A 72,089-nucleotide genomic window follows, 5' to 3' on the forward strand; every position below is an offset into this window, starting at 1 on the left:
GGAGTATCGTTGTCATTCTAAGAAGATTGATGAGCTCACACATATCATCAAAAAGCATAACATTGATTTGCCTAATGTCTACAAGAAGGATGATTCATCAACTTCCACTTCCTCACATTCAAAAGGAAAAGGGCAAACATTCATGGCTTCTACAAGTGGGAAGACTCACTCTTTTGGGACAAGAAAAGGAAAAGCTCTATGTGCTACTATCAGTCATGATTTAGAGAGATGGCTTCTAGATTCAGAGGCTTCTCATCATATGGCATCTTCGCAGTCTATGTTCTCTACATTTGAACCTTGCACCATGTCGCAGATTTTGATGGGCAATAATACATACATGGATGTGATTGGGAAAGGGTCTATTGACATTGGGGATAACTCCTTCAATAATGTGTTGTGTGTACCCCACTTGACAAACAATCTTCTTTCTATCTATCAAATCACACATGGCGCAACTAAGAGAGTTGTGGAGTTCACACCTGAGTCAGTTTTCATTAGAGACTTGGAGACTAGAGCTATAATTGCGACTGGGGTGGTTGATCATGCATCTCGATTATACTCCTTTTCAGATTTTGTTGATGATGATGATTTCACATTTGATGATTCTACACATGATGATCACACTTCTTGTGATGGTTCAGTTTTTGAGGAGAACTTTGGACACTTGAACATGGGGATTCTCACATGTGACCCCGTTCTTGAGTCTTGTATTTCATCTCCTCATATTCATATCACATCACCTATTGCACCCGATGATGTGGATAGTGCGACAGTTTTGCCTTCATGTGATTCAGTGCAACAGGATATTCATTGTCTTCCAGCTTCAGATTCATGGGATGATTACTTGATAGACATTGCAGGTTTGTTTGTGGAATCCTACATTGCAGATTTGGGAGACATCATTGATGACATTCATCTTCTCTTTGATGAAGATGATCCTTCTTCGATTGTTTCGAGGGCACAATCTGACCCTCTTGTTCGTTCTCTACATGATCATTCTTTCGAGGTTGACATGATTGTGGATACTTATGTACAAGAGTTGGAGGAGGTCTCTTTATCTTTTGAGGAGACATGTGAGTCTTTGGGACATGTTCTACATCCATCTCCACTAGATCTTGGAGTGCCTTTTTCAGCAGTGTGGCACAGTTTACCACCTTTGGAGGGGGTATCTTTCGGCATCGACATGGGGACACTTGAGCATTTTTCAGAGATTCCTTTCATCATGAGTTTTCTTCATACATCTTCCCTTCATGATTGGGGAGACTTCATGGATACACCTTTGGTTTTGTTTCTTCCCAAGGGAAGGAATATTGTTCGACGTTCGTGGACCAGTTTCTTCATGCATCGAGTTTCTATCATTGGTGCAGATTCCACATTGAGGGGGGGCTTCCTAGCTTCTCCTCTTCTCTCATATGGGGGGGACTTTTTCGTCACATGGGGTTTTGTCCTTCACATTCTTCTATGAGAGTTCTCTTGTATAGCTTTCATCTCTCTTTTGGGGGAGGGTTTTTTCCCATTGGGTTTTTCTCTCTTTCCCCACTTTGTGAGAGATTTCATTGCATTGGTTTGCATGCATTTGCATTTGTACATGGGTACCTAACATGGCTTAGTAGCCAGGACCCATCTTGCATTGCTTAGTTGCATTGTAGACTTAAATGCATTCCCCTAAGTTGCACTTAAGGGGGGGTGTTGGTGTAAATAATTATTCTTCTTGGATATTATTACACTTACTTAAGTTTACTTAGGAAATGCATTTCATAGTAGTTTGGGGTATGAGACACTTGGGTGTTTGTGCCACATTGGGATAGTGTGTGTAGGAGAAATTCCACCTTTTATGGTGTTGATCTTGTTGTTACACTCCACATTCAGTGGGTGATCCACCTCATGTGGACTATTATATTGTTTCTCCTACCTACCCACACCTATTTCCTACCTAACCTAGTTTCTTATTGAGCCACACGTCATGTTTGTGTTCTCACATATCCATATAGCCTTGCCTATATAAGCAGGCTCATATTCATTGTATGTAATGCTTAATGATCCAGTTGATCATATTTTTCATCTTGATAGAATACAGTTTATTTCTATCATCTATTTTGTTCTCTCTTATTTGTGCTTTCCATTGCCTCTTGATATCCATATAGCCTTGCCTATATAAGCAGGCTCATATTCATTGTATGTAATGCTTAATGATCCAGTTGATCATATTTTTCATCTTGATAGAATACAGTTTATTTCTATCATCTATTTTGTTCTCTCTTATTTGTGTTTTCCATTGCCTCTTGAACTTGGCAAAATCTCACAGAGAGAAGTGGCATGTCAAGGCAAGCATCCAGGTTGTATTGTTTGCGTGGCATGCAATCAATATGCCACCCTATATGGAGGATGAGCTACACTTATGTCGCACCGTCCTCTAAAAGCCATCTAGTCAAGGCCATTTACTACTCGCCCTATTGCATTTCACTAAAGGCCATTTACTACTCGTCCTATTGCATTTCACTAAGGTAAGGTTATTTGTCAACTTTCATGTAAAAGCCCACAATACTTAGCACTAGTCAATATACAAAGGACAACCTAATCATCATATACCCAAAACATATGACAAAAAGGCATGGGTATGTGAATTTCACTATTACACTACTACACAATTGTTGAAAGATTATGCATGTTATGAGCAACATGATAGTCTACTCCATAAACCCAATGATAAATATGATGATAAGAAATTGACTAGAGGAATGGTTCATTAGATAACATTTATTGGAAGGATGGCATCATACTAGACCTGCTAAACTGTGTGTGTGGACGCCTGCGTGCGTGCATGTGAATTATTTGTGTGTCTAAGGTAGGATTATTTGTCAACTTTCATGTAAAAGCCCACCAAACTTAACGCTAGTCAATATACAAAGGACGACTACCCAAAACATATAACAAAAAGGCATGAGTATGTGAATTTCACTATTACACTGCTATGCTATATAATTGTTGAAAAATTATGCATGTTATGAGTAACATGATAGTCACTCCATAAACCCAATAATAAATACGATGATAAGAAATTGCCTAGAGAAATGTTTCACTAGATAACACTTGTTGGAAGGATGGTATCATACTAGACCTACTAGACATAGGCAGCCTGTAAAAGAAAAACTACCTTCGTAAAGAAAAAATGTTGAGAACGAGAAAAAAATTAAACTACAATGGACGAACAGTGTGATGTTCAAGCACTAAAATTACTTGTTTTGCTTTTTTTCGGTCAACCATATTAAATACCCTATTTCTATCGGCTCTTAGTCAACTGAAGAGACTAGATCTTCTTATTGCTGAGTACATCCTATAAATTATCAAGGTGGGATTCAATATCAGGTCGTTATCTTCCCACAAAATGATTTTGTGATTGGATGGAGTACTAAAATTTCACAAGAAATGTTGAACATAGAAGCACCATGAATTTGGATTTCGTATTCCAAGCTTCAGCATGATACTTGCCAGTCTGGCACGGATATGATCAGGTTTTCCAAATTTTTGCTGTAAGGATCTCTCGGTCCATACAGCATTCTTTCCAAAGAAACTGGGCATCAATAGACAAGAAATGAAGTAATGCTTGTAGCAAATTTATTTCTTCAAAAACACGGTTCTTCCAACGCTCTCTTGGACATTTATGTTACTTAACTGATGAGGATTTATAAAGTGCATATGGCACAGTGCATAGAAAGGTATTATTTTCTACCTTTTGTGGGTATTCATTTTCCACATCATCCTGACTGTAGTCTCCCGGTGAGTTGAGACATCTAGTTAGTCATCTAATTGGTCATTTAGATTGAAACATTCAATTTGAGGTGCATGGTTGAGTCAATGTAACACTTGTGTACTATCATATTTACAGTTGTGAGCCAAAAAAATGCATCTTTCACCTGTAGTCCATACTCTTGATAATTAAAAGACAAAACTAGTCTTCTCATGGCATTCAAAACAATAGGACAACAGAAAAGATATTATTTCTAAATTACATCCTCCAATCATATAAGCACCAAGTCTCCCAAAAATAATAACCTGGCTGGCAAACCAGCCACATTAGTGAGAGTTGGGAGAATGGAGTTTGTTGTTATTTAGTAGAAGCTCACAAAGAGTAATGTAAGAGGAGGGCTTTTGCTGCTTTATAAAATTGATGTTTCATTTTTTGCTCGTGTGCATGTCACCTTTAAAAGTTTAGTGCTTATCTAATGAGCTACCGACAAAACGTTTTCTACGTGAAAATTTCCAGCCTCTTCCTTCATACAGTTTTCTTTGTTGGTGAAGTTTCCATTCCCTTCTAATCCTGTGCCTGGATGCAGCATAACATCATGGCCACTAACGACCCTGAGACCTTTGTTCGATTCATAGGGCTCTGCAAAAAAAATTGGGTATAACTTTGTTCTTTGTCAAGAGCTGCAACAAGAATATTAAAAATTATTCGTCATGACTATTATTTGAAAGCAATCTTTGCACATCTCAGATGTTTCTTGGCAAATGAATTTAAAAAAACGTTATGATTCTTTCTTTGTAGAATTCATCAACTATGATTGTTCTAGAGTTGTTAAATCTGAGTAGACCATACTTTAAACGTTCATAATAAATTCCATTACAGAACAAATTCTGATATAACCTCAATCTGGTGAGCAGCAATGATAAATCAGAAAAGACCATGTCTCATTGATCCTATTAATAGATGGAAACTTATTTTGTGGCTAACTGTTAATATTGTTATAATATTTCTGTAAATCTACTCCACTCCAAACAGTGCTTGAGGGACTACACACACCAGAAATTTCAATTCTCAGCCTTAGCTTTGTTCACAATCAGAGATTAGTATATGGATAACAGGCCATAAATTATTTTTGTCTTATATTTGATTCTTGTCCAACACTGTACTAGGGCTTTCTAGTTCGTCTCCAAGTCTTGTCTTAGCCCTGTCAGTGATGTTTGGAATTGTCGATAGACAAAGGAGACATGCTGACCAACAAACTGGTGAGTAAAACTCCAACCATGAATCATGGCATGAGGAAAGATAAACAACTCACCCCTTCTTGTATGCTAACACAGCAACATCTTCATCTTCCAGAGACAACAGCAAGTTGTAACTAGAGATGTCAACAAATGAAATAGAAAACAAACCTGATAAAAAATGTTCCTGAGTAAGGTCGATTCAAGCAGGTTTAAAAAATTAATGTCTAGCACCTGAGCGTCTCCACATCTGCACCATGTTTTAGCAACACCTGCCTCTAATAATATTAAATATTAGAGTGTAAAGAACCCCAGAATACTTCCCCATATAGCATTGACTGTGCTTTGTAACACAGATCAACATGACCTGTGCAAATAAAAGTCACATCCAACCATTCACTATTGGTCACAGCTTATGCACAACAAAAGAATACCAGACTTCAGAGCACTGAAGTTTTCACCTAAAAAGCTCCCCAAACTATTTATGCATCATCTCAATCCTTCAAATTATATCAATTTGCTACTTGCAAGAATATGCCCCCAAATCCCAACAAAGATTGGTAATCATTCCTATGGAAGAAAAATTCAATACTATGAAATTAGAACCATGATCCTCGGAATATGACTCTTCCACATTCTCAAACAGGTCGCATACTGAATTGACGAAGAGCATCACAACTTGGAGTCTCTTCTGTTCGACCCCACATACGCAATCCCACTTCTACCCTACAGTTATGTGCAAGGAATTCTTTGTAATTCCTTTCCACTGAATCATCAATGTTTTTTCTTACGTAACTGCCAGGGGGATACTTTTGCTGAAAATCTGGTCTTTTTACAAAGAAGCTCACACCATGGTTGCTGGTAAGACATTCATATTGGTATGAAGCATCCTTGTTCATTGAGAAAGAAGGGTGTGTATTAGGCATTAGGTTAACTAGTACGAGCATAACAATTGCCAATAACTGTACCAAACCCACAAAATGCAGTATCCTTGTTCTATCAACAGAGTCAGCTGTTGCATCTCCACGTGTTTTGTGAGTCCTGAAGAAGCGAGGCCCTTGAAACCCAGCATTTTGTTGATTCATCTTAAAAAAGAAGTTTGCAAACGTCTCACTTGTTTCATTACAAAATTCATATGACTTATACCGTCCCGTGTATTGTTCATATGAAAAATCATGCACTTCATCTATGTTTTGATTATCATACTTGCCCCTTTGTTCGGGATTGCTCAAACAATTAAATGCTGCAGAAACAGCTTTGAAAGCTTCTTCAGCACCAGGAAACTTGTTCTTGTCTGGGTGAACTTTCAAAGAGAGTTTTCTGAATGCCTTCCTTATTTCTGTCTGTGAACAATCTCTTTCAAGGCCAAGTATTTCATAGTAATCTTTGCTCTTTCTTATATGATGAACAACTTCTGAAAACTCTATGGTACCACTGGAATTCCGCTGACGACAGTCATAATTCTCATTATTTTTTGAAGAAACATTGCTCTCCTTGTCCTCCTTTGATATTTCTCTGCATAAACTGTCAGAACCTTGGTCATTTCCTGTTGTTTTCTCCCCTGCATCTTCAATTAAAACGAACAGTGGACTGTCAACTTTGAGGTCAGGATACAATCTCTTAGCTTTGCAAAGAAATCTCTGAGCCCGTGTCCTATCTCCTTCCTCATATGCACGTTTTGAAATGTGTATGCATCTGAAAGCTTCATCTTTGTTGCTTTCCATTTGCTGAATTCTCTATTTACCACATAAAAAGACCTGCATACATTTAAAGCAATGTAATTTATAAAAGGAAATGAAAAGAAGGGCTGAAACTAGATAAACTACAAATGATCATATGCATATAAAAATGTTTCTTCCCAAAGCCAGAAACTTATATCTATGACCATAACAATATACCAATAAAAACTAACACAAAAATCTTTCAATCAGTAGCAGAAATCTTTCAAAGAATATCCTTGCATCATGTAAAAGGGGTTAAAAAAATAACGCTCCTCACTTTTTGCATGCCTTTCAGAGTTTGAAAACCTTGCAAGATAACGTTGAACTGGCAAAAAGGTACATCACATTGTTCTGATATAAATCAAAACGTAATAAGAAAATTTTCAATTTCCATGGATTTTCTTTTAAAGGTTGCATTGTGACCACAAAAATACTTAAGAATTAGATTGGGTGACTACACTTCTCTATTAAAGTTTAGACACTAGGAAAAGAACTAGAAGCTAAATAGAGAGGTTATGACACCACACAAAAAATGCTGATGCTAAGCACCATCTTCAATATTATATTCTTATCCAAAACACACAATATTGATCAAATAATCACATTTCTTGCAAAGAGTTAACCACCCACATAACATTTGAGTTTCATGCAAGAGGCATTAACAGTTAACACATAAAGGCATATGGATAAAGAAGTCATACAAATAACCAACCTTGAATTTTGACACACGTCCTTAACTGTCAAGCTAAAATTTTGTTACAGTTCAGTTTACATATTGCCCTTTAAAATATTTCTTTAAGTCAAGGGTGCTCATGGAAGTTCTAAGCCTGTTCCATATATATATGAAGCAATTTTCTATACGAATGCCCAAGAGGAACAGTTAACTGAAGAAAGTCATCTGTTTGAGACACTTTTTCACAAATTTATTATGTAAATGAATCTTTTGAAATAGATTGCTAAATATACCGAGCCTCTTATTTCTATTTGGGGAAAGAGACACATGAATAGAGTACCAAATCTCAGCAGGCTGCATTGCTACCAGCGTATTTGACTAGACATGATTCTTGGAATTTTTGACACGCTCAGATCACAGAAATGAGATTCTTTTAAATCAACCTAGTGTTGAACATAAGACACAATTGGCAAATTTTGATGGTTATTATCTTGTAAGGTGCATGTGAATCATGTGTGACTTGTCTTTGATGGGTTACAAATAGTCTCTAGCACTGCTCCTAATTCATCCTTATATACAAATGGGAAGACATTCAACGATGAATATCACACAAACCAAGTGTTTCTTCAGGTAAGCTTATTGACAGAACCACATGCATTAGGTTGAATTAAACTGAGAAGCTGGAAACACAAAGATATACAATAACAGAGAAAATGTACCATTCTTGACTCTTATGTTGGCCTGGCTTATTGATTTTCAATGACTTTTGTCATTTCCTATTTATAAGAATCATTGTTCTAACTGCAGCCCTCCATGTATCAGATTTGATTTCCCATTTCCTTCCATACAACCAGAAGTCATGTTTTCTGGTTCAGACTAATTGCTTCTTCTGAAAGATCCAATGCAATATTAAAGTTGATTCTATTACCCAGATCTTACACAAAAGACAAACAGCCATCTGAAAGAAGAAACATACAACTCCACAGGCAATCTCCATGATCACAACCTATGTTAGTGGATACTGCTGTTTAGCCCCCGTCCCCATATGGATATGATTAGGGCTCCAGCCTGGTACGAGTACGCCTGTGGGTACGCCCAAGGTACCAACCAAGCACCCCAAGTTCCTTGTGGGTCCTTTTGCAGCCCTCCATGTATCATTTGATTTCCCTTTTCCTCCCATACAATCAAAAGTCATCATGTTTTCTGGTTCAGACTAATTGCTTCTGAAAAAATTCAATACAATAATAAAAGTTAATTAATTCTATTAACCAAATCTTACACAAAAGACAAACAGCTATCTGAAAGAAGAATCACCATACGACTCCACAAGGAATCTCCATGGTCACAGCCTACATTACCGAGTACTACTCTTTAGCCCCCCCATCCTTGTATGAATATGGTTAGTGTCTCAGTCTGGTACCAGTACGCCTCTGGGTATGCCTAGGGTACTGCATCAGCACCCCGAGTTCCCTGTGGGTCCTGGGTGAACCTGAGACAAACTCAGGCAAATCCAAGACAAAAATGGACAAACTCACAACCACCAGGCCCCAAAAATTTATTTAAAAAATATATATTTTAAAAAAGTTTTTTAAAACAAAAATTAAACTTAAAGCATTTTTAAAACATTTTAATAAACAAAAAGTTCTTACATACCTAAAAGTGATAAAATGTGAAATTTGCGTGCATCATGAAGGTTTGTGTGATTTAGAAGGCCTTAATTTTGATTGACAAATCACTGAACTATGAATTTATGAGTATTTTTATTTTTGCAAATTGTAAAGTCTTTAATATTTTGTTTATTGCCAATTATTAGTATCACTGTTTTATATTATAATATTTTTAATTTGTTCATACATATATATATAGCCAAACCCATACCTATACCCAAGAAAAAAACATTGTCGTACCTGATACCCATACCCAAGGAAAAAAACATCGTTGTACCTGGTACCATACCTGTACCCGCACCCATACCAGGATCGGTAACTTAGGTCACAACAAGTGGATAAACATTATAAGTGAAAAGCAAAGCTCGGAAGAATATCAATGATCTCCATTTAAGATAAAAAGCATCATATGGATGAGAATGCTCTAAAGCTAAAGGTTATTTGGCAATGAAAGAGAATAAGCAAATGGTTGCATCCCATGTCATCTTGTCCACTACAGCATGGGCCATTTGCCAGTTGGTATATATCATGGGCATGACACCAGATTCATGTACAATTTAATGCGTGCTTGAAGACTTCATGCACAATTTACTGAATGCTTAAAGACTTGCAATTATATTAAAGCTCCAATTATCTAATTCACTACAATAGGAAGTGAAATCCTTAAGAAAGGCATCTTCAGCAGATTGATGGCAAAATCATGACTACTAAATTTTATCATATCTCCTGTGATTTTGATTGAAGAACTGTAAAACATACAAAAATTTGACATCTAATAATCGAAAAAAAAAATGACACACACCAAAATCTAAAAAGAAGAAAAAACCAGGCTAGCACAACTACAACTAAGAGATTAAAGTTTAATTTTATAAACTTGACAACTGTCTATATATCTACTGATAGATAAAACCATTAGATTTTTGACTAAGTTGCCAGTTCAGGTTCAGGCACCGGTTCGGGTTCGAAGAACTGGTACACCGGTATGGAAAAATTTTGAAAGGGGGTTTGGGTTCGTTAGTACAAAAACATGTAAATTTTATATATATATATATAGCCTATAAGCATGAATTAAGATTAGCATGTCACATAGCATCTTATAAACAACAAAACCAGCATAAACTTGTAATCATAGCATCATGATCATACCATAACAGCATCATTTACATCAAGTTTAATATCAAAATGACAAAATATTCAAGTATCATTGTTTCAAATTTCAACAATTTAAAGTTTAATCATCAAATGGATTCTCTATTTTCATCATCCTCATTCTCCTCCTCATCATTGACATTGACATTAGATGAACCAATGCCAATGCCACTTGCACTTGCACTATAAGTTTGCTCGCTATCCAAGTCATCAAATGCAACAAGCTGAGAAGCGAAAGCATCCAAATCAGTATGCTCTGGCTCTATATCCCACATCTTCATTTCCCCTTGCTTGTAGTCATGTTGCTTGTGTGAAATGAACCAAGTTAATGTTTTAAAACTCACTTTTAGGATTATATTTTAATTTTTTTATGTGGTGGATTTCAAAAAAATATATATTTTGCAAAAAGAACACCATTTTTGGGCCATCAGACCCTTGGGTTCGACCTGGGTCCTCTTGGATTCGACCTGGTCTGAACCAGGCCTGTGAATCACGGACTCTATCTGAATCACAGGCAGACCGGACTAGGACCCCAGACCAGGACCGGACCGGACCAGCACCAGGGGTCTAGGGGGCCGAACCCGGTAACCTAGATTTTTGATAAAATCTGGAACTTGTAAACTCATTAAACTTTACGGGATAAAATTATTAGGCCTCATTTCCTCATAGTAGAAGACCTATTTCCCCACAATACACAACCAAGAAGTAGTACAATTTTATGGTATATTCCATTGCTTCAAAAATTATAACTGGACAATTTATTTTGTTCTCAATTCACCTGAGCTCTACCTACCCATCCCCTTGTCTTGAGATTTCCTTTTTGTCTCAACAATATATATGATTCTCAGCTGCGATTCTCATTCAACTGCAAATGATCTTTGTTCCACTTGTCTCATAAACAAATCTAAAATTTCTATAGGTCAAGGTAGGGAATCAAATACCATATTACAAAGTAATCGACAATGTTGATTATTACTACCAGAGAAATTAAAAATGCTTCAGCCCAGTACCACTTTAGGGGCTACTAGGTTTGTCTTAGAATGCTTCTGCCCAATACCACTTAAACGGTTACCAGGTTTCTCTTAGAATGCTACTGGGTTTTTTCAATGTCTCTATGTAAGCAATCGTTTAATATTTATTTAATTTAAATGCACTTTTTGTCACAGGTTTGTTTCTTTTAATTTCTTCAAGACTATGGGAAAGAGGTAGAAATGTGCATGATTTCATCATTAGTGAGACCACCACTAAATCTTCATTATTTCAAGACCCTTTACATATGCAATGAAATCAAATGGCATAAGGTCAATCAGTAAATCATCAGGGCTTGTCTTCTCATTCACTGGGAATTCCTTCCATACACGGTGCTTGGATTTCTGAGTATTTGCTACTTGGTTTGGGTTATCAGTTTCTAAAGAGGGTTATCAGTTTCTATCGTGCAATTGAGAATAATTTGTATGTCTGAAACTGGAACCGCTGTTGCTCTTAGAATAATGTTAATACCAAATGATGATTTATTTGGTCTCAGTAGTATTTGTTTCTTACGAAAATAACAGACATAAAGTGCATGGCAATTGTAATAAGAATGGCACCTTCAAGTTTTTGAGTCGATGGGTTGTTCCAATGTAGAACGCTTCGATTCTATCAATCTTGGCATATGTTGTGATCCTTCAGTTTTGTAATCGAATGAAGTTTTGGTTTGTTTCAAAGTTCTGATATCATCCGAAAATCAAAGTGAAGTATCAAGTGTTACCTTCAGATTGATCTGCATATTATATCAAGTCATTGACATAGATTTGTTTGTTGGTTGGGTCAGTTAAAACCATTAGTTCGGTTGCTATCTGCCACCTGTTATCTTCCTGTTTAGAAACGTTTGTATAATATGAACATCAATAGGAAAAAGCAATTATGTCTGAAGTTTGATTAAGTTAAATGTTTGTGGGTTTGGTAACAACTGTGTGGTTGGTTGAGGGAAGTTGCAACCCTTTTGTAACTATCTACACACCCGATAATGAGCGTGTAAAATGTTGTAAAGGTTTGCTTGCAGATTTCAGATGTTGTAAAAAGTAATATTTCTGATTTGTGAATCAGTGGCATTTTGTAATTGTAGCATCCTTATGATTGGTGCCTCCAAAATGCTAGGTTGGTGCTCAGTCTGAGAAGTTGTTGCTTCTATTGGAGTTGGTGGTCTAAAGCAAGGAATTTGGTGATTCCTTAGGGTTGGTGCCCTTGAAGCATTGCACACATTTTTTATTTGTGACGTTGGATTAGGACAGTAGATCCTAGCAGCATTTCTCACCATGGTTTTTCACCCATCATGGGTTTTCCATATACATCAGGTATTGAAGTTTATATGTGTGATTGCTCTCTCTTATCATTTCTGTTTTTATACTTGTCATTTTTTCAAAGATATTTTAATTGTTCAAGAATCTGAAATTTATATCTTCTACCGATTCACCCCTCCACCACCCTCCCGCCCCTCTCAGTAGAAGAATTATGTTCTATAGAAATCACCCGAGAGAAATGTCATGCTTATATGTACAGATGGTCACTTTAATTGGGTAAACGACAACATCAAATTCTGGGTATGGAACACTCTAACAAACAAGGCTAGGCACAAGTCCAGCATGGAATTACCTCTAGGGACTATTTACTGAATTACTAAGTTGTCATTATTCCATTAACCACTTCAAAAATAAAAGATCTTCAAAGTTTTTTGTGACATTTTTGTTATAGAATCAGAAGTAAGTGCATAATGTTACTGATGCTGCATGGGAAACGGTAACTGGCAAGAATCTAGAAAATAATAATTACAAAAATGGAAAAAAATACAAAGAGAGAGAAAAATGGGGTAGTGATGAAGTCACTTAAATTCATTACGATATGAAAATTCAATCTATAGATTCTTGAACAATTTGTTGTTATTATTTCAACATAATGTGTCATGTCCCCTTTAGTTAAAAATTGGTCTTTGGTCAATGTTAACCCATTCTATTTCTTCTATGGGTTAATCAGGAAAGATTACGCGGAATAATTAATTTAATATTTATGAATGTCCAAATATTTTCATTATCAAAAGGACATTCAGATATTTAATAAAATATTTGGAAACAATTAGTGGGGAATTGGATGTTGTGCCATAATGGGAAGTTTGAAATATTTCTATTTATGACTTTCCCACCAAGAGAGGAAGGGGAAGTTGAAATATTTCAAATTAAAGATTTTCCCACCAAGAGCAAATTTGGAAACCAAGAGTGGAGTGAGAAATTAAAATATTTCTAATTAATGATTTTCCCACCAAGTGCAAATTTGGAATGTAAGAGTGGAGTGGAAATTTGTAATATTTCTAATTATTGATTTTCCCACCAAATTGGCCAAGGACAAGTTAAATACAAAGAATATTTGGGAAAATGGATCTTTATGCCATTTCTACTTATCAATTTCTCATTGTATGAACTTCATCTTCTGTAAAATTCTTCAGTGGACGAAAACCAATTGGAGATTGGAGGCTTGTGGACGGGAACCCATGAGTTTCAGGTGGATAGTGGATGAAACTCCATTGTTCACATAGAGCAACTTCATCCAGAGGTTGCATTGGAGCTTCAAAATTTCAGCAGTTTTCCATTGTTTGTGTTCAGGGCTTTATTGATGTTGTTGCAGTAATTCTAGATATCTTATGAGGGATTTGTTATTGTTCTTAATCTTGTATCAGATCATATCCTATGTATTTTCAATTTGGAAATCAAACAATATCAGTTTGTGGTGTTTACAGTGACATTGGTGGTATTTGGTTGTAATAGTTTTTGTGGGTTTTGCTATAAATTGGAGTTTGAATGCATTAATGTTGCTTCTGTAATACATCAGTTTCAGACCTGATTAAAGGATGCACATATTAGAAAAATCATTTTCAATAATGTTCTATAAAGTTCCATTTTAACTTAGCCCTTTCTGTGCAAGAGTAGTTAACTAGTTGGGTGTTTTCGGTGAAGTTTTGTGTAATATTTGTGAATCTATTTTCCAGATCTAAGAGCAATATTAAATTTTTGGTTGGGGACATTACGGTGGTATCAGAGCATGATCTTGCCAGTCTACAGGGTAAATTAAGTTGCTGATTTGAATTATGGGAGAAATATTTAAATGTTTAATTGACTTGGATAATAAACTTCAAAAGTTGCAAGATGGCATAAAAATTATAGAGCGGGTGAGACAGCTAAGTCATTTGAATAAATGCAACATGGCATGCTATGAGAGGTATAAAGGTCTTGATCCTAAAAAGGTTCACAGATGGCATACAGATTACAGTTCTCTACCCGAAGAGATCAAATCTGAAATGTCTTGTGGAGAATATGTAGAAAATGAAAGGAAGATTGATCCTTGGAAAAGAGGTCAAGGAAATTACAAAAAACAAGGTAATGAAGAGATGAAGAATAAATTTACGAGAGAAGATTAAGCACACCACTCTCATGGGAATGACAAATTCTTTAAGTTTCCCTGCAAAGGATGTTTAAGGGAGTGTAAAAAGGTAGAACAATCAGAGGTTTCTAAGGAGGATGTCAAGGAAAAAAATACAAAAGAAAGGCGCTATCCTATAGAAAGTGAAAAAGGAGGCAGCAGAAACAATCTTAGAAGACAAAACTTTGCTTCTCTTGCAAGGAACCTTGGGACCCAAGTCATAGATGTGGGAGCAATGAAGCACTAAAAGGAGTAGCATATATGAATGAGAAGGTGGAACCAAAAAGGGTGATGGATATATCATTGCGAGTTCAAGATAAGGAAAAAGAATTAAATTCAGAAATTGAAGGTAAAAACATTTTAATTGAAAAAGATTTTTCAATAATTTGTAATAAGTTTTCACATCAAGAAAAGTTTTTTTTTGGAGAATTCAATGAAAGATCATCATTGTATGTGGAATATGAAGCCTCAAAAAATGAGGAAGTTGTTCCAATGGATTCTTCTAGTGATGATGAAATACCTATTGAAATTGAAGTTGGTGAAAAGAATATTTCTATTGTGCAAGAATGGAATAAAGGTGGCATGCAAGGTGATGGAAAGGATTCACTTGTTGAAAGTGAAGATCACAAGTCAAAGGAAGATGCACCATTACATACACTATCTTCTAAACTTCCAAATGATGAGCCATTATTTGATTTGCAGATTAGCTTGATGGATGGGTATGCATTTGGGAAGAATGTTTTGGTTATCTCTAATTCAAGGGTTTTGATTCACAAAAATGGAGTTATTGAAAATGAGGACGAAAATTTTATTTGCAGCCCAAGGTATGAAATTATGTCAGAGTTGTTCCCTTCTTTGTCACTAGAAAATTCTTGTCATCATGGAAAGCATGTTAAAAGTGGTGATAGAGCAATGGATACAACTTATAGCAAACGACATGTAGACCTTTTGTTTCATGTTCCAGAATATTTTTGCATATGGGGTCCTGGTGTTTTAACCAAGGATTCACTGAAAGAAGACATTTGGAAGCACATGAATGTCAAAATTCTTCATAAACTCACCATTTCATGCAAATGCCTAAGTGGAAAAATGAGTGCACCATTGAGCCAAAATAAGGTATGTTTTGAATACTTTGACATGAGAACTAACAAGGTTATGGAGGATCATTTTTTGCAGTTCCTGGAGAAACATATCACCAGTAAGTACCAAGTCATGATGAAAGTAAGCACAGTTAAAAGAACTTCTCAAGAGCATGAATCCAAGTTATCCATGGGCTTAGCTATGAGAAATGGTAACTCTTTCACTTTCATGTACTTCATGGTTTTAGCCATCACCAAGTTTGAATTCGAATTCGAAGTTCGACAGCTTTGAAATTCAAATGAAGTTCGACAAGGAAAAAATTCGAAATGTATAAAATTCGAATTAAATTCGCCATATGTAATTTTTGAAGATATATAAATTAAATATGCTTAGTTATTATAAAATATTAATATTTAAAAATAAAAATAAACAAGTAAAATAATATTAAGTTTAAACATTTTAAATGTTAATATAAATAAAATAATATTAATTTTTTAATAAATATAAATTATTCAAATATAAAATATATGTTATAAAAAATTATAAACCATAGAAAAGTTTTAAATCAACTACATATAAGAAAATTTAAATTCTTCAAAAGAAATCGCAACAGGAGAGAGCAGTGGAAATGAATGAAAATGACGGGAGAGAGAGCAGTCGTGGAATGAATGAAAGCTAAGCCAAGAACGAACACTACCAAATCTATGTCGAGTAAAACATATCCTCTCACCCACCGTTTCTTTGTTGTCGCGCCTTGAAAAATATGTAGTGCCCTAGCCACGAGCGGGAGGAATTTTGTTTTGAAAAAACCTAATACAAAGTGCTCCGTACGAATTTAGCGACAAATTTCAACTAACTTTATACATTTTTTTGACGTTCGCCGAATTTCGAACTTCAACCATGAAATTCGGCGAACCCGGTGACTAAGGTTTTAGATATTAAACTTTCAATTAAGACGAAGAGACATGAAAGTTCCCATTTTAAGTTGGACAATAAATCAAATTTGATCATAGACGTGATTCATAAAGTGTCATTTCTATTTATGACTTTCCCACCAAGAGAGGAAGAGGAAGTTGAAATATTTCTAATTAAAGATTTTCCCACCAAGAGCAAATTTGGAAAGCAAGAGTGGAGTGAGAAATTAAAATATTTCTAATTAATGATTTTCCCACCAAGTGCAAATTTGGAAAGTAAGAGTGGAGTGGAAATTTGTAATATTCTAATTATTGATTTTCCCACCAAATTGGCCAAGGACAAGATAAATACAAAGCATATTTGGGAAAATGGATCTTTATGCCAGTTGTACTTATCAATTTCTCATTGTATGAACTTCATGTTCTGTAAAATTCTTCAGTGGACGAAAACCCAATGGAGATTGGAGGCTTGTGGAGGGAAATCCATGAGTTTCATGTGGATAGTGGACGGAAACCCATGAGTTTCATGTGGATAGTGGATGAAACTCCATTGTTCACATAGAGCAACTTCATCCAGAGGTTGCATTGGAGCTTCAAGATTTCAGCAGTTTTCCATTGTTTGTATTCATTGCTTTATTGATGTTGTTGCAGTGATTCTAGATATCTTATGAGGGATTTGTTGTTGTTCTTAATCTTGTATCAGATCATATGCTATGTATTTTCAATTTGGAAATCAAACAATATCAGTTTGTGGTGTTTACAGTGACATTGGTGATATTTGCTTGTAATAGTTTTTGTGGGTTTTGCTATAAATTGGAGTTTGAATGCATTAATGTTGCTGCTGTAATACATCAGTTTCAGACCTGATTAAAGGATGCACATATCAGAAAAATAATTTTCAATAATGTTCTATAAAGTTCCATTTTAACTTACTTTCTGTGCAAGAGTAGTTAACTAGTTGGGTGTTTTCGGTGAAGTTTTGTGTAATATTTGTGAATCTATTTTCCAAATCTAAGAGCAATATTAAATTTTTGGTTGGGGACATTACATAGCGTCTACTTCAAAAACAGACAATCACATTACATAACGTCTACTTCAAAAACAGACAATCTTTTCAGAATTGATTAGCCTGGTCAAACGGTCACAATTATTTCAGAATATCATAATAAATCCCAGAATTGGTAGTAAAGATGGAGACAACTAGAAACTATTCTCAGTTCGGAAATATGTAATTCCCAGAGAGGCCAATGATAGCCAATTTGAATATCAAACCTAGATTGCATGTAACAATTCAAAAAGACCCTAGTTTAAAAGTTCTACATATCTGATGTCTTTCTAAAACTTAACTGCAGCAGATGCTCTCTTTTAAAATTTAGTCTGCAGTCTTATGCTTCCCCGATTATATCGATCTCTTACCCTCATGAAAAAATGTGATTAAACATTAATAATGTGGCCTAAATATAGATTGAATTTTGTGATCACCCTTATCATGCCAGATCTTGAGATAACATTAAAAGCTCCAACACACTTGATCCTGTCTTTTTTTAACTGAATGTAACTGTACACATATCTGATAGAAATAACAGATTTTGTGTAGTGCCATTTATGAAAATGCTCAAATAAAAAACACAAAAAATCCTGATACTCATGTAGTGATCCTTACAAGAAGCACAAATATATATATAAAAGCTGACAACATACTTTCAAACGGAAAATTAACAACCTGATACAACCTACTGGATATTCCAGTATTCGAAGTGCACACTATTGAAGATTTTGTTGATATTTTAGAACTTGTACTGCACCCTAAGGGTTTTCATCCTTGTGATGATCAATATCCATGCCTGAAGGGTTTTGTCTCCAAAGCACAGCTGCTGAGACACCACATCCAGGCCAGAAAAGACAATTATTTGTTTGCAATATTCAAACAAAAGATATTATTTCTTCTTTCCCAGCATTACTTTATAATCTTCAATTTAGGCGATCCCAAATTGATAGTAATCAGTTCCACAATTTGTGGTCACTAACTAACAATCAACTCCCATAATTTGCTGGCAGCTAACTGATAAATCAGTCCCTCAAATAAGTGATGCAAGAGTATCCAGTGGTATAAGGGCAATCTTGCATCACCCAGAAATATTGTATTTTGCTTTTGTTTTAAAGTTTTCTTTAGTTGTTTCAGAGCCCATGATGACACTTACGAGGTGTAGGGCAGTCAGAAACTTGAAACAACCAAAAATATTCACCTGCTATTTTTAGTAAGTTGGCCTTTTCGGGTTCGTATGGACATGAAAACTGACCCCAAGGAACCAAATTGAAAAATAAAATGATTGGTGAAATAGTCATCTCAATATCCTGCACCATTTGGAAGTTATTCAAGTTTTCGTCCCAATAAATTTCTCCAATGAAGTTTCAAATCAAAATTTAGGACCTTAGAAGCCCCGGAAAGGTTTGAAAATTGGACAGATTGATCTTCAAATATATTTGGCGTTGTAGATCTCTTCGCAAGCTTTCCAACAATATGTTATAATAGCAAATCGAACACTCAAGTCAAAAGTTATGGCTCCCGGAAGTTGTGCCACCAAAACTCAAGTTTAAATAAAAAATCCACCTGGGAGGGAAAATGAACCATTGGACCATTGGACTCCAAAAAGGAGACGAGTTACACTTTCTAAAACATTCTAAGGCAGTTAATGGTACTAAATAAAGAGGTGAACCAAGGTTTACAATGGGACAGCTCCATCAATACAGATTGTGGCTCCAGATTGTAGGGTTTTCTTAGAGAGTTCATTTTTCCTTGCAATGATTTGAGCCCATGCGGTTGTAGCATGTAATTTTCTGAATGTTGTAATTTTCATATCATTGGTATAATAGAAAGCAAGTGTTTCTTTCTCGCATTTTCTGTTTATTTCTCTGTTGTTATCGTGTGTTTGGGTTTGTAAGGGGAGTACCCTTCATAAATAAGGCAGTCAACTAGTAGGTTACTAAGCAGTTAATTGACAAGAGTGAGACCAATTTAGCTTCTTATTCCATTATTAAAGTATCCTAACTAAAAGTCCTAGCTGTTGTTCAATTGACAAAAACAAGATACAGCTGTCTTATTAAGAACACAAATTGAATCCTACCTGAAAACTTAATTCTATTTAACTACTGACACACACAATGTTGTGGATAGAATAAAAAAGGGGACATTACAAATTCTTCCTTCCGGAAATTGCTTGCCCATGAGCAATGCAGTGTTGGATGTTCCAATATCTTTGGTCTTTCTCAAATACATCCTCCACACATAGATTCCTCTAATAGACTACTAGGAGTTTGATTGAAGGCTCCATGGTGTACTTAACTTCTTGTTTTGTTTTGCGGAGGGACTGCATCCCTTTCTTCTCATTTTTAATACTTCTTATTACTATAGGCTTATCCTCTCTACCATTATCCCTTGCTAACTTGGTCTCAAAGTATTCTTTCCCCAAAATTTCTTCACAATCTATTATAAATTTTTCTTGCTGGCTCATTTTCTTTCCTTGTGATGCTTCTTGAATGGGAATTCTTCTTGTTTTATACAACATACGGGATGGGTATTGGTCCGAGGGTTGTGCCTCTTCATAACATCTCTTCATACTTGGTGATGCCCTTTTATTAGTGAATGCCATTTGATTAGTAATTGTTGACAAATCCTTTCCCAAATTAAACATGGCTTTACTTTCTTTTTCTATCTCCTCTTTGTTCAACTTCCTTACACTTATACTAGCCAATTGTTCTAAATACTCATCTTTAACAAATAATATTCTCTCTGAGTTTTTAAGGAATTCTAGGAATCTCTTGTCCAATTTAATTGTGATGTTTGATAAATCTGGTTTTATTAATGAAGTTTTAGTTAAATGCAGTGGTGTTGAGCCTCATTGCTTCCACATCCATCTACCAGCAACTTCTTCGATACCTCATAAGCTTCTATGCTTCTTTCCAAATCTATCAAAATCTCTTCTACTCTCTCTAAATGGAGGGTAATTTGTTCCAAATTTTTCCATTCTTCCTCTCCAAATTCTTTTCCTTTCTTCTTTTTGGCAACACTCACATCAACACACTCAACGGCATCCATCTCAACACACTTTCTCTCTTCATTTCATTCTCCATTCTTTTGAGGTGCCTTTCCTCTCTTTCAACATTTTATCTTTGTCTTCACTCTTGTGTGTTTTGGCTCGCCATGTTAATTTTCCTTGTCAACTTAATCTCCTCTCTAAATTCTCTAGATTTCAAATCATCTCCTTTTGCCAAGGGTGTTTCTAATTTGGTTTTACATTACACCTTTATTTTATCCCATGGTATTATTTTCAATTTTGTATCTACTCTGATAGGTCACATCTTTTTTAGGGATTGCTTTTGAAGATCCACCCCCCTTTCCATTTGCCATCCCCTGGTTGCACAATCCCCTCATGAGGCTAACACCAAGGAGATAGTACTACACAGTACACGCTATAAGAAAATTTTCATCTTTCTCTCTCGTATCCCTACCTGAATCAAAATTTTGATTTTCTCCTTAATCTCCTCAATACTACCTAACTAGGGTCCCAACAACAGAACCAATGTTAGCAAGAAAAGTGGGGGATCATAGACCAAAGTCCTAAGCCCCCAGTATTCTCTATAAGTTGTATTTATACCCCCGACTTCGTAGTAAAAAAGGTATTGGAGGTTAATGTATAATGCAAAATCAGACAAGGTGACAAAATAACTCATCAACAAAAATCAAATAACATTCATGTCAACTTCCATATATTGATATCATATATTACATTTCCATCATTCCTTTACACATCTTGTCTTTCATACAATTATCTGAATATACATCAACATATCCTTTTTTCCTCTATTTCTGTCTTATCTTATATTCCTTCTATTCTCTTATCCTTCTATTACATTGTTCTCTATACTATACATGTACTTTCCTAATGGGACGTATCCCTTACAATCTACAACTCTTCTTGACGGTTCCTTGTTGGTCAGGAGCTTTGCAACCCTCTTGCAATGATTTGCAGAATGTTTCCCTGCTCTGTCCTATACTCTGTTGTTTTCCCTACTAACAATTACTAACATTGACCTTATTTTCCATGCCTTGACTTTTTGGGCAAAGGTTGAGTTTTGTACCTAGGATTGGATAGTAATGTTAAGAGTAGAGTAGAACCATACCATGCTAGTGGAATTGAAGATGTCCCAATACAAAGTATTCTATGGGTAATATAATAATAAAATGAATTGGGATTCAAATATTTAAAATTAATTACACTCGAGAACTTCAAACTTTGCTTATGCCAAAGGCCCTAAGGGAATTGCATAAGATAGTGCTAGACATACTTGTTCATGAAGGCCTTGGGGGAATCATGCAAGACTAGAAATATGATCTACTTGTGTCTAAAGGCCTTAAAGGAATCATGCAAGATAGTACTTATGCCAAGGTCTTGATGGAATCGTGCAAGTTAATGACACTCTACTTTTGATACTTAGTAAATCCCTTCCTATTTTTGTTGGGACATTGGTACCTAAAGTATAATTGTGATTTACTTGCTTGAGTGTGATGTTGTGCCAACTCATTACTTTGATTTTTGTGGTTATTACTATCTCATCTTGCATAATATTGGTTGTAGACCACAACCTTTGTATGCTCTTGTGCACTAAATTTTTGTGATGTATGTTGTCGGTATATGTGATGCCATGCTTTGTATCTCCCCCATAATTGTATTATGTGGGTATCTCCAATTGCGCAATCAACCATTTCTCAATTCAAAGAAATAGGCTTGAGAGTTCCACATGGTTGGCGTTGTACAACGTTGTACAACAGTTGAGGTGAGTTATAATCAATTGATATGCTTAGAGAGCATGCAAAGATCTTTTATTGTTGAGGTAAGGTAGTTCCTTTATGGTATCATTTATTAAGAAACATGTATATTCAAGACTTCATCACTCATTTGCTCAATTTGTTTTGGAGCCATAATTAAACTTGTAATCCGTGGTAAATTACCCAATTTGGGGATGGTGGTTTCATTGGATTCTTTCAATTATCATTTTATGCTACGAGTAGATATTATATTTGAAATGGAATCTCTTAATTTTCTCATTTCTAATATGTTATGTAGGCATAGATTGATCTCCATTTTTCGATGATATTGACATCATGTTGTTCATTTCATTGTATGGTTGAATCAAGAATTTAGTTATGACCTTGTTTCATGCGAACCATATCCTTTTTGAGGTTTCATGTTTGGTCAACATAGAGCTTATCAATGCATGCTTGCTTGGCTCAAGTCATTTTTGAATTGCACGAAAATCAGGGAAGTTACATCTTGTTACTTGCAAAAGTTACAGTTGCTTGCTTTTAGACTTGTGTTTTTTGTATGATGCAGGAGCATCCCCGGTTCATTGCAATCTTGCATCAACCAAAAACATTTTCTTTTTTGTTTTGTTTTTTGTTTGCAGTTTCAGTGTTCCTTTCTGTATGTCCCGGTTTTGGCTCACCAGATCCTGTGGAGTTGGATTCTACTTGAAGACTTGATCATCTTTCTTGCTTTCAAACCGCATCTCATTTGGATCACTTTCCGGCAAGATATCGCAAACAATTTCCATGACAGTTTCTTGTTACCAGTTGTCCCTTTGTTACCGGTTGCCTAAGACCTATTCTGGTGATCTACCCGAACCCATTCCGAAGCTTGTGGAGCCTTGGACATTGATCTCGATGTTTCTTGGCATGTGGCCGACCTTCTACGTAAAATCTCTTGGCGGAGGCCAACCTTGTTCATTTTCCACGTTAGGTCTTGTTCTTCGGGTTTTGATCCTTTTGGGCCGACTAGATCCTTTGGATCAATATATATATTTGTAATCATGCTTTAGAATGCAATCAATTGAAAATCAATTAGAATCAATCAAAGATAGACTGTGCCTAGAAGATAGATCTTTCGATTTAAGGTCACGGTGTGACCTATTCTACCAGTTCTATGTGCCGGTATGTTGTAACCCGGTTGTTACCGGTTGGATGTAATCAAATTTCATGCAATAAAACTATCTGTTCTACATTGCCTCCATCATATCTGTGTGTTTCCGTTGTGTTTACTCTTGCTGACCGGTTTGGACTGATCTCTTTGAGGTCCCTCCTCACCAGTGACTGCTTTATTGTAGGCCAAAAATTCCATTGTGCAGTCATGAGGGTTGGAATTCAGAGTTCTATTTGCATTTTGCAAGATGCAAAATGCAAATTCGACTTCAAAATCCAAATTGCATTCTACTTGAGATTTGGGGTTGTTTGTGTATTTTGCATGGTGTAAAATCTCATTCTAACTCAAAAATCCAAATTCTTTAATGGCAAGGCCATGGAGTGCAATAATTTTCACAAATATCAAATACAAATCAGTCCGAAGTGCATTATGCAAATCAAACTTCGTGCTGGAGTTGATTATTGAACCCCACAGCTCCGAAATGTCTCCTGCAACTAAAACACCTATCACATAGAGAGAAAAAAAAACTAATTTGCAACGTAACCTTGAGAATTATATTGACCCAAAAAAACATTTGAATAGGATTTTGAATTAATGGATCAAATATAATGTACAAATGAATCCTTATGATAAGGAAAAAGACCCTAGATGAAACCTTAAGGATTAAATTAGATTATGACAAGTGTCATCATCCTATGCATTGAGACAAAGAAAGCTCATGACCTGTGAATAAAAAAGCAAATGCTTAAGTTTAGCTTAAGTGTAATAGAGTAACAAGGGGTCCTCATTAATTAATTAAATGAATTTCTTATTTTACTCTAACACCACCCTGCTCCTTAAGTGCAACCTAGAGAGAAGATAATTATTGAATGATGGATGCATGGATGGGTCTCAACTACAAGGCTTGATATGGTGCCCAAGTACAAAAAAATAAATCTCATAATCAAAGAAAAGGAGTAAACCACATAGGAAAAAGTTCCTCTCCAAAAGAGAGAAAATGAAATAAATGCATAATAGTGAAAGAAGGAAAGGACTTGATTTGACCCCCCAAAGACTGCTTATGTCACATAAGTACAATAAATGTGTTGGAATCATTTGCCATTGCACCAAAAGCTCAAACTATCAATGCTCGATACAAACGCCAGATTTAACCTGATCCACACGAGGTGGTCAAGCAATGTCACAAGTCCCCAAGGAGATGTTGACCACCAAGTCAACAACCTCCCCCTCAACACCGACTGAACCTTCAGCACCCACTCAAGGGAGACTCGAACCCGTGACCCAAGGCTCTAATACCAATTGTTGGAATAGTTTGTCATTGCGCCAAAAGCTTGAACTGTCAATGCCCAATACAAATGCCAAATTTAACCTAATCCACAAGAGGTGGTTAAGCCATGTCACGAGTCCCCAAGGAGGTGCTGAACACCAAGTCAACAAAATGTTCCCCCAATAAGAGAGAGAAGGATGAGAATATGAATCCCCCCCATAAAGAAGTAGCTCATGAGTCAATGATGAAAGTCTAAAGATAGAATACAATCCACTACCTACAAAAGACATTTCTCCACTTAGGAAGAAACAAATCCACTATTGATTAGAGAAGCCACTCCCATCAATTGGATGAATCGAGAATCCAAATCCAAATGTGTCTCTAAAACTGCTCAAATGTCCACATGACGAAGTCAAGTGACACCAATTAAAATCCTGCAAAGACTAATGTTGAACAAGCTCCAAAGACAATGATGACGGACTAATGGCGATGATGGGGCTGTAATGAAAGAGGAGATGAATGTCCTCAAAAGAAGCCTCCAAATCTATAACATGAGACTCCACAAACAAAGATGATATCTCTAGTAGATATGAATCCCAAGTACCTATGTCTAGAAGAGTATGAATGACTTGTTACATTAAATCAATAGGAGCTATGAATGTAGAAATAATAATCTCATTAGGTACAACAAAATATGGAGATGTGCTCTTGGTAAGCGTGGTGGGAACAGGGAAACAAGTCTCTAAACCTTTAGAACATGCAAGACCGATATACTCAAGCTCCTCTAAAGTATCATCATCAAAGGGTATGCTATCTACATCATCAAGGGGAATGAGACAATCCGCAATAGGATCCTCTAGAAATGGAGAGACATGAAAGTCTCCATAAATCTCCCAATGTTAGGTCCAAAGTGTGTGAGGAAAATCAATGTCTAATATAGCACATAGTGTTAGGATCAACACTAGAACAAATCATTCCTTCAACATGATCAATGATGTTAGCCCATGCTGAACTACTCCCTGATGTGTTTGGTTCATGTAGAAGTCCATAAAGATTAAACCACTTGAGATGTGTCAAGATGTCGTTTGGCAAAGACTTGTAATTATCCTTTCCCAAGATAACCACAAAAGGATGAACAAAACAACCCATAATACCTTTCCAAAGATAAAATATAAAACCAATAACCTCAGTGCATATAAATCGGCTGAAATGAAGTCATCTCATGCAAATTGGACATTGATACAAGCAAAAGTCAAAAAAGATGATCTGACTTCGATAGGAAATAAAATGAACTAGCAGCAAAATCTAAAAATGCAACCTGCACCACTGGAAAGTACATGAAATTATCTTTTTGATGATATCTCATTTGCCAATTTTTGACACCATATGCCAAAGTGATGTCAAAAGAAAAACAGCTCCTTTAGGGCAAAAAACTAGGGTTGAGGGCACGTTGATAGTATAAGGACTGACATCATGCTAACATCATGTTGATGTCAGCAATCTACATGTCAGTATTGTTAAATTTAGTCTCAGTCGTAACTCTAAAATCGTAATCTGTTTTAGCACCCAGAAAATTCAATTTTATACTTGCGATTTAATTTAGTATTAAACTAACATACTAGTTTGTTATTGTTATGTTTGGTTTAAGTAATCCCGCCGGTGTAGAAGGATCGTGGCTCCACACAGGGGTCACGACCCTATGTGGAACCACGTGGTTCCATATAGGATCACGACCCCTTGTGGAGGCACGATCCAATGAAGACAAATGATATATATCCGCCACCCTTGTTGAATAAAATTACATAGAATTCCAAGAATGCAAGTATCAGATTGAATCAGATATATACATTAAAATACATCCAATAAAACCTGGGAAAATCAACATGGTATCAGAGCTCAGGCTTGTGAAGTTTAATTTGGAGGTTGGAGAGGGTTGGAGAAATCAGTTTTTTTTAGAATTTTCAGTCTGAAATATGCCATTGTACGGCCCTTGGTTGGCCTCAAAATGAGGACTATAATATATGGATGGAAAGATCTGTGTTTCTAGTTTTCAAATATGTTTATCTCATCAAATTTGATTCAGTTTTGTGCAAGATATGACGACTTTGGTGCAGGTCACTTGAAACCCTACCTAGGGTTAGCAGTTTTGGGAAAAATGTCATAACTTTTGTTTTAACCGTTGGATCTCGCTATAACTTGGAGGAAATGTTGGTAATTAGCTTTTCTAACATCTCGCCGAAGAGATTGGATAAATTTGGTAAATTGCAAAAGTTATTAACGACTGTGTGTGGCAGATCATAATGAAAGTGTTGATCAAAATTATGAAAATGTTCTACATCATTCAAAGGGAATTATGATGAGAGATGATTCATGCGTGATATTTCTTATATGGGCTCACCTTATGAAAGGAAATGTTTTAAACTTAAGGACGAAAGCACAATAAAATTGAATTAAAGGGAGAAATAAATTGATGCTTATAAACGAATTGATGATTGAGACCAGATGCAGAGGGAGTCTGACATTTCAAAAGAGGACAAGAGGTTGATACAAGAACTTGAGCTCCAGAGGGAGAAGATGGTTCAGTCAACTTGTGACAATTTCGATCATAGTGATTGAGAGGGATTTTCACTATTGAAGGTGAAACACTTATGAGGTAAATAATGCTAAAACACATGTATGCAAGTTAGAGAAAGCACTGTAAGGATTAAAACAAGCTCCCAGAGCATGGTACGAAAGAATTGACAGTTACTTATTAGAGATAGGTTTCTCTAAGAACATTGCTGATCCAAATCTGTATTTCAAAATAATCAAAGGTGAAATGTTGATACTCATATTATATGTAGATGACTTATTAATTACAAGCGAAGATCATTTCATTGCAAAATGCAAACAAGAACTAGCTTCAGAGTTTGAGATGAAGGATTTAGGTCTACTCCATTATTTCCTTGGGTTAGAAGTATGGCAAAAACCAGATGGTATTTATCTAAATCAAGGTAAATACACCATTGACATTCTGAAGAGATTTGGAATGATGAATTGTAAGCCAATGTCATCTCCTATGGAAACAAACCTACATAAACTAAAAGAAGCTATAGCAGATTCCAAATTTGCAAATCCAACATTATACAGACAGATTATTGGATCATTAATGTACCTAGTCAATACCAGACCTGATATATGTTATGCAGTAAATGCACTCAGCCAACACATGGTTGAACCCAAAGAAATACATTTGGTTGCAGTAAAGCATATATTGAGATATCTTCAAGGTACCTTGGACTATGGACTGCATTATGAACACATTGCATTGAACCTACATGGATACTTTGATTCAGACTGGGCTGGAAGCGTGATAGACAGGAAGAGCACTTCAGGATGTTGTTTCAGCTTGGGATCAGCTATGGTATCTTGGATCTGCAAAAAACAATCATCCGTAGCTCAGAGCTCCACAGAAGCTGAATATATAGCTGCATCCATGGCAGCTAAGGAAGCCGTATGGTTGAGGAAATTGATAGTAGGACTGTTTGGTGAAAGTCTGAAGCCTACTATCATTCATTGTGACAATCAGAGCTGCATTAAACTTTCAGTGAATCCAGTTTTCCATGATAGATCCAAGCACATTGAGATCCCATATCACTATGTAAGAGACATGACAGAGAGAAAGGTAATAAGACTGGAATATGTCAATACAGGAGATCAGACAGCTAACATTCTCACCAAACCCCTAGCAAGAGTGAAAATTATCACTTCAGGAGGTATCTTGGTATGGTTAAAATGTAATTGATGTCTAAGATTATGTAAACTTCTTGGTCACATACTTGAGTATATGAATTATGTAACCTTTCCCTGTGTTCATTCCTAAAGGATGACGATTCTTTAGTTAATGAACACTTGTATTTTAACATTGTAAGGTGACGATCTTATAAATGTTTGGAAGATCATATAAACTGAAAATCAGACAATTTGAATATCAGTAATATGATAAGTTATAGTAGACATTATGTAAGTGGATTAATGTCAGTGCACATACTATAACAGGGATATCAAAGTGAGTATATTCTTAGTATCACAAGCTGATACTTATAACAAGGATATCAAAGCAAGTATATCCTTAGTATCACAGGCTAATACTTAAAACATGGATATCAAAGTGAGTATATCCTTAGAATCACAGGCTGATTCTTCACACCTAGGTGATGTAATTATCATGAGATTAGTGTTGAGCTAAATTAAGTTTTAGGTCTATACTCCTAAGACTAAGAGGGAGTGTTAAATTTAGTCTTAGTCGTAACTCTAAAATCGTAATCTGTTTTAGCGCCCAGAAAATTTGATTTTATACTTGCGATTTAATTTAGTATTAAACTAACATACTAGTTTGTTATTGTTATGTTTGGTTTAAGTAATCCCGCCGGTGTAGAAGGATCGTGGCTCCACACAGGGGTCACGACCCTATGTGGAACCACGTGGTTCCATATAGGATCGCAACCCCCTGTGGAGGCACAATCCAATGAAGACAAATGATATATATCCGCCACCCTTGTTGAATAAAATTACATAGAATTCCAAAAATGCAAGTATCAGATTGAATCAGATATATACATTAAAATACATCCAATAAACCCTGGGAAAATCAACAAGTATATACCCTATTCGCCAAAATATTCCATCAGAAGCCACAAAACTGCTACCGTGTACAAAAAACAGGCTTGCAAGTGAAAAAACCACCTATGGTTGGCGGAAACTGCTTTTTGATAGTGTTGAAAAAGTAGCTAGGTCGAATCCCTAGCTTAAACAAATTTTAATGTGTGGCCTTTGGCCTTAAAATTTGATGTATGAACCTATATGTGCGATCAATTAATGAAAGATAGGGCAGGGCCCAAATTGGGCAATTGAGCAAACAATTATGTAAAGTGTAATAAATAAATCATTATTTATATTTTTGGCAGCAAAGTGTATTTAGCCGACCTAGCCTATGAGGCAATGTAATCATGTATAAATAAAAGGCATTGTGATGCCTTGTTATATCAAGTAAGCAATTCATTCTCTCAAGCGAATATCATCTGGAAGATCAGTGAATTTGTTATAGTGGTCAGAGAATTAGTCTCAGACATCAGTGAACTGGTCTTGATCATCAGCAATCAGCATTTGGTGACCAGCGATCATCATCTGAGGGCAGTGAACTTGATATAAGCACAATGAACCTCATATCTACTCAGCAAAGTTAGCTACATCATCATGCAGATTGAAGAAAGCACTATATGGCCTTAAGCAGGCCCCTCGTGCTTGGTATGAAAGAATTGACAAGTATTTGGTAAGTTTAGGATTTTGTAAGAATCCTAACCTTTACTTCAAAGTGGTTGATGGTGAAATGTTAATTCTGGTTTTATAAGTGGATGATTTATTTCAAACTGGTGAAGACAGTCTCATCATTAGATGCAAGAAAGAATTAGCTTCAAAATTTGAAATGAAATATTTAGGCCTAATGCATTACTTTCTAGGGCTAGAAGTATGGCAAAGACCTAACGAAATCATTCTAAGTCAAGGAAAATATACTGTTGATATCTTGCAAAGATTTGGAATGATGGATTGCAGACCTATGTTTACTCCTATGGAAACTAACTTGAAAAAGTTAAGTGTATCTGCTGCTAATTCTGATTTTGCAGATCCAACTGAGTACAAGCAGTTGATTGGATCTTTGATGTATCTAGTTAACACTAGACCAAACATCTGCTATACAATTAGTACTCTCAGCGAGTTCATGAACAAACCTAAGCATGTTCACCTCGTTGCAGCCAAGCATATCTTGAGATATTTGCGTGGCACAGTTGGCTATGGCTTTAAGTACTCCCTTAATATTGTCATCACCTTGGAAGGTTATTTTGACTCCGATTGGGCAAGGAGTGTCACTGACAGAAAGAGCATGTCAAGAATATGTTTCAGTTTGGGATCCGCCATGATTTCCTGGGGTAGCAGGAAACAGTCCTCAGTTGCATTGAGTACTGCTGAAGCAGAATACATTGCATCAAGTGTGGCTTCAAGGGAAGCTGTGTGGCTTCGCAAGCTTCTGGTTGGGTTGTTTGGACAACCTTGGGAACCAACAATCATCCATTGTGATGATCAGAGTTGTATAAAAATGTTTGCTAATCCTATGTTTCATGACAGATCAAAACATGTGGAGACTCACTATCACCATGTTCGAGACATGGTACAGAGAAGTGCCATTCAGCCAAAATATATCAGCACTGATGAGCCGATAGCAGATGTTCTCACCAAGCCTCTTGCTCGAGTGAAGTTCAAATACTTCAAAGACAAGCTTGGAGTTGTGAACATAGCTCTGGCTAAGAGGGAGTCTCAGCTTCAGTGATACATTCAAATGTATTTCCCACCCTCTGCGGGCAATGCAAGGTGGAACCACCCTCTGTGGGCAATGCAAGGTGGATCCATCCTCTGCGGGTATGCATGATGGATATCATGGAAAGAGTTCATGAAGTACTTTAATCATCCTTTGGGAGTGCCATGGTGATAGTCACGATGTGACTTGATTATTCAAGGGATCCTCCCTAGCTAAGAGGGAGTGTTGAAAAAGTAGCTAGGTCGAATCCCTAGCTTAAACAAATTTTAATGTGTGGCCTTTGGCCTTAAAATTTGATGTATGAACCTATATATGCGATCAATTAATGTGATATAGGGCAGGGCCCAAATTGGGCAATTGAGCAAACAATTATGTAACGTGTAATAAATAAATCATTATTTGTATTTTTGGCGGCAAAGTGTATTTAGCCGACCTAGCCTATGAGGCAATGTAATCATGTATAAATACAAGGCATTGTGATGCCTTGTTATATCAAGTAAGCAATTCATTCTCTCAAGCGAAGATCATCTGGAAGATCAACGAATTTGTTATAGAGGTCAGCGAATTAGTCTCAGACATCAGTGAACTGGTCTTGATCATCAGCAAACACTCCCAGAAGATCAGCGATCAGCAATTGGTGACCAGCAATCATCATCTGAGGGCAGCGAACTTGATATAAGGCATAACGAACCTCATATCTACTTAGCAAAGTTAGCTACATCATCTAACCTACCCTACTGGTGATTGAAGATCAATTCAAGTTCAGAACAGAATCAGATAAGTCTGTTTGCTCTTGCCCTGGGTGGGCAAAATTGTAATTGATCATCTGCTAATATAAATAAATAAGATCTGAACTTTGTTGCTGGGTTTTTCCTCCAAGAGGGAGGTTTTCCCAGGGTATCTGTGTGTCATGTGTGTGCATTTTTGTTTCATTCTGAGTTTTGTTCATTCTGATCACTGAAATTAACAGATAGAAGAGGTTGTAATATAGTTGTTGTCAGAATCAATGTCGATGTTGTATATACAGGCCAATATATGCTGAATGGCAGTAGCAATGTTAATTGTCGTCATTGCCAATGTGTTTAGAACTTGCGACTGAGGCTGCGAGAAGTAACGACAATAAAACCACTTCCAACGGTTAAAAAACACCAAATTATTTTAAAAACTTTGCTTGAAACTCCAAGTTTCATAACAAAAATCTAAGTTGTCTGTACGGGTACGTGTACGAGTATATGACACGGGTACACCAGTATGGCAATTTTTTTCCTTAGGCATGGTACATTTGGGCTGAGGCTGCAAGAAGTAACGACAATAAAACCACTTCCAACGGTTAAAAAACACCAAATTATTTTAAAAACTTTGCTTGAAACTCCAAGTTTCATAACAAAATTCTAAGTTGTCTGTACGGGTACGTGTACGAGTATATGACACGGGTACACCAGTATGGCAATTTTTTTCTTTAGGCATGGTACATTTGGGTATGATATGTGTGTGTGTGTGTGTACAATATACATATATATATATATATATATATATATGCAAATATGTGTATATGTATAGATACACACACACATACATATATATATGTATATATACACATGTATATACACACATATATATGTATATATACACATATATGTATGTGTATATATAAATATATATACCAAAAAATTAAAAATTTAAAGAAATATACAAAATTGTAAAACTAAAATACATTCGATGGTATGATACATCATCATTGATCAATGCCAAATACCAAAATGGTAGTGATAAAGATAAATATTATACGCCAATTGATAGCTTAGAATTTCAATATTATGTCATATGTTATATAATATATATTAGCTACCCTTCAAAATGCCAAAATGAGAAAAGAGAGAGTGAAGAGAGAAAAATGATCTTTGTATTGGGCGAAATGATGCTTTTAGGGGTGTTTTAGGGTTTTTGGATGCAAAAAAAAGAGTTAAAAATGTTTTTTTTTGTTACAGGAAATCAAAGATTTGATGCTCTGCTATCATGTTGCAGTTGATTGTTGAACCCCATAGCTCTCAAAAATACTTGCAACCAAAGCACCTATCACATGGAAAGAGAAAAAAGCAACTGATTTTCTATGCAACCTTAAAATCTTATTGATCCAAAAAAGCATTTGAATAGGCTTATGAATTAGTGGATTGAATACAATGTACAATAATGAATTCTTGTGATAAGGAAAAAGCAAAAATCAACCCTAGATTAAACTTAGGTGAGGATAAAATTAAATAATGAGAAGTGTCCTCATCCTATGCTTTGAGACAAAAAAAGCTCATGACCTAAGAATAGAAAAACACTTGCCTAAGTTTAGCTTAAGGATAATAAAATAAAAAGGGAACCTGATTAATTAATAACTAATTAATTGAATAAGTGATTTTCCTATTTTACCCTATTACTTTGAGGCGCAAAGTGCCCAAAGTTCAAATTGCATTCTACTCAAGGTTTGGAGCTTTGTGTGCATTTTGCATGGTGTAGAGTGTAGAGTGTCATTCTAACTCTGAGGCCTAAATTCTTTAACAACTATGGTTCTGCCTTGGAGTGCATATTTTCACAATTTTCATATGGAAATCGGATCCCAAAGTCCAAAATACACCATGCAAGTTGAACTTTGGGGCCCAAAGTGCTCAACCAATGAAGCTCAAGGCTAGCAATCGAAATTGCATGCTCACAATTTGTCAATCAAGATCTAAAGCACAAGCTACAAGTTACCAAGAATTGAATTTGAGCTGAACAATTGATAGTAGTGATTTGTAACTTGGAATCTAATGTCCAAGGTGTTGCAAAATGTAACATGTACCCCAAACTCCAAGGTCCAAGCCAAGGAAGTTGTGAGTGCATAGTTGACATAGTAAACTTGCTCCTCTTTGCCACATAACTTGTTAACTCAATAAACTTAACTAGAGTTAGTTAAAGTCTTCCAATGATGTCACCATGCTTGGTGCAATGGTGTGTGTTCTAAGTGTGTCACAGTTGGTTTCATGGCACTTTTTTCACAGAAAGGTGCCTTTTGTCTTGATACTTTTGGCTTTCATATTGCAAGAAAATTGTTTTCCCTATTTTCTTTCATTAACGCCTTGGGCAAAAGCTTGGGGCATTACACCAAAACAATAGTATTGAGTTGAGCTCCTATAGAAGAAATACCACAGATCCTCTGGAAGTACAGATAACAAAATATTGGGGAATTTTACGTGAAAATGGACCTATGATGAATTACATTGTCTGTTTTGCTATATCATTTTCCACTAAATATGCAGTCAAACTTCAAGGCCCAAAGTGCTCCCCCAATGAAGCTCAGGGCTAGCAATCAAATTTGCATGCTCACAATTTGTCAATCAAGGTCTAAGGCACAAGCTATTACCAAGAATTGAAGTTGGGCTGAACAATTGATAGTAGTGATTTGTAACTTGGAATCTAAAGTCCAAGGTGTTGCAAAATGCAACATGTACCCCGAACTCCAAGGTCCAAGCCAAGGAAGTTGTGAGCGCACAGTTAAGATAGGAAACTTGCTCCTCTTCCCCACACATAACTTGTAAACTCGATGACCTTAACTCAAGTTAGTTAAAGTCTTCCACCAATGTCACCATGCTTGGTGCAATGGTGTGTGTGCTAGGTGTGTCATGGTTGGTTTCATGGCACTTTTTGCACAATAAGGTGCTTTGTGTCTTGTTTCTTGTGGCTATCATATTGCAAAAACATTGTTTGCCCTATTTTTTTTCATTAAAGCCTTGGGCAAAAGCTTGGGGCATGACAGCAAAACATAACATTGAGTTGCGCTCCTGTACAAGAAATACCATAGATCCTCTGAAAGTACAGCTACCAAAATATTGGGGAATTTTGCATAGAAATGGACCTATGATAAATTACATTGTCTGTTCTGCTGTATCATTTTCCACTAAATATCTCCCGTTAAAAGGATAATCACAAAGAAGAAGACGAACAATATCAAGTGGTCTCCTCCTAAGGAAGGGTGAGGTAATCTGAATTTTGATGGCACACTGAAAGGAAATCCGAGGCTTGCTGGTGCAGGAGCCGTTCTGCAGTCTCACAATGGTTCATTTGTCAAAAGTGGCTCATATTTTTTGGGCTCTAAATCTAATAATGAAGCTCAAGCTATTGAACTTCTGGAAGGTATGAAATAACCAGCTGCTGGAGGTCAGCAGGTGATTCTCAACGAATCATCAATGGGTGTTTAGAAGGTCAAATTAAAGATTGGCATATATGTGTCATAGAAGAAATTAAGATCATTAGGAGCAGCTATCAGTCTGTCAATTACAAGCATTGCTTCGGAGATAGCAACAAGATAGTAAATAGATTGGCTAATGTTGGAGTCACCATTAGTGGTGAAGATTACCTTAAGATCCTAAAGAGTGGCAGATTGAAAAACATGTTGCAAGTGAAAAGTTGTATCGGCTTCCACACACTCCACCAAAGTTTTGTTTTTTTCAACATATCATCAGCTGCCAATTTGTACCTGCCGTTTGGCATTGCATGTGAGTTCATGTCTACAAGTGGAAGATTTTATTGTTCTTGTGTAACAGAGACACTCCATGCTATTTTTCTTATTTGAGACAGAGATTTGATCAGTATTGATTTTCATTTTTAGCTGTGGAAAAACAGAGAGCATATTAAGTTTGAGCAGAGCAGTAAGGATGCCAAGAGATTTCTGCAAACAGGATGAGGCCTCCAAGGCAGCGGCCTCAGACCAGCATCTGTACAAACTTTCAATATTGTTGATATTTCTTTAGCTTTTGTGATGATCATTTTGGGAGCTGATGGGCTGGAAATACTAGGTTTTAAAAGACCAGAGCTTCAATTACAGCAGATTTTGGATCTAATCTCACAGCTAAGGTGACAGATCCAGTAGCTTGTGGGTGGATCCTCCACGCTCTCCCTCCATCCTCATCAATACTCTGGATAAAGGATAGTCCAGATGATGAACAGTGGATGTCAAAATAGGAGCAGAATAGTGTGGAGAGGCAGGTTGCTTGCTTGGAGGATAAGACAATTTCTACTGTCAATCAAATGATTAAAGTGGAATTATCCTGCGTGGATATAGTCCTTTATGTTGACAACTTTTGAGCTTGTTTATCCCTTCATTTTCTAAGGGAGGTGTAGAATGAGCAGTTCAAAAAATGTATTCTGAAACACGCGTAATGATGGTGGATAGAACTGAAAAAAATCTCATAACCTTTCAAGCAAGCTTTCCAAACTTTCAGCCCTCTACTATTAACCATCCAGAATATCATTCCCTATGCAGTAGTTGGCAGGAGTTCCATGAAAATACTACCTCAAAAATTCTTCTGACCCAGGTGGTCAGATGAAATCCAATCACAAAACCTAAAATACAGATCTTTCCTCTGAACAGCAAAGGAATGACAGCTTGGGATGATTTCAGCAACAGGTACCAATGAGGGGCTAAAATTTTGCAGCACCTGTTTAAGATATTTTAGGGTATTTTTGCCAAAAAGGAGTAGCATTTAATTAATATTTTTCTTCATTTTCTTTGAAAATACTTAGTAATAGTTGTTACTGGAAATTAAACAAAAATTAATGTAACGTAGACCATTTTCTTACTAATGGCTCGGATGTTATTAGAATCAGTACCTTCTGAGAAAACTATGGTAGCCCCCGCATGGGACCACAAGGTAAACCCTCATGACCCTGTCTATTTGGCCATTTTGGGTTAAATACAAATGTCTGAGGTATATAACAGGGTGGTCATTAGATGTGAACCACTGGATAAACATATTCCGAGACAGAGTCCGTAAATAAGCTAGTATGATTCCAAGTTTTGCTCTACTTGTGAAGTTATTTTGCTTCATTAAAACTTCCTTCTCAATTCCTTTATAGAATTCGTTTCTTTTTTTGGAGGGAATTATTATCCTATTGTTAGAACTAGATAGTGATTCTCCTAGTCAGAAGTAACATGTGTTGGCACAATTTGTGCAAATAAATATCAGGTACAAATGTTTCAGAACTGAACTTCGAACCGTCTTTCAAAATAAAATACTTCCAAACCATCCTCCTTACCCTTTAAAGCCAAAGTTCAAACGCAAAACGAAAGAAGCCAAAGAGTATCTATTCAATCAATCCAACTTCTCTAAATCTCTTAATCCCCAAACAGAGATCATAAGAAATAAGTCACATCAAAAGTCTAAAACCAGTACATCTAAAACTTATAATGATTGTTCACAGCAAAGAAAAGCCAATAGACAAAAAGACACGCACATTCAATCCCACAAAAACCCAAGAATGGTAAATATACACAGAATCCTAAACTTGTCAATTCGCATTCCCCACAACATCAAATCCAGAGCATTTCCGGAAGTGCACATAATACCCAAATTTTACAGCAACTAGAAATCCCCAAAAAGAACAGAACCTCCAACGTTTTGAGAATCAAATATTTAAAGACTCCCCATACCCAGCAATCCTCAATCGGCCCTCCCACTAAAACAATTGTAGAACTTCACAATTGCACACAACAATTCAATTAAATATGAGAATATAAGATAGTTCCTACCTGAGCGTTTGACCTTGCTTCCACTGAGGCTATGGTTGCAGATGCTACATCAATGGGAAAAATAAGACCATAGCAGTTATAGAGGCGAAGACCAAATACCGCCCGCCCACTTGTGTAATGAAAATAGCTGGCAAAGTGTGAATCTAAAGATACGTGCCATGTGATGGACCTCAACTTACCGTGAAAAGTAAATCAGATGCATACATTTTTGGCATTTTCTCATTTCAGTTTGCCCACATTTCTTCCCGTGTCAATGCCGCGCTCGACGAACACTTAAAAAGAGGGCAGTGAAGAATAATTGAACACAAGTGGACCCTTGGTTTATTAGTAAAGTCGAATGGTTCAAAAGTATATGAGGGATAAATCTTATTTATAATGAATATCTCCTTTTTTTTCTTTTTTGGGTAAGGGCAGGATTGTATAGGTTTAAAAGAGAAATGTTTTATTCAAAATATACAATTTTGTTTTTGTTTTTTGTGAAGGTGAAGATGATAGGTGGTTGAAAAACAAGTGATTTATTTAAGATATTGGTTCTTGTGAAGGTGGGACAATACGTGATATAAGGAAAACTATTTTATTTGATTTATATATCCTTTTCTAAAGATATGAATGACATGTGGCTCGAGTGAAAGTATCTTATTCAAGACATATCTCTTCTTTAAGGTGGGAATGACAAATGGCACAAGGATAAGCACTTCACTCAACACATATACCCTCTTACGAAAGTGAAATGATGCATAACTCAAACAAAAGGTAATGAGGAATATTTGAACACTTAAGTAGACCTTTAGTTTATTAACAAAGATGAATGGTCTAAAAGTGTATGAGGAATAAGTCTTACTCATTGTGAATGTTCTATGATTATTACCTTTTCTCGAAAGATTAGGATGGTACGTGACTCAAGTAGAAAGTTTTTTAATTCAAAATTATATACCTTCTTATGAAGATGGAGATTATAGGTGGTTCAAAGAAGAGTGTTTTACTTGAGACATTTATTTTTGTGAAGGTGGGGACAACACGTGATTCCAAGAAAATTGTTTTAATTGATTCATATACCTCCTTTTGAAGGTGGAGATGACATGTGGCTCAAGGAAAAGTGTCATGTTCAAGATATATCCCCTCTTTCAAAGGTGGGGATGACAAGTGGCTCAAGGATAAGTACTTTACTCAACACATATATCCTTTTACGAAAGTGAAAATGACAGGTAACTTTTTAAAAATAGAGACATTAAATGCTTTCAACATGAATATTAATAAGATAACATTTTTCTATATTAAAAAAGTTTCAAAGAAAATTGTGTAAGTTTAAAATTTAAAATACCTAGAATTAAATGTGTCTATATGTAGTATAAGTTTTATTAGCTTATTTTGTGGACTTGAAAAATCTCATGCGAGCTTTAATCCAATAGAAAATGATTTGTAACCTAACATTGAATGTGGGAAGAATGACCTTCTCCTTTACATGGATCAAGTATTGCTTTAACTATCTTAAATTTCTAGGTTTTACCTAAATCATATGGACTTCTCAACCCATGTTATGTTGTCTTACATTGAATAATTAAAACAATGAAATGGTTGTATCATTTTACCTTCTATTTTACATCCACTTTGATTAGAGTGTTCTAAATCCAATAAGTAGTTTATAAGTAGCATATGTGTACATGAATTATCTCGTGACATTACATCATAGCTCCCTTTATTGTTGATCCCTAAAGATTTATTCATGTTCCCTTGTAGTGCCCCACTAAGGAACCTTAAAGGACGTGAGAAAATACACATAGGAATACATGGGGAGGGAAATTTTGAATTAGTTAAGTGTATCATATACAATTAATAGAACTCTAAAGCTCAAACCTCAAGATTAGGTCAAAAGGTTAGCAACTGACATTGCACAAATGAAAGACTTTACACCTAAAACATCAATTAAACATGGTAGAAAGGCCTCCTAAACCTTATTGCAATAATACTAAAGTGTTTAGGGTCACACAATATCATTCCCAAAGTTGCACGGCTTGATTCGGAAATAGGACTAACTATTAGGTCCTAAGTGTCACCAATGAGCTCCATTGAGCACCAAATCACACATATACACCATCGATGCGATATAAACTCACCCTAAACCATATCAAAACACCTTTGAGGGTTCCTATCTATCACTAGAGTTGCAATGCAACTAAAACGGATCAAAATAAGCTCTTGGGACCCCGAAAACCCTAATAGACTCAATTGAAGGACACAAGCACCCAAACTAGACACGAGAAGATATGAAGCACACCTATGCATGTGGACTACACTAGAACACCATAAAATTTCCTCAACTCGCACTACTATCCCTAACTCATGTCGGTTTTGTAAACTGGCATTGGTTTCTTCCAGACCAACAAACCTGACACAAACATCCTTTGAGATGCACATTTGTCTTGACCAATGAGATTCTTGAATGGGCATATTGGACAACCAAACACCCCAAAACCCTTTGTGAAGCCAAAATATCAGTATGACACTCAAATTGAGAGAATTCAAAGCAAAGCTTGTGTGGAGACGAGACATGAAAAGTGTCTCTGGGTCACTAGGTGACACCTATATGGCTAGTTGGGAAATGGTTGGACCCTAAATGTATTAAATCCACCTTAAAATTCCCTAACCATTGACAAAACTCTCATGGATGTCCAAGAGACCTAACAAACATATTGGGACACCTTGGGACGCATTTTAGATCGTCCCAAATGAGTTTGGCATGACTCTAAACTTTGCTAAACTATACCAAAACAAACAAAATCATATGAAAACATAGGGAGATGAATAAATAAACCTCCAAGACTACTCTGGACTCATCTAAATTAATTATAGAGCACCAATTGAAGCGTTCCTACAACATATCCATGGTACATCAAGATTTGATTAGTATGCATTACCATAGTTTGTGCTCAATTCCAACACTGATGCATGTAATTCTATTCTAATCCATATCATCATGTTTCGATTACATCAATATCCTCTTGAAGTATTAAATATGTAAATTATAAATGTTTACAATGATTGTTTCAATATACAAATGATTAAAAAAGTTTAAGAAAGGATAGAATGAGAAATACATGTGTTGAGGAAGGTGGGAGAGCTCTCCAAGCCAATCACAATCAGAGTCTGTTGGTCCAATGGTGGTTTGCGATGCCACCCAAACATGTGGAGCCCTTAGGTCCACCTTGTAATGCTTGTGTAGATAGTCACATGACCCATGCAGTCATACAAATCATAGAAGAGGGATAGTAGTGAAGCAGTCACCGATGAGGAGGGACCTCAAAGAGATCAATTCGGATCAGTCAGCAAGAGTAAACACAAAGATATGATGGAAGCAATGCAAAATAGATTGTATAATAACATGAAAATCAATTTCAACCAACCGGTAACAACCGGGTTACAACATAACCGGCTCGCAGGCCTGCTATAACATGCTCAAAGTACAAAATAGGTCACAACTGGGACCTTGAATCTTAAGATCTATCTTCTACACTCAATCTAGCTACTTGATTCTTCGATTCCCTCCATTCAAATTGTTGAAATGTGGCGACTGATCAGCAAAGTACTGTACACTTAGCACGTATCCTCGCCGGGGTCCGGGGCCGGGTAGGGGTTCGGGGGCGGCAGCCCCCGAGAAATTTTTTTTGCCATTTTTGTTGATGAAAACCGACATTGTAATAAAACCCTAAAAAGGCCGACTTTGTTTGTTGCCCTAAAAACGCATGTTATAAGCGGCTGGGATGCTTAAGGCATTGTAAGGTTGATGTACTGTTTTTGCTGGATAATAAGAAAGATTGGACGGCTGTGTATGGTGGACGTAACCCATTCTGGGTGAACCACGTTAAATCTCTGTGTTATCTGTGTCCTGTTTTATTTCTTTACCTTTTGTATTTAAATCTGCATATAATTGTTAGTTCATATTTGCTTCGGATCTGCTTGAAACCCTAACAATTGGTATCAGAGTGAGGTTTTCTGTAAATTGGCAGGACTTTCAGATTTGAGTGGGAGCAATGGAGGATTCCAAATTCAAGGTCGAAAAGTTTAACAGCCAGAATTATCAGTTATGGAAAATGCAGATGGAGGATTACCTGTATCAAAAGGATTTGTGGCGGCCATTGGAAGGAAAGGCAAAGAAATCGACCACAATATCAGATGAAGAGTGGGACATTTTAGATAGAAAGGCACTGGGATCCATTCGATTGTGCCTTGCGGCGTCTGTAGCATTCAATATAACAGAAGCAAAAACGACTGTAGATTTTATGGCAACATTGGCTAAGCTGTATGAGAAACCCTCGGCTTCGAATAAGGTATTTCTTATGAAGCGTTTGTTTAATTTGAAAACGAGTGAGGGAGGATCTGTAGCAGAGCACTTAAATGAATTTAATACAATTACCAGTCAATTGTCTTCGGTAAAAATTACCTTTGCAGAAGAGGTTAGGGCTCTCTTGATTTTATGTTCTTTGCCAGAAAGCTGGAATAGCTTGGTTATGGCTGTAAGTAACTCTGTCTCTAGTAAAAATACTTTGGTATTTGATGATATTGTTGGTGTTATCCTAAGTGAGGAAATGCGAAGGAAAAGCATAGGTGAGACTCCAACATCATCGGGTAGTGTTTTGAATGTGGAGAATAGAGGAAGATCAAAGGAAAGAGGAAAAGGCCCTGGGAATGAGAAGTCACGAGGGAAGTCAAAGAAAGGATGCTCTCAATCTAGAGGAAAGAAAGATTGCTGGTACTGCGGAAAGCCTGGTCATCTAAAGAAAGATTGTTGGTCTCGGAAAAACAAAGAAGGAGACAAAAATGAAAATGACAGTAAGGAAGCTAATATTGCAAGTAATACTTTACAAGATGCTTTAATCTTATGTTTGGATAATGTTAATGATTCCTGGGTAATAGATTATGGGGCTTCATTTCATGCTACACCCCATAGAAAATATTTTCTAGATTATGTTCAAGGTGATTTTGGACAGGTATATTTGGGTGATGATGAGCCTTGTCAAATTGTTGGAAAAGGAAAGATAAAGATCAAGTTGCAGAATGGTAATGACTGGTTTCTGCAGGAGGTAAGACATGTTCCTAATTTAAAAAGAAATTTAATTTCTGCAGGGCAACTAGGTAGTGAAGGTTGCATAGTTACCTTCTCAGATAGTATGTGGAAGGTCACTGAAGGATCATTAGTAGTAGCTAAAGGTGCGAAGGTAGGCACATTATATCTGTGTACTGGTAACACTTACTCTACCTTAGCTGCTACAGATAAAGTTACTGCAGGGACAACAACAATAAATGTTGCAAGAACAGATTCGATAATGTGGCACCATAGGCTTGGGCACATGAGTGAGAAAGGGATGAAAATCCTTCACTCCAAAAATCTATTGCCAGGACTAAAGAAGATTGATTTAGAGTTCTGTGAGAACTGTGTTTATGGTAAGCAGAAAAGAGTCAGATTTCTCAAGGTTGGGAAAGAGAAGAAGAGTGAGAAGTTAGAGCTTGTACATTCAGATGTATGGGGACCGGCTCAGGTATCATCTCTTGGTGGCTCTTGTTATTATGTTATTTTTATTGATGACTCAACCAGAAAAACATGGGTATATTTCCTAAAACAAAAATCAGATGTTTTTGAAACTTTTAAGAAATGGAAAGCTTTGGTTGAGAATGAGACAGGAAAAAGGTTGAAGTGTCTCAGATCGGATAATGGAGGTGAGTATTGCAGCAAAGCATTTAAAGATTACTATTCCTTGAATGGGATTCGAAAGCAGAAGACAGTTCTAGGAACTCCACAGGAAAATGGTGTGTCAGAGAGAATGAATAGGACCATCATGGAACGTGCGAGGACCATGAGATTGTATGCTGGATTGCCCTTACATTTTTGGGCAGATGCTGTACATACTGCTGTTTATTTGATAAATAGAGGACCTTCAACCCCTTTGGATGGTGGTATTCCAGAGGAGGCATGGACTGGTAAAAAGGTAAATTATTCTTTTCTAAAAACTTTTGGTTGCGAAGCTTTTGTCCATGTTGATAAAGAAAACAGAACCAAGCTTGATGCTAAATCTCAGAAATGTACCTTCATTGGATATGGGATAGATGAATATGGCTATCGGTTACGGGATCTTGAAAATAAGAAAATAATTAGAAGTAGAGATGTTATATTCAATGAGAAGGTTATGTATAAAGAACAAATGCAGGAAAAGAAGCATGAACAGGACAAACAAGAATATGTGGTGTTGGATAAGATTCCTGAAAATGAAATGCCACAGGTACCTAATGCTCAGCAACAACAGATTGTCCCACAAACTCCTGCAAGTGTTAGACGTTCTACGAGGACAAGTAGACCCCCTGAAAGATTTTCTCCTTCTTTGTATTCTATTTTATTAACAGATTCTGGTGAACCAGAAGAATATGAAGAAGCAATGCAGGTGGATGCCAAACAACAGTGGCAACTAGGCATGAAAGAGGAGATGGACTCCTTGATGAAAAAAAAGACTTGGGACTTAGTCCCTTTACCTGCAGAAAAAAGAGCCTTGCCTAACAAATGGGTTTATCGGCTGAAGGAGGAGGAAGGAGGTCAGAAAAGATATAAGGCCAGACTTGTGGTAAAAGGTTTTGCACAGAAAAAGGGTATAGATTATGATGAAATATTTTCTCCAGTTGTAAAAATGACTTCAATTAGAACTGTACTTAGTCTTGTGGCTGCAGATGATTTACATCTTGAACAATTAGATGTCAAAACAGCTTTTCTCCATGGAGATTTGGAGGAGGAAATTTACATGTTGCAACCACAGGGATATGAGGTCAAAGGTAAGGAGAACTTGGTGTGCAGGTTGAAGAAAAGTCTGTATGGCCTAAAGCAAGCACCCCGACAATGGTATTTAAAATTTGATAGTTTCATGGCTGAACACGGTTATCATAGATGTCATTCTGATCATTGTGTATATTTTAAGAGATTTGATAATGGCAGTTATATTATCCTGTTGCTTTATGTTGATGACATGCTTGTTGCTGGGTCTAACATGCAACATATAAATGATCTTAAACAGAAATTAGCCAGGTCATTTGCTATGAAGGATTTGGGTGCAGCTAAGCAAATTCTCGGTATGAGGATTACACGGGACAGGAAGAATAGAACCTTGAATTTGTCCCAAAGTGAGTATATAAAGAAGGTGTTGAAAAGATTTAACATGCAGGATGCAAAAGCAGTTAGTACACCTTTGGCTAGTCATTTCAAATTGACTAAGGAGATGTGTCCAAAGGCACAGGAAGAGGTTAATAAAATGTCTAACATCCCGTATTCATTAGCTGTTGGCAGTCTGATGTATGCAATGGTATGCACAAGGCCAGATATTGCACATGCAGTGGGAGTTGTGAGCAGGTTTATGAGTAATCCGGGTATGGAACATTGGAATGTTGTGAAATGGATTCTTCGGTATTTGAAAGGAACTACTACGAAGGCATTATGTTTCAAAGGATCTAATGCTGCTCTAAGTGGATTTGTTGACTCTGATCTAGCGGGTGATATTGATTCACGGAGGAGTACTACAGGGTATGTTTTTACTATAGGGGGAACTGCAGTCAGTTGGATTTCTAGGCTACAAAAGGTTGTTGCACTTTCAACCACTGAAGCTGAGTATGTTGCTGCTACAGAAGCCAGCAAAGAGATGATTTGGTTGCAATGTTTTCTGAAGGAATTGGGTCAGACACAAGAGGATAGCCCATTGTATACTGATAGCCTGAGTGCCATTCATCTTGCGAAGAACTCTGCTTTTCATTCAAGGACAAAGCACATTCAGCTCAGGTACCACTTCATCCGAACTATTTTGGAGGAGGGTCAGTTACGGCTTGAGAAGATTCACACAAGTGAGAATCCTACCGATATGTTCACAAAGGCAGTTCCACAGGAAAAGCTGATTTCTTCATCAGTTTCTGTTGGTCTTCTTGATTAATAATTGTGGAATTTATACCAGTCAAGTCCTAGTGTTTTATCCAGCGGATGTTGCATGTACAGTGGTGTCGTGTAGTATCAGTCTCCAAGTGGGAGATTGTTCGATGTGGATCCTGATCAGTCTCCAAGTGGGAGATTGTTGAAATGTGGCGACTGATCAGCAAAGTACTGTACACTCAGCACGTATCCTTTGCCGTTTTTTGTTGATGAAAACCGACATTGTAATAAAAACCTAAAAAAGGCCGACTTTGTTTGTTGCCCTAAAAACGCATGTTATAAGCGGCTGGGATGCTTAAGGCATTGTAAGGTTGATGTACTATTTTTGCTGGATAATAAGAAAGATTGGACGGCTGTGTATGGTGGACGTAACCCATTCTGGGTGAACCACGTTAAATCTCTGTGTTATCTGTGTCCTGTTTTATTTCTTTACCTTTTGTATTTAAATCTGCATATAATTGTTAGTTCATATTTGCTTCGGATCTGCTTGAAACCCTAACACAAATATGGAACTACAATTATATATACGATCCAAAGGATCCGGTTAGCCCAAAAAGGGATCAAAACCTGAAGAACAAGACCTAACGTGTAAAATTAACAAGGTCAACCTCCGCCAAGAGATTCTCCAGAAAATCCAAAGGATGAAGTGTAGATCGCAAGAAAAGGTCAACCACATGCCAAGGAACATCAAAATCAATGTCCAAGGCTCTGCAAGCTTCGGAAGGGGTTCTGGTAGATCACCAAAATAGGTCCAGGCAATCGATAACAAGAAACTGTCAACAGGTAATAGGAAGCTATCAAGGAAACCGATAGCAAAATCTTGTCTAAAAATGATCCAAATGCGATGCGGTCTGGAAATAAGAAAGATGATCAAGTCTTCAAGTAGAATCCAACTCCATAAGATCCGGTGAGCCAAAACTGGGACACATAGAAAGAAAAGTTGAAACTGCAAACATAAAGCAAACAAAAAGAAAAATGTTTTTGGTTGATGCAAGATTGCCATGAACCGGGGATGCTCCTACATCAAGTAGGCTCACACACACACCATACACAATGCATACACGACACATGATGACATATAATAATGCAATGAAACATCAATGATGAAGGTAATACCAAGTCATGAATCCATATTGGGTTACTACACATGTTGGATATTAGCTCGACCGAGAAATGGGAGTGTCGTTGCATAGCTCAAAGTAATGGATCGTGCAAAATCGAATAGTCCTCTTGTGAAGATGAGGAGACTTGATCATGCCAAATCAATGCCCTATGGACGACCAAGCCTTCACAATACATTCTTAGCATATATAAGCACTCAAGGAATGCAAGGGGCATCCTCAATTATCTCATTAGTGTATTTCTCGCCAATATTTTACTTGTATTTTCACTTGAATTACTCTAAGTCTTCAGTGAATTACCTTGGTGGACACTTTGGGCCCCAACCCCTATCGAGAGTCACTCCCTTAACCGACTCTAATACCCACACCCTAATCTCATCCAATCCCAATGAATGAGGAAATCACATGCAAACCAATACTAAGACACAATGCAACACATCAATTTTGTCACTGTGTCAAAATGCTTGATTGGCCTTGATATCACGAAATTGAATCTGATTCAATCCCAAATTGAAAATTGCATATATAATACTATTATCCCATAGTGTAATATCATTACAAAATCATCAAAATGTACTTTGCATCAATTCACTATTTTGGACCAAAAATCAGTCCCATGACCATCCACCATTAATAAACCTCAAAAACCTTAAATTTTCAAAGTGCGCAAAACAAAAATGAAAAGATACCCTTTTGATTCCCCTAAGCCCGACACCATAAAAACACTCTCAAAATGACAATCCATTCATTCTACACAAAAGTGGGTAGCATAACCTTTTATAAAGTCATATTTTTAGAATCGATTCAATCAAATTTGGGAATCACTAAAATGGAAAAGTTTGAATTGAAAGGATGTTTGATTTCATTAAACAAATCATTTGAAATAAGTTTAGAAAAATCAAATTGATAATAAAAAGAAAAATTGAATTCTTGCCTCCAATCTTGCTCAAAACATCAAAATGGGAGTGAGATGCACACACAACAAAAGAGGGTGAATCCTTTGGACAAACAATAGCATTCACCAACACAAATTTTTCAAGCTTCTACCCACAAATATTCTCCAATTAAATATCTCATAATCAAGAATCCAAAATCCAAATGCAGGGTTTTAAGAGCACAAAGAGAATAAAAAACTAAAAATGTTCAAAAAAGAACTCCAATACAACAATATAAACTCACCTTTTGAAGTAAGAATAAAATAATAATAAATTAACTTAAAACTTAAATCCAAAATAAACCCCTTTATAAGCCTTATAATCAAATCATATGAATTTCAACATCTCAAATACAAATAAGACACGTTATGCCTTTAAATATCAAATTGCCTTGACAATATTTGAATATCACTAATACACAAATTAAAATGATGATAATTCACAAATAATCGACTCTTCATACATAGTCGTTATGGGTCTTACACGAGTATGCAATATGGTATACATGACACACCAAAATGGTAGTTGAAGGTGTCAACACGTATAATCAAGTAAAACGTTCAAATTTAGAATGTTGGGTATGGTTGGGTAACAATATTGACTAATTTGCTATCTCTCATAACCACTATTAGGGAAATGGGTACGCTCAAACATGTGGAGCCAAGTGGAGTTGATGTCTTGTACCTACATCACTCAATAAAACACAAGTACTTGTAGATGTATAATATAGTCGATGCACATACATAATCATTCCCCTATCAAGGTCACATCATAACATGGTATGCAACATATAATACAACATCAAATCAATATAACATAATTAGTGCATTATTATATAACCACGTCATCATTAGTTTAATCAAAATATCGTCATATAAACATCATGTCATAACATATATGTACATGTACATGTACATACATACATACATATGTATGTATGTATGTATGTATGTATGTACATGTACATGTACATGTGTGTGTGTGTACACACACATATACATACACATACACACACACATATATGTACACATACAGATATGTGTATGTGTATGTGTATGTGTATGTGTATGTGTATGTGTATGTGTATGTGTGTGTGTGTGTTTATATATATATATAATACATGCATGCATACATATGTATGTGTGTGTGTGCACACGTGTGCATACGTATATGTGTGTGCGTGTGTGCATACATACATACATATATATGTATATGTATATGTATATGTATATGTGTGTGTGTATGTATTTATGTATGTATGTATATGTGTATATGTATATATTTGTATGTGTACACACACACACACACACACACACACACACACATGTGTGTGTGTGTGTGTGTGTGTGTCTATTTTGTGTGTGTGTGTGTGTGTGTATATATGTGTGTGTGTGTGTGTGTGTGTGTGTGTGTGTGTGTGTGTGTGTGTGTGTGTGTGTGTGTGTGTGTGTGTGTGTGTGTGTGCATATACACATATATACATGTATACATGTATATACATACACACACACACACATACATAAATACACACACACACACACACATACATATACATGTATATATACATGTACATATACACATATACACATATATACATATGTACATATGTATACATATACACACACATACATACATAAATACACACATACATACATATATGTATATACATGTACATATGTGTGTGTGTGTGTGTGTGTGTGTGTGTGTGTATTTATGTATCTATGTATGTGTATATGTGTGTGTGTATATGTGTGTGTGTGTGTGTGTGTGTGTGTGTGTGTGTGTGTGTGTGTGTGTGCATATGTATATATGTGTATATGTATATTGGTGCAGGAGCACCTAGTTTTTAGTCCTAGTTTTAATCCATTTTCTATAATTTGGTGCGTTAGTCTTTATCTTAGATTAGGTTTGTGAATAATGGACTACTCAGAGGTCCATATGGGTGTTGGACATGCATTTGAAGGATGAATGTAAACTAGATCATGTATTTACTCAAATTTGGCTTATGAGCCATTGTAAGCCTAAAATGGCACAAACTTGCATTTTGCTGTAAAATGTATTGTAACACCTCATTTGGAATTTAGACATGTCATTTTAGTGTTTGTAGGTCATTCTAGGTGGTTTAGGATGAGTGGCAATGCATGAAATGTAAAAATGCACATTTTGGCAAAATTTGTCATTGTTGCTCGACAACATTTTACAACTTTTGAGCAACTTTTTGCATCTTTGAGCACAACAGTGGTTAGGAAACCAATGGAGAGTTGGTTAGGATCCATATGGCATATAAAATGCTCTGAGAAGGAATGTAAACATATTGGCAAAGGCCTCGAGCAAGTTCGAATACGTTGTGAAGACTTTTTCCAAATTTTACCTTGCATTTTCTCAATTTGTGAGCAGCGGTCCGCTTTTAATGGATTGATTCTAATAATATTCTTTCATGATTGCTTTGTACATAGTATTTTAGTGATCAAGAGGTGTTTGTGATTGTTTGTAGTGCAGGTTTGAAGTGTGTATTTGATTTTACATTCCTCTTGGCTTGAGCAAGGGTTTAAGAGCCCAATTATGGTTCCAGCTTGAAATCCCTTGAGTTTTGCTCAATAACCCTTGGGACTCGAGCTATGGAACCCTTGTACAGTGTAAATAAGTTTTGTTTTGGCCTGGAAGTCATTGAAAGGCTATTTGGCATCATTTCCTAGGCGAGCTCAGTCATAGCCCGGTTAGGAAAATGAGTGGAATGTTGCATGTGCTTGCAGGGATGATCAATTATGAAGATTCCAAGTGTTTGGAAGGAGCAATTAATGTGTGGAATAGCCTATGTGGAAGGTTTGGGGTGTGACAGAGCAGGGAAGACAATAAACCCTTTGAAGAAGACAACAAAGTCCCAAAACCCTTCATAAATGCCATTTTTGGGTTCCATACTTGTACGAACAGACCTAACTATCTCACCTGGTGGATTCAAAAGTTCATCCAAAAGGGTATCCATATCACAAAAGATTTTGCTAGGTTCTTTGAGTGGTTTTTGAACAATTCCCCAAAAACTGGTTAGGTAGGGCTAATTGGGGCTCTAGGGCTACTAGGCCTAGAAAATAGGAGAAAGAGGGAGCGATGAAGAAATGAAGGAAAGCCAATTGTAAAACCATTTGATTGGCATGGAAATACCTTAAGAATAGCTACTACAACCCCTGCAAGTATATGTTAGAAGATGGCTTAGTTTGAGGTTGGATTTACCCTTGTGAATCTCAACCATTCCTGAGCAACTATTGAGCACAATTTGATAGGGAGCATTCCTAGAGAGTTTGAGTGTTTTGGTTTGTTGAATGACCATATCACTCAACTTCCCATTGAGCAAGGTGAGACTCTCTTTGAGAACCCCTTCCCATCAAAGTGGTATCAGAGCACCTAAGATTTGGGAAGAAGCCAGTTCATGTCAAAGACTGAGTCAATAGGAGAAAATAGTCTAAGGACGGTGACCAATGCAGAGTTAGCCAAGAAGGTAGAAGATCAAGAGGAAGAGAATAGACTCCTTAGGGTAAGATTACAATAGCTAGAAAGCAAACTAGACGCAGTTGAAGACAAGACTGAGAAAGTGACAATCAAGGTCAATGAAGGGAAGGGTAAGGAAGTAGTAGAAGAGGATAGCACACCTGAACCAGATCCTATTCTACCTGAAGAACCTTTCCTGAGAGCCATTAAAGTCTTAGGAGGATAATCCTTAGAAGGAGTGCCACTTTTTTGTGGAAAAATGGAACCAGAAGTAGTCATGGAATGGATTGAAGGATTGGAGAAGCACTTTGAATGTGATGGGATCAGTGAGGCACAAAAGGTGAACGTAGCCAAATCCAGATTGAGAGAAGCAGCCTTGACTTGGTGGAAATTCATCCAAGAGGAAAGGCAAAAGGAGGGTAAGAACCCAATAGACACTTGGAAAGGAATGCTAGCCAAGGTGAAAGAAGCATATATCCCTGAAGACTATGAAATCCAATTGCACAAGAGGAGACAAAACTTGAGATAGAGAGAACTAGATGTGAGCAGCTACACTAAGGAATTTCAGAAGTTGTGTCTGAGATCCAAGGTTGTGGAAGATGAAAGCATCAAGGTAGTCAGATACTTGAATGGCTTGAGATGGAATATTCGAGAAAAGATGAGTTTGTTATGCCCTAGCATTGTTTACAAGTGCTATCAATTGGCACTCAAGGTGGAAGAGAAGAGCAAAAAGAAACAAGAGCAGAGCAATAGAGGCAAAGGTAGGGGAAGAGATGGCAGAGGTCATAGAGGTAGCTATGGTGGAAGAAGTGTAGACCAAATATCCCAAGGGGAATTCAAATTGGTAGAGAAAAGTGGGGATTCCAATAGCAAGAGCAACTATAGAGGAAGGGGATCTAGCAACTCTAATAGAGGAAGGTCTAGTGGATCAGAAAGAGGGTCCTATTTCGCCACAATGAAGTGCTATAGTTGCCATCAACTTGGACACCTAGCCTACAGATGTCCTAAGAAGTCTTCCTCATCCCAAGGAGGTGAGAGGAGAGTAAATTATGCTCAAGAGGAGGTAGCAAACATGAAGGCATCAAAAGTGAGTCTAGATTCAGAGGTTGGAGAGAATCTTATGATAAGGAGAGTCTTGATTAAAGAACTGGTTAAGGAGGAACCTAGCCAAAGGAGATCCTTGTTTAGGATAAAATGCAAGATTATGGGAAACGTATGTAGAGTGGTGGTGGATCCAGGGTCCACTGATAATATAGTGTCAGAGGAAGCAGTGAGTAAGCTCAACCTACAAAGAATACCACATAGTGGTCCTTATAGGGTTACTTGGCTCAACAAGGGGAAACATGTTCTTATGAATGAACAAACTTGGGTGGAGTTCACTATAGGAGGCTACAAGGATGAGATATTATGTGACATCTTACCAATGGATGCTTGCCACCTACTCCTAGGTAGGCCTTGGTAGTTTGACAGAAAAGCAATACACCATGGGGAGAAGAATGTCTATACTTTTCAAAAGGATGGAATCACCTATAAAATTTAGTCCATAGGAGACCAAAAAGAGGGCAGATCAAAGGGTCCTAATGTCCTACTAGTTGGTGAGAAGTAGTTTATTAACACACTCAAGGAAGGAGAAGGAGTGGGGTTTGCAATTGTTGTAAAACCAAAAGAAGAAAGCAAGGAGAAGAAAGTATGCATTCCCAATGAAGTGAAGGAGGTCCAAAATCAATTTAAGGACATCATCAATGATAGAATACAAACAACCTTGCCTCCTCAATGTGCCATAAGTCACCAAATTGACTTCATACCTGGAGCCTCATTGCCTAATAAGGCAACCTATAAAATGACACCGGATCAAAACAAGGAGGTAGCTAAGCAAATACAATAACTCTTAGATGATGGATTGATAGGGAAGAGAATTAGCCCATGTGTAGTACCCATCATTTTAGCCCCAAAGAAGGGAGGTACTTGGAGACTTTGCACTGATTCTAGGGCCATAAACCAGATTACTATCAGGTATAGATTTCCCATTCCAAGGATTCAAGATTTAATGGATTGTTTAGGAGATGTTGAGTACTTCACCAAGATAGACCTCATGAGTGGTTACCACCAAATTAGAATCAAGGAGGGAGATGAATGGAAGACAACCTTCAAGACCACATAAGGACTTTATGAATGGCTTGTTATGCCATTTGGACTCACAAATGCTCCTAGCACATTCATGAGACTCGTGAATTAAGTAATCAAAGACTATATTGGTAAATTTGTTGTTGTTTATTTAGATGACATCTTGGTTTTTAGCAAGTTTAAAGATGAACATCTTAAGCATATAGAGATTGTATTGAGAAAACTATGTGATGAGCAACTAACCATCGATTTGGAGAAATGTGAGTTTATGAAACAGGAATTGATATACCTTGGGTTTGTAATCTCAAGAGGTGATTTGAAGATGGATACCTCTAAAGTGGAAGCCATAATCAGTTGGCCTACACCTAAGACAACAAGTGAAGTAAGGATTTTTCATGGGTTGGCACAATTCTATAGGAAGTTCATCAGAGGATTCAGTGAGATATGTGCACCCATGCTTGACACAATCAAAGTGTTGGCATTTGTGCATAGTATGTTGACATGATGATATTATATTGTCATTAATGTCAATGTACAAGAGAGTGAACCGGCAATATGCTGAAAAGTGAACCAGTATAATGTGGTGAATCGATATATGTGCAAAGAAGTGAATAGGTATATTGAAGCTAAGCAGCTAGCAAAGAGAACTGGTATATCAGTATAAACCGATATATGAGCAATAGGTGAAGCGGTATGTTTGTCCAAGTGAACCGATATGATGGAATGTGAACCGGCATATGGAATGTTTTCTATTAAGGCTTAATATGGTATGACTATCGGTTGGTAGTCTTAACTTAAGGGTTTTCGGTTGAAGTGTTCCAAGCCTGTGTGATTCAACCGATGACATTATGTGATGAGCTAACATTGTAATCAAGATCAGATCATGTTGCCACGTCAACCTTGTGCACGTGAAGGATCTTGCATGAAGGAGATTGATCCTATCTACCTCGGGAATGTGCGAAGTCTTTGCAAACGGTGGAGAACGCGTGATGGGTTATCGCCTCCATGAAGCAGTGAAGAACGAACGATGGAGAATGTCTTGAGATCTGTTCAAAACTGTTGTATTCAAATGCAAAGTGTTCAATGGTCAGGATTGAACCGATCAATTGCTCAACCTAAGTGTTTAGGGTTTAGGGTTTATGTTGCCAACCTATCTGTGTTCTATAAGGTCGATGTTGTGTTTCATGCTGAGGTTGTTGGCAAATGGTGTGTGTGTGTATCTAAGTGGAGAGATACGTGATTCTTGTCAGACCAAATGAGATAAGAGGATTGATTCCTGCACAGTGTGTGTGCAGAAGGAAGGAACTTAAGCGGATCTGCATTAGGCATTGAGTGCTATTATCAGATCATTGTAATACCTGTTGATCTTTAACCACTTCAATAGTTGGAAAATCCCTTAACCGGGTAGCTTTAACTAGCTTGCTGTAAATCCTTTAACAGGGTGACTCAAACTCATTGAGTTCTTGAAATCCTCTAACAAGGTAACCTCTATAGTCTTTAACCGGACTAGGCGCCTAACAGAGCGGACTTCTAAAGAGTTCAAAAGCAGCTTGCAGGTATTCATCCCCACCGTAGTTTTTCCCAGTTGGGTTTCCACGTGAAAAATCTGTGTGTCATGTGTAGTATTTTTCATGTGATGATTCAAGTGATTTGTGTCTGAAAGTAAATCATGCTAAGCTAGTTGTTATTATATTTATGATGATAGATTACCTATTCATGCATAAGGGTGAAGTGGAAGTGTAGTATTAAGTTGAGTGGAAAGCTAAGTGATTAAACAGTTAATACTTGTCACAGTCATTCTTAGCTTTACTGGTTGCACTCTGTTTCAGATCGGTGTTACTGTCTGTCAGACATTTGCAGTGTTTGCAGTCAAACCGGTTCGGGAAAAGTTTTTGTGACTGTACTAATTCACCCCCCCCTCTCAGTACTGGTTTGGTACTTATTATTCATCATTGAGTTATCACAAAGGGGGTGTGAAAACCAAGTTTCAATGGACAAAAGAAGCACAAAGAAGATTTGATCTCTTAAAGACAAAGGTGGCTAGTCAACCAGTACTAATTCTTCCAAGCATTGACAAGCTCTTCACCATTGAATGTGATGTTGATGGAGTTTACCTAGCTTGCTCACACTTCACCTAGTTGGTGTTGCTCAATTCCACCAACCTCTCCAGGTCTAGCTATGCTCCAAGACCTCCAAGTCCTTCTCAATCTCTTCTAGGGATTTCTTCTTTCCAATCTCAAGGTATTTTCATCAAGTGTTTAACTAGGAACCCTACCAATTCAAGGTGTTTCCCATATGCTCATTCTTGTTGTCTTGTCTTCAACTTATCAATTTCACCTGTTGTTGTTGTTGTGAGTTGTTGTAGAGGTGTGGAGGCGGCTTTTAACATGAAATGAATTCCATTTGCATCCATTTGAGGTTTTCATCCATAATTCTTCCTACCGATTTCACCATTTTGCCTAGAAAAGGGCTACAAGGAATGAGCCCCTATTAGGCCTCCAAAATCTGGTTTTCTAGGGCTTAGAGGAAAACCATCCAAAAGAACTTGTAGCAAGGTTGGTTTATCTTCAAACACTCACCTATCCCCAAGTGAATTTTGTGGTTTTGGTTTCCCAACTCACTGTACAATTCCCTAACCCAAAAATGAGGGTTTTGAAGGGTTTCTAGGCCTCCTAACCGACAGTGACTGGTCAAGTTTGTGAAATGGGTATCTACAGGTCTTGTCAAGGATTCTCTTTGTAATGGGAAGTCTACATGGACCTTAATAACCTCTCCAAATGATTTGGCTATATTTTTGTGTTCACCTCTGCACTTTGCATTGAAATTTTACCCTGTCCTCTCTAGCCGGGTTGCTCATGGACTCGCCTAGAACAAGGTGGTAGCCATATCAAACACCACTTCCTGAACTTCTCCCTGCATATGTATGTTGTAAAAGTGGTTTCCTTCCATGTCCCAATAGGCCGTGATGGTAGCACAAAGGGATTCTATGGGGCACCCATTTTACATAAAATTGCTATATACAAGCCAAAACTGGTTGATTGAAAACAAAAGTATGAAAACACCAACACACACTATCTAAAAAGATTGAAATGAAACAAATGACTCTTAAATACACCAAATAAACTCAATCCATAACTGGATCAATGGATTCAATCTATTTGTATTCACATTGTAAGCAAAATAAGCCAAAAACAATGATAACAGTCCGAAAATGAGTAGTTTCAGAATGTTAATCAAACAAAATCAATCTTACAACCTTGGTAACAATGCAAGAGGAGGTTATTATAGTATTCCCCAAATTTGGAGGAATTCTAGGGAATTTTTCTATCCCTAACTCCATCGCTAAGTATTTTAGGACAAAAGTTGTCATGACAACTTTTACAACTTTTTGCTTTTTGCTTTGCCAACCTATAAAACCTATTTTAAGTCATTACTCATGACTTTTTACGAATTACTAAGACCATACTAAACCTCTCTCATGCTCACACCAATTTTTACCACTATTGACCATGAAGAAGGTCAATTTCCTACTCAAACTACTACCTATGCACAAAATGCAAACCTAGGAAGAAAACTAACTCAACTAGGCCTACACTTGACTCAAAACAAACATCACAGTCACTCCTTGGACCCTCTTGGAGTCCTTATTAGGAACCTAACTTGGCTAAGGTCAGTACAAGCCAAAATTGGAAAAGACTATAAGCCTAAGTCCTAGGTGCTCCTGCACCATTCTCCGAAACAAAAGAAAACCAAGTCACCTCCTTGGGAATCAGATTCTGATCAATGCCTAACTTCTTAAACTCTATCTCAAGCACCCATGTAGCTTCAACATTATCCATACCCTGCCACTTGATTAGGTGATCCCAATAGATTTAATGCCTTGTCTTCTTGGCAATCCTTGAACTCAATACCTTTTCAGCCTTTGGATTTGGTTTTGTTGGTAATTTAAGGTTGTTTGCATCATCTGATACCTTTGAGTTACTGCAATCTGAACCTTGAATTGGTCCTTTGTAGGCAACTAAGTCTGCTATGTTGAAAACCGGTGACAATCCTATGTCACTAGGTAGGTCCACCTTGTATGCATTTTCTCCATACTTGGCTAGAATGGCACATGGACCCAACCTTCTCATTTGCAACTTGTTAGGTACTCCTTGTTGTAGCCTTTCTTTGTTTAGATGCACCATAACAAGATCTCCTACTTGGAATTGTAGGGTCTTCCTTCTCTCATCAACTTTTTGCTTGATCTTACTTGTGTTCTCTATCAATGCTTGCTTGACTAATTCATGTACCTCCTTCATTGACTGAGCAAAATCTTTTACATATCCACTTCTTGTTGTTACATTACCTAAGTCTCTTAGCTCCAATATACCCCTTGGGTGAACACCATAGACCACTTCAAAAGGGATCTTGTCGGTGGTCCTATTCATTGTGTCATTATAAGCATATCCATCTTGTGATAGCACTTGATCCCATGTCTAACCATATTCTTTGGTAAGGCACCTCAATAAGTTCCATAAGCTCCTATTAACCACTTCGGTCTGCCCATATGTTTGTGGATGGTAGGTTGATCCAAAAGATAGGTTGGTGCCAAGCTTTTGCCAAAGTGTCTTCCAAAAATGACTCATGAACTTTGATTCTCTATCTGAAACAATGCTCATGGGTAAACCATGTATCCTTATCACTTCCTTGAAGAACAAATGAGTTATTTGGCATGCATCATGAGTAGTCTTGCAAGGCACAGAGTGGGCCATCTTACTAAATCTGTCCACAATGACATAAATATTGTCAAATCTCTACAACCTATTACAAAGTTCACACTAATGCACTCCCAAGGTTTATTTGGTATGGGAGAGGTTTGTATAAACCGACATTTGAAGAAGTGCCCTTGGCCTTTTGGCAAACAATACAAGTCTCCACATACTTTTTCACATCTTGATTCATCCTAGGCCAATAGTAATACCTCTGAACCAACTCTTGAGTCTTATAGACTCCAAAATGACCACTAAGGTTGCCATTATGCTTCTCTTGTATGAGATTTTCTCTCATTGACCCTCTAGGCACACAAAGTTGTCCACCTCTAAACAATAGTCCATATTGCAAAGTAAAATCTGAATACTCACTATGAAAATGATTTTGGTATTCTTTGCACACCTTGTAGGCATTTGAGAAGTCTTCATCCTTTGGGTGTAGGTCTCTAAAACTGTCAACACCTATGCTCCTTAACTGAATTTCTTGGACTGTCAAGCGTCTTCTACTCAATGCATCAGCAACCCGGTTTAACTATCCTTTTTTGAGCTTGATTGTGAATGTGTAGGCTTGCATGTACTCCACCCATTTCATGTGTTTATGACTAAGTTTGTCTCGTGAGTTTAGAAAGCTCAGAGCTTGATTGTTCGTATAGACTACAAATTCCTTAGGAAGGAGATAGTGTCTCCACTTCGTCAAAGCCTGCACTAAATCATATAGTTCCAAGTCATAAGAGGAGTATTTCCTCTTTGCATCACTTATCTTCTCACTATGGAAAGCTACTGGTCTTTCTTATTGGCTTAGGACAACACTTACTGTAACATTGCTTGCATCACATTCCACTATGAAGAGTTTCTCAAAACTATGCAACACTAACACCGATTGAGTAGTTATCTTCTCCTTCCTCTTTGCATCACTTAGCTTCTCACTATGGAAAGCTACTGGTCTTTCTTCTTGGCTTAGGACAACACTTACTGTAACATTGCTTGCATCACATTCCACTATGAAGAGTTTCTCAAAACTATGCAACACTACCACCGATTGAGTAGCTATCTTCTCCTTCAAGGTTTCAAAACCTCTATTTGCTTGTTCATTCCATTGAAAATTTTCCTTCATTCCACCTCTAATTGTGTCCGACATTGGTGCACATGCAGCACTGAATTGCCTAATGAACTTCCTATAGTACTAAGCTATTCCATGGAAGCTTCTCACCTATGTTGCTGACTTAGGAGTAGGCCAATTTACTATGGCTTCAACCTTGTTGGGATCCATCTTGAGGTTTCCTTGAGACAACACAAACCCAAGGTAAACTAACTCTTGCTTAACAAATTCACACTTGTCCAAGTTCATGGTTAGATTCTCTTCATACAATCTTTGTAACACATTTTGCAAATGATTAATATGATTTGCCCTATCCTCACTGAAAATGAGAATATCATCTAGATATACCACCACAAATTTACCTATAAAGTCCTTCATCACCTCATTCATGAGTCTCATGAAGGTTCTTGGAGCATTGGATAAGACAAATTGCATTACAAGCCATTCATAAAGACCCTCTGTTTGTTTTGAATGCAGTTTTCCACTCATCACCCTCCTTAATCCTAATTTGGTGGTATCCACTTTTAAGGTCAATCTTGGTAAAGTATTCAGCTTCCCCTAAACAATCCATTAGGTCTTCTATTATGGGAATTGGAAACCTATATCTGATGGTGATCCTATTTATAGCTTTAGAGTTAGTACACAATCTCCAAGTACCACCTTTCTTTGGAGCTAACACGATAGGGACAACACAAGGGCTAATGCTTTTCCTAATTAGGCCTTGGTCTAAAAGCTCTTGGATTTGCTTGGCAATCTCAACATTTTGTTGGGGAGTCATTTTGTAAGCTGCCTTGTTAGTTAAGGATGCTCTGATAATAAAGTCTATTTGATGGCTTATGGTTCTTTTAGGAGGTAAGGTGGCTGGCTATCCATCACTCACTATGCCTTTGAACTTCTTTAATAGGTCTTGAACCTCTATTGGTAAATCTAGCTGCTCTTTCTTGTCTTCCTCTTTAGGCTTCATTACTAATGCAAATTCAATACCTTCACCTTCCTCAAGTGTCTTCAAGAACTATTTTTCACTCACCAAAAGAACATTAAGACCTGCTGCCCTCTTTTCACCTTCCTCAAAGATAGATTGGATCTTGAATGTGACTCCATCTTTCTTGAATGAGAATGCATTCTTGGCTACATCATGAGTAGCTTGTCTATCAAATTGCCATGGTCTTCCTAATAGAAGATGGCATGCATCAATGGGTAGGACATCACATAACACTTTGTCCTTATACCTCCCAATGGTAAAATCCACCCATGCTTGCTCATTGACTAGGACATGTTGGCCTTTGTTCAACCAAGTGACTCTATATGGGTTATTGTGAGGTATCCTTTGTAACTTAAGCTTACTCGCTGCCTCTTCTGACACAATGTTTTTCGTTGACCCTGAATCAATGACCACTTTGAAAACTTTGTCCATTATCTTGCATTTGATCCTAAATAATGACCTCCTTTGACTAGGCTCTTCTCTGACAAGTTCTTTTATCAAAGTCCTTCTTATCATCAAGTTGTCACCTACCTCTGATTCTAAGGCAACCTCTGAAGTCTTGCTACTTGCAGTCTCTGCTTGAATATAGTTCGCTCTCCTTTCACTACTCTGTGATGATGATCCCTTCTCTAGACACCTATATGCTGGATGACCAAGTTGGTTGCAATGGTAACACCTCATTGAGGCAAAATACGAGGAATCTCTACCTTGTCCACTAGATCTTCCTCTAAAACCACGGTTTGACCCCCTTCCTCTATTGAATCCTCCTTTACTATTGCCACTTTCTTGTTGCTTAGTGAGTTTAGACTCACCTTGTGTTATTTGTTCTGAACTTCTTCCTCCGAAGCCTCCCCTATGGCCTCTATTTTCTTTTCCTCTACCCTTGCCCCTATTACTACTTGAATCATTTTTTCTTTTTAGTTTTTCTTCCACCTTAAGGGCAAGTTGATAGCTTTAATGAACTGTCTTTGGGCTCATTAGACTGAGTTCCTCTTGGATGTTCCACTGTAGTCCATTTAGGTACCTACCAACTTTGAGAATTTCTTCTTCCACCACATGAGATCTAAGACTAAGTTTATGGAACTCCTTCGTATAACCACTCACATCAAGGTTTTTTTGTCTTAGGCTTTGTCTCTTCCTCTGAATTTGTACTTCATAGTAATTAGGGAGATAGACTTTTTGATTTTGACTAACATCCCTTTCCAAGAAGAGATGGGTGCTTTGCCCATTTTCTTTCTCTCATCTTGCAAAAATTTCCACCATGTGAGAGCAGCTCCTCTCATCCTAGACTTGGCCACTTTGACTCTGTTGGGTGAATATTTTGTCACCAGCGTACTAATGAAAAAATATATAATTCACACAACGTTATGCTGAGAAATTAATCTCTCCTCTCATCAAGGGGAGGTTCACTATGAAATTTCTCATCTAATTAATAAGAAATTAAATTTGTGGGTTGGTGTTGGGCATATAACTCTTTTTTTTCAGAGTTTATGTATTCTCCCTTCACCTAGTTACAATTTCTCTACCTCTTCAGATACTTAAAGAAAAGAACTATTAATCTAATAAACTACACCAAGAGTTACTATTAAGCAGCACAAAGTCTCCTTTAAAGTAACACTAATTCACACTGATCCTTACAAATTAAACAATTAGAAACTTAGTTTAAAGCCCTGTAAAGCGGAAAATCGCGATCGAACCCTAGTTGTTCTCCCCTCTTCCAACTCCGAGGAGAGAGAAGGGAGGTTCGCTAGGATTCGATGGTTTTCACTTAGGGGAGAGACTTTACATTCAAAAGAGGGGTTGAAACCCACAAGATCCAATCCCACGCAATGCAAGATTGGATGCTAAATGTGTTTCAAGGGTTAAGACAGCAAGGCTACCCTCTTTTGTAAAGAATGTTGATAGAAGAATTAAGCTAAGCATGCATAGAAAGTGATAAAGATTCGCTTATAAACTGAGATAGGGATACAGTATGAAGCTGCGGACCTGGAATTAGCAGTAAAATGTCGATACGGCGCTGTCCTGCAAATTTGAGCAAAAGTTGTCGGGACGATGGCGCCCGGCGCCACGGTCCTTCGAAAAATCCGTGAAACGAAGGGGGATCTGTTCGTCTCTGCACAAGGATTCCAGATCTTCAATTTCAGCCGCGTACCTGCAACCTACACACAAAAAAGCAAAGATGATTGGGGGGTTAGGGATTAGGGGTTTGCCTTTAGGTCAAACCCCGGTTTTGGAATTAACCAAGAAATGAGCAAGAGCTGTAAATGTAAATGACTGTAAAACAAGTACTAATACCTTGTTCTAAGGATGTTTGTATCCTTATGTGTGAAGGTTAAGATGTTGTTGTTTGTTGTAGTAGTATGTTGTATGTAGCATGTAGTAAGTGATCCCCTCTTCAATGGTTGAATCCTTGTCTTGAATGCAGCACTTAGCCTTTTATGGAGACTTGAAATGATCAATTGCTTGAAGGAATGCTTGAATGCTTGAATGCTCGAATGCTTGAGTATAGTTTCCACGCTTTTTCCATATATCCTCTTCATGCCAAATGAGAGAGAAAAATGTAGTTTATATACTTGTCATTTAGGGCTAATAAGCTGATTTTCCCGACCTTAGGCCGACCAGGAAAGTTAATTTCCAAATTGAAAACAAAAAGACCCGAGACCCCTTAGGAGATCGGGCCCAAAATAGGACCCAGGGACCAGGGCGTTGGGTGCCATGGTCCTGGGCGCCCTGGTCCTGAAGGACCAGGGCGCTGGGCGCTCTGGTCCCACCTCCCGAGACAGCAGGGTGCAAGGAGGTTCAGGCCAGGGTGCTTGAAAAATGCAGTTTTCAGTGTCGTGAGCAAGTTTCGGGGTCTCCATTCAGGTTGCGTGTTGCGTCGCCATCGTGAAGACCGAAATACAGTCGAAATTGCAAGTGTCACAATTTTAGGACGCTACAAGCCCAAAGTCTTTAAGTATAGATTTCTAATTCATTAAACTACAAATAACCGCAACAATACAAAGCTTACCACAAGTTACTTAATTTATCAGCAGATTTCTCAAGTATGCTAAGAGCACAAAGTCTACTTTGCAAGATTTGAGAGCTCTCTAACCACATAGCAATATCTTAAAGATCAAATAAGTAAAGATAATATATATTCAATGGACGTAGGAACATTAAATTATATAAACGATTTTCTTGATACAACACAAAGTTTGTGATCAGCAAAACTATTTTCTTTATTCGTTTGATAGGATTTTCACCACAAAAAGCCCAAAGTCTTAGTTGGGATAAAAAATCTACAGAGTTTTGCTAAGCATGAAAAAGATAAAATATTTACAAAAGAGGTCCTCCTTATGTAGGAAAAGAAGTTGAGAAAAAGGTGGGCACAGTTGACTTATTCAACTGCACAGTCCCATTTTACTACAACCACTACATAAAGAAAACGTGAAGCTGCACAAAAATTGACAACATCTATCGGTGCAACTGCATGAAGAAAAGGTGCCAAAAGGGGGTACTTCATTATGGATTCTCTTCTTCATTTGATTTCTGGAAATCTTCAAATTTAGCAAGGATGGCTTTCATCTCTACTTCATTCCACATCAAGGGATAACTTGTGATGATTTGGATGCGGGACATTGCATCTTGAATCTTCACCTGTTTCTTTTTAACATCCTTCAACATGGATGCAAGGACTTCAAAGCTTCCCTGAATTTCTAACAGTTTATCAAATGTATCAAGTGAGAAATCTTGTCCCGCGCATTGATCCATTAAGGAAAGGAATTCCTGCATGACAACTTCAGCAGTATAAAGATTTTAATCGCCATCATATAAATAGCAAGGGAGATCACCAACTTTGGCAAAAATAAGGTCAACCTCGTCATCACCTTCTTTCTTCTCTCAGTCCAACTCTGCAATCATTAACTTCATTGTCTCTTGCTTATGAGACAATAAAGACAAGATCTGAATGTACTTCTCCCTTGTGGGAATTACCTTATTCTCAACCAGGACATCTATCCTGAAGTCCTCCATTTTGCTCCACAAGGTAGTACTTTTCACAACTTCCTCAATCTCTTGTGATAAAGGGGTTTTAAGTCCTTGCATCCGACTCTAGATTACTTCATAATCAGACAATAGTTCCACTTTTGAGCTCAGAAGATGAGAGCCTTCTGACCTTAGTCGTGAAATCCACTTGTCCATCACTCGGCCTTTAGCTCCCACCTGTTCAATCTTCTTGAGGGCTTCGGTATCTATTGAGGATCCTATGGGTTCAACCTCTTGAGAAGATCGTGTTACCTTTAAAAGAACGTTGGTCAGCTGTTCACACTTTTACTTCAAGATATTTTTCTCATCCCTCTCCCGATCCAATCTTCTCAACAAAGAATTAAGGGTTGTCTAAGAATCTAATTTCACACTCTCATGTGTTTCCACCCCGAGCTCTATGACCTCCATGGTATAATCTTCAAATCGTATGTTGCCTTTGTCCTTGTCTGACGATGGCACCATAACTTCAGCATATTTTCTCTTGGAAGCTGGGTCTACTACCACCCAAGATACCGTATTTGGCTTTTTTGTTCCCTTAGGCTTTGGAGGAACTAAAAGTTCAAAGTCAAACTCATCTGGAGATATCACCTGTTTTTTCCTCTTAGGGGCCACTAATTCCATCCAAGGGGGTAGTTTTGGATTGGATAATGGAGTAGTATCTTCTTGCTGATTTTGTGTTGATGCTTCGGAAGTAGGTTGACTGGAGCTTGGAGTAGTTGTGAGTGTTACTGATGGTGCTGATATTGAGGTATCTAGTGGAACATTTGTTGTTGCTACCTCTTTAGTTACAGATGGGAGAGTTGAGGGTGTCGTGAATGTAACTTCAACACTTACCAATGGAGGAATTATTGTGGTGGTGGTGGTAGTGACGGGTAAATCTACTGAAACCTGTTCTACAAGTGCATCTTGCAAGGTTTCATTAAAATCCATCATCGTGGATTCAAAAGTAGATGAAGGGATATCGTCTAAATTAGAGAAGTTGGTTATTGTGAAAAACTGACCAATAGTCTTTGATTGCATCATTCCCATACTTAGATCTCCATCTTCTTGAAAATCTTCATCCTCTTGATCAGAGTCAGAGTCAGAGTCAATAGAATGGACGATTACCTGTGAGGTAGTTGGGGCATCAAATTCAGCTAGATGTGATACTTCTTCTACCTTTACTTCCTCTTGTTGAGAAATTTCACCTTCTTCAACCTCATGTCCTTTTCCAACTTCACTGGCAGGCGGTTGTTGTGGCTCCTTCGCTACTACTTCTTGTGATGCGGATGATGATTCACCCTTCTTTGACCCTTTAACTATAAATTTGATTTTGGGTCCTTTACCCTTTGATTGTACCACAGGAGTTGAGGATAGTGTTTGTGAGTCTGCCATGCTCTTTGTTATTGTTTTACCTGTAGTTGTCTTGCCCAATGGGCCATCAATGTTGTCATCATCTCCTAAACTGGCAGGAAGCTATTTCATCCTAAGATTCTTTTTTAGCAACCAAGCATTGGTGTTTGCTAATATAGGAGAGATCCTCTGTGTAATAGATTTGCTTTCTTTCTTTGACCATTGCACAAGTGGAAGTGGGGAGTTAGCAATCTTCTTCTCATAATAAACAAGGTCCACTATGTCATCTGTGTCTTCCATGATCATTGGGATCTTAGCTAGATCCAAATTTTCAATTTGTTCCAGAGTAAGGTGGCTGAAATACATCCTTCTTATATCCTCCTCATTCTGACAATCTGCCCAAACATCCTCAAACATATAAACATGAGTATAAGTCCTTTTGAGATTGTTCTTTATACCGCAAAAGTCAAAATTGGTTCAGGCCTTGAATCTTCTCATGGTATTCCACTGCATTTCTTCCTTCATATTTTTGGCCTTGGGATTGGTTAGCACTGAGTACCTGCCAATCGATTCTGGGAATTTCAACCCAGTCTTATGTGCTTGTGATTGTTTCTCATGCACACTAATTAGTTGTCTGCACAGCTGCACAAGGATGATTTTGTCTGAAGGGAACCTTGGAAGAATGAAGGGTTCACCTAAGAAACATCCAATTCGGATATAGGTGAATGTGGGAAATTGCAGAAATACACACCCAAAATGAGATACCCTGTTGTAAGCGGCCTCTGATATTCTCCTCTTCTACAGGCCTTTATAAAAAATGCACTTCCATACAGCGAATAAGGCGTCATTGACTCTTCTATAATGGTTACCTTGATTCTTGATGGTAAGCTGATCATAATACTCCTAGACGGGCACCAATCTTCTGTCACCCTTGGTAGACAAGCCTAGATATTGCCTCGTCAAAGTAGCTACATAAAACAGGTATGAGGTCATGTAAAACTTTAGTGTCACCTTGACCTCCTTCAATTGAGCACAAAGCGCATCACTGATATGCTCTCCCCAATCGATTCTTGCGGCTCCCTTTCTGATTATATTTATGTAATAAGACATCCAGTTTTGAAAATAATGAGTCTTTTAATCCTCTCACTCTCAATAACATGGTGACCATGTCATTATATTCCTCATTAAAATCACTCCTGTGGAAGGACTTAGGCCATTGTGAGGTGAGGGAACTTCTTGCAGCAGAGAGATAAACAGTATTGATCACTTTTTTGCATTTATCCTCATGTTTCTCATAGTACTCTTGAGCACTCTCCTGAGAAATATCAGCTACTTCTTCAATTGATGAACCTTTGAAGATACTATTGAAGAATACACTGTCTAGGGTCATGATGACATTTTGATCTTCATGTTTTACTTGCCTTGTGTTCGGGTCAAAGTGATCAGCCACTGCCAGTACAAATTCAGGATCATGAGCTGCAACTGGGAAAGATGCATACTTATGCAGCTCAAATTTGATTAAACTGGTTAGACGAGCAGGTGCCTTCTAAACTCGGTCAAAAAATTCTTGCATATCTACATGACCAATTTTAGTTTCTCTTATTTCCTTGATATTTGAGTCTACTGAACTCTCTGGATACAGATTCAAGTACTTGTCATACTTGTATTTCATCTTTCTTGATGATGCTTTACTTGGAGAAGATTCCAACTAACCTGAGGAAGACTCGGGCTTGTTGTGAGGGAGCTTTGACATTCATAATGGCTGCATTCAACACTGATGATTAGCTATTCATCCTTATCAAAATCAATTTACTCAAATGGATCGAAAAACGGGACTCAAAACAGGCTTGGGAGTAAAACTGCCAAAAACAGCAGGTTGGGGAAAAAAGTCCGACATGCTCTTTTGAAAACAAAAATTGCACATCAGACTTTAAAGTCTGAAGTGAAATTTAAAAAACACTTTGATCAGCACATCAGACTTTAAAGTCTGATGTGAAAATCCGAGATGGGTCATCAACACATCGAACTTTAAAGTCCGATGTGTAGGGAAAACTTAAAACAAGCACATCAGACTTTCAAGTCCGATGTGCGACCTGGGATAGATTGAAGGCACATAGGACTTTAAAGTCCAATGTGATTTCAAAGGAAAAAAACACTTGGTTGACATGTCAACCAAGTGTTTTTTCATTTGAAAGCACATTGACATGTCAACCTATCCTTCTCCGCATATCGGATTTTAAAGTCCGATATGCGAAGGCTAAGATCCTGCATATTGGGCTTTAAAATCCGACATGCGAAGATCCTTTTCTCCAGCTGCACACCGGATTTTAAAGTTCGGTATGCACCTAGAAAAAGGGGGACTTTGGAGGAATAAGAAAGAAGGAGCAATCGAAGTTCAAAATCCGAATGCTCTTCCGACACACAAAGCGAAAACCAAAAGAAAATAAGACAAGACAAACAGAAAAGCTAAAAGCAAACAAAAACCCGGAAAGAAAACAAAATAAAAACCCTACCTCTTCCACAACAAATGATGTTGAAAAATATGACAAGGAGAGATTTGATCCAAGGCGAGGCAAGCAAAATCCAAGTCATGGTGAGGAAAACGGAGGAGGGCGCGCACAAGACAAACCAAAATGAAGACTAAAAACGCAAAAATTAACTTAAAAAGCATTTAAACAAACCCTAATTTATCAATTAATGTTGCATTAATTACAACTCGCAGTTGCATGTCGAACTTAGTCCGACATGCAGGCTAGAAATTCTCTCATGTCGGACTTTAAAGTCCGACATGCAACCTTTCGACAAACCACCTACAATTAGGACTTTAAAGTCCGAACTGCAGGCTAAGACCACATGCAGTTCAGACTTTACTGCAAGTGAGAAAACCTACAAATACACATTGGACTTTAAAATTCGATGTGTATAAAGCAAAAAGAACCCTGCAGTTCGGACTTTAAAGTCCAAACTACAAGTAAAACTGCAAACTTAAAGGTACTAGGAAAACTATAAAAATGGAAAACAAGGAACAAAATGAAGTAACCGACCAAGTCGATTAAGCTCTCCTGGAGACCATAAGGTATGAAATGGACCAGTTTTGTAGGGTTGCCTCATGATTTTGGTCGTGCTGAAATCGAGGACAACAGTTGGCTCTGACTAGGGAACAAGCTGCACCACTTGAAGCTTGTAGAATCTAGAACTCCGAGTGCCTGTATCCATTGGGCTATAGAGTTAGGCGACGAAAAGACTGAAAAGAAAAGACTATACATATTTTTACAAAAAGTACAACTTCCTTTATATCGCTCTCTATTGAGTAAAGAGCTTCAAATGTTCTCCACTATGAGGTAGTGAGAACAGGGTACCATCTGCATATGCAAGTAAGTAGCTATGCTCACCACATACTTCATGAATAGTGAAGGGACCTCGCCATAAGGAATCAAACTTTCCATGCAAACCCTTTGATTCCCTCCTCTTATCCCATAACAAAACTTGATCACCAACTGAGAACTCAAAGGAAGTTGTTTTCTTATCAAACAATGCCTTCACTTGGTTTTGGTGCACAACAATCCTGTCTACCACTTCAGCTCTTGTTTCTTCCAGATGAGAAAGAAACATAATCCGCTTATCCAGCGAATCTTGATATGTCTCATCTTCAATGGCCTTGGTGAGCTTTAGTGCTGGAAGTTCCAGAGTGATCGGAATCTCGGCATTCAACCCATACAAAAGTTGAAAAGGTGACATACCAATTGCTCTTTTTGGAGTTATACGATCCGCCCATAGCGCATCATAAAGAGCTTTATGACAAGTCCGTTGTTTCTCATCAACAAGCTTCCTCATAATAGTAACCAGATTCTTGTTGCTTAACTCGGCCTGACCATTTCCTTGCGGATAATAGTCAGATGAGTGTGAAAGAGTAATACCATGATCAAATAAAAAGTCAATTATCTCATAAGATGAAAAACATGAAGCGTTATCAGCTACTATCTTATGAGGAACACCAAACCTTGAGATGATGTTCTCCTTCAGAAATTGACAAACCACCGTCAAGGTAGATTGCTTAGTTGGAATTGCCTCCACCCACTTGGTGAAGTAATCCATTGATGTGAGGATATATATGTGACCTGCACTTGATGTTGGATTGACAGGTCCAATGAAGTCCAATCCCCACTGTTGGAAAGGCTCTTCAATTACTACTGGTTTAAGAGGGACTGTAGCTAACTTGGGCTTACCAACAAATTGTTGACATTGCTCACACTTGTGAACCCAACTGTATGTATCTTTGAACAATGTTGGCTAGTAGTATCTAGCACGCAAGATCTTGTGTGCAGTAACAGGGGCAGAAAAATGTCCTCCACAAGCAAGATCATGAAAAGCTTGAAGTAATCTTACTTGTTGTTGTTTGTCCACGTAGCGCAGGAAATTGCCGTCCATACCCTTCTTGTACAAACCATTGTCCCATAGGACAAAATTCACTGCTTTAAGCTTTAAGGTTCACTTTTCTTTCCTTGACAGGTGTGTAGGACAATCTCCATATGTTAAGAGATATGCCAAGTTGGAATACCACTCATCAGTAGTGCTAACAAATAGAACATGAGGAAGATCTTGATTAATATCTTCGTTTTCAAGCACCACTAGATCTATTGGTTTGTTGTCAGTTATCAACTGACATAGACCTTTTCCACAAACCAACTTAGTGGGCTTGATTTCCATATCATATTCTTGAATCTTGGCAACCCAGTTGCCCCTTTTAGTTCCAAACTCTTGTTGTGTCAGAATTGACTTGACAACAACATCAAGAACAAGAGCAATGACATGCGAATTCAGAATATAAAACCTGAAATGTTTAATTGCTTTCACCATGGCAAAAGCATGCTTCTCCATTTCTGAGTATTTCAACTCATGAGCCTTCAGTGGATAACTCATGAATGCAATAGGTGATTCCACACCTTCATTATTTCTCTGCATTAGTATAGCCGAACAAGTATGATCTGATGCATAGCTATGCATAATGAACTCTTTGGTATAATCTAGGCATACTAAAACTGGAGCATTTTCCATGGCTTCCTTGATTTTATGGAAAGATTTCTTTCATTCGGGAGTCCATTTGAAGAGAGAATTAGCTTTCATCATATTAACTATATGACGAGTCTGTTCAACAAAGTCTAGAATGAATCTTTGCAGGAAATTTACTTTACCAAAGAAAGAATGAACAACAGTCTTACTCATTGGCAAGAAAAGGTCATGAATAGTTTTTACCCTTTTCGTATCAATTTTTATACCTTCCTTCGAAACAATATGCCCATGCAGCTTGCCTTCAGTGACATCAAAAATAGATTTCTTGTGATTGAGAGAAATTCCATGGTGACGACATTTTTCTAAGACTCGTTGTAGGTGGGAAAAATGATCTTGACGTTCCTTAGAATAAACTGTCAAATCATCCAAATAGACCACAATGAACTTACCAAGAAAAATTTGGAAGGCCAAGTCCATTGCACGTTGGAAAGTTTCTCCCACATTTATTAATCCAAAAGGCATCCTGCGATATGCAAAGGTACCCCAAGGTGTAGTAAACACGGTCTTATGCTGATCTTGCTTCAGAACTTCTACCTGGTTATAACCCAAAAATCCGTCCAACATTGACATCATCTCTGCTCCAGTAACAGCTTGTAGGACATGATCCATGACAGGTAAAGGATAATTATCCTTCAAGGATGCCTGATCCAAGTTTCAGAAATCTACACATATCTGAATTTCGCCATTCTTCTTACGTACAGGTACAATATTGGCTATCCAAGAAGAATGGTGGATGGGGAAGATTATCCTTGCTTTCAACATCTTTTGTACTTCAACAAAGATAGTATCAGAGATCTTTGGGTTGTATTGCCTTTGCTTCCGACAGAAAGGCGTAATATTTGGCTTCAATGGGATGTCATGGCAGAGCTCTTTAGGATGAAAAGACTTTAAATCTTCATAGGAGTATGCCAAGATGTCAACATACTGCTGCAATAATGCAACAAATTTTTGCCTTTCTCCTTGTGAACAACACTTTCCAATGTTGATCATTTTTGGATTGTTGTCACTCCCAATGTTTACTTGTTCATATTCCATTGACCTTGTAGTTGATCTTTGTTGCTTCTTAACATAGCGATCATGCTTGTCAAAAAGCTTTTCTAGTGAAACTAGACCCTTGGGGATCTTGTTTCCTTTTAATTGCAGAAATTTTTCTCCCGTTTCTGCATCAATACTTTCAATTGCATCCTTTCAAGGGCAGTGACTACCTTCAAAGTACAGATCATCAAAATTGTTAGTGGTCTGCAAAAAATTTATTACATGATGATCATCATTAAATACTTGCCAATGATCAAAGTTGTTAGGAACACTTGGCCAGAAAACTAACTCAACAACATAAGTTGATCCTAAAAAATCTTTGTGAGGAACCAAAGAAGTTGTTGATATTGCTAATGAGTCAGCCCTTTCGTTGAATTCATAGGAAACAACAGATATAT

The 72,089-nt window shown here is 37.3% G+C and overlaps 1 protein-coding gene across 2 annotated transcripts; it reads right to left on the minus strand.

Annotated features, from left to right (window-relative positions):
- Nucleotides 1-4,668: 4,668 nt before the first annotated feature.
- On the minus strand, nt 4,669-38,071 carry LOC131048317 (chaperone protein dnaJ 49). Of its 2 annotated transcripts, XM_057982228.2 has the most exons (3): nt 37,786-38,071; nt 8,097-8,600; nt 4,669-6,740 (listed from the first exon to the last, which is right to left on the minus strand). In XM_057982228.2, the coding sequence occupies exon 3, from the start codon at nt 6,705-6,707 to the stop codon at nt 5,622-5,624; it is 1,086 nt and encodes a 361-aa protein (XP_057838211.1). In that variant the 5' UTR covers nt 6,708-6,740; nt 8,097-8,600; nt 37,786-38,071; the 3' UTR covers nt 4,669-5,621. The 2 variants fall into 2 exon arrangements, with proteins under 2 accessions (XP_057838211.1, XP_057838210.1); XM_057982227.2 differs by lacking the exon at nt 8,097-8,600 and having other exon boundaries at nt 37,786-38,070.
- Nucleotides 38,072-72,089: the final 34,018 nt, after the last annotated feature.

Source organism: Cryptomeria japonica, chromosome 3 (genome assembly GCF_030272615.1).
Source record: "Cryptomeria japonica chromosome 3, Sugi_1.0, whole genome shotgun sequence".
In the NCBI taxonomy this organism is placed as follows: domain Eukaryota; kingdom Viridiplantae; phylum Streptophyta; class Pinopsida; order Cupressales; family Cupressaceae; genus Cryptomeria; species Cryptomeria japonica.

Excerpts from the sequence above, each read along its gene's own strand:
- LOC131048317 (XM_057982228.2), bottom strand. The coding sequence starts at position 6,707 with ATGGAAAGCAACAAAGATGAAGCTTTCAGATGCATACACATTTCAAAA.